The sequence below is a fragment of the Choloepus didactylus genome, chromosome 6 (assembly GCF_015220235.1).
Source record: "Choloepus didactylus isolate mChoDid1 chromosome 6, mChoDid1.pri, whole genome shotgun sequence".
NCBI lineage: Eukaryota > Metazoa > Chordata > Mammalia > Pilosa > Megalonychidae > Choloepus > Choloepus didactylus.
Window position 1 is genome coordinate 16462102 of NC_051312.1, and position 72089 is coordinate 16534190.

At 37.1% G+C, this 72089-nt stretch overlaps 1 protein-coding gene and 3 pseudogenes across 1 annotated transcript; 1 reads left to right on the top strand and 3 right to left on the bottom strand.

The window, feature by feature from the left end:
* Positions 1–10650: 10650 nt before the first annotated feature.
* LOC119536619 lies at positions 10651–11703 on the top strand (annotated as a pseudogene).
* A 14225-nt stretch (positions 11704–25928) lies between these two features.
* On the bottom strand, positions 25929–26888 carry LOC119538313 (annotated as a pseudogene).
* A 3708-nt stretch (positions 26889–30596) lies between these two features.
* LOC119536620 lies at positions 30597–31566 on the bottom strand (annotated as a pseudogene).
* Positions 31567–55708: 24142 nt separating this feature from the next.
* On the bottom strand, positions 55709–56647 carry LOC119537793 (olfactory receptor 5AN1-like). The gene has a single exon (XM_037840356.1). It carries the CDS (start codon positions 56645–56647, stop codon positions 55709–55711), a length of 939 nt encoding a protein of 312 aa, XP_037696284.1.
* Positions 56648–72089: the final 15442 nt, after the last annotated feature.

Sequence of the window (72089 nt, forward strand, 5' to 3'; positions counted from 1 at the left end):
CACCTGGAGGGTAAAAATGAGGGGGAGATGAAAACATTCCTGGATAATCAAAAGCTGAGGGACTTCATCACCAGTAGATCAGTCCTATAAGAAAAGTTAAGAGAGTTGAGCAGGCTGAAAGGAAGGGACACTAAACAATTGAATGAAAACTACATGAAGAAATAAAGATTTCCAGTAAGGATCACATGGTAAATATAAATAGCAATACTACTGCTTTTTTTTTTATTATTATGTGTAACTCCACTATTTCCTTACTACAGTATCTAAAATATATAAACTTCAATGATAAATCAGTGGTTTTGGAATCAATGTAAAATATGTAATTTTTGACAAGTACTACATACAGATGGGGGAACAATGGAGTATAGGAACATAGATTATGTGTCATATTGAAGTTAAGTTGATATCAAAGAAAAACAAGATTGTTATAGATTTAAGATGTTAAATTTAAGCCCCATGGTAAACACAAAGAACGTATCAGAGAATATGACCATAGAGATGAAAAGTAGCGCATGAATTAAGAGAAGTGGGGGAAGGGGCAATGGGGAGTTAAGAAATAAGTGTAGGGTTCTGTTTGGGGTGAAGGGAAACTTCTAGAAATGGATGGTGGGAAGGTGATAGCACTGCAACATTCTAAATGTGATTAATCCCACTAATGGAATGCTAGGGAGGGGGTGGAATGGGAAGATTTAGTCTGTATATATGGTTCCACAATTGAAAAAAAAAACAGTCTAAGTAGATGACAATTAAATGCCAAGTATGATCCTGGATGGGATCTGAGGATGGAGGACAGGATGCTCAAAGGGATACAGATAGGACATAAGAAAAAATAATTAAATATAGAGTGTAAGCTTTGTATCAATATTGAATTTCTTAAACTTCTTAGCTGCACTTAATAGGATTGCATAAAAGAATGTTCTTGTCCATGGGAAAGGTATATGTGAATTATATTGTTTGTTCAAACATATGTGCAGCTTGCTCTCATATGTTCAGAGGACAGAGCAATAGATGATGGATGATAGGGAAGAGGGAGGGAGAGATGGAGGGAAAGAAAGAAATGGTGGTGTGACAGGATGTTAAAGTTGGTGGATCGGGATATCAGGGGAGGGGGGTTGAGGTAGGCTGGAGTTCTGTGTATGGGGTTTGTATTGTTTTTGAAACTGTTCCTATAAGTTTGAATTTACTTCAAAACAAAATTTATTAAATTAAAAAAAAGAAACAATGAAGGAAATGAAGGAGATATGGGAAAATGAAATTTAATTTAAAGGAGAGGGAAGGTGGCCAAGATAAACTTGGGGATTAGGATGACAGCAGACAAGGAGGTCACATCTCACAATATAGAACAATGGAGTAGAATATGAAGAACCAGTTGGCCAAGAAAGTGACCTTCATAGAAGACAGTCCTCACTCCTCCCTGTGCTTGCCATAGACTAGTCCTAAACAAAAGGTTTGTTAATGCTGAAGCTCTTGTAAAAATATATGTCTTCTTTTTGGTTCCTCTTTCTAGCATTCTATTCTATTCCCACCAATTAAAATTGTTCTGAATTATTTCCCAATATTAGCCATATTATATATTAGAAGTATTTCCCCAAGCATTAAGATTCAAGTTAAGACATAAATTTTCCTTCATCTGGACCTAATGCAGCTGCTGAATCAGCATTTACTACTTGTTTCCATCTTTGCTCTGGCATCTTTGTTCTTCAAACCCTCCATACCTTTTGCAGTGATACCTTTCTTTTCCTACCTCACTGTTGGCTCTCCCTCAAGCAGGGTCTTTACGACTGAGGCAGAATTTTGAATCACCAATGATATGCATAATCAGAGTGTATGTTCCCAAGTGTAGGACCCAAAATGATGATAACCCAGAAAAAGCTGTCTCATTTCCATGAAGCTGCCTTGGACTATTTACACATGCAAAACAACCTGATCACACCCAGCGAGGAAAAGCTATTGAATTCAGGAGAGCAGTCATTAAATTTACTTCTCTTTTAACATGACATCAAATAATTGCTTGTGTTCTTCTATTTTTTCTTAAGGCAGAGGCATTTTTTCAGGGAAATATTAGAAACTATACTGATTCTAACTTAACCTACATGGATCACATAATACTTGGTCTTACCATCTGTGATTTTTGCTATTTAAGGAAGCGTGGTTTTAAATTTCTACAATATTTTTCATAAGCAAATAAATGCATCTACATAAACAAATTTTTTGGTTTTGCAGTGATCCTGCCATTCTCCACTCTGAGAGCTTTGAGAATTCAAAGATGTTCAGGTTATTTCACCTTAATTTCTAAGATGCTAGTGTAAAAGATACCATAAGAACCACCTTTAAGCATTCATGAAATTTCTAGAACAAAGCACTTCCTGGGTGGATCTGAAAAGTGTTGTTGTTCCACTGTTTGTCTTTCAAGTCTGAAATAGAATGTTGTCACCATATTTCTTATTCAAAAACATGATATTAGTTGAGTATAGTGTAATAGTTATCAATTGCTGCATAACAAATTACCCCCAAACTTGGGAACTTAAACAACACATTTTTATTATCTCATAGTTTCTGTGGGTCAGGAATATGGGCACAACTTACCAAATTTCTGCTTCAGGGAATCTCACAAGGCTACAATTGAGATGTCAGCACTGTAGTCTCATCCAAAAGCTCAAATGGGGAAGGATGTGTTCCAAGTTAAATCACAAAATCATTGTCCAGATTCAGTTCCACACAAGCTATTATACACAGGGTCTCAGTTCCTTACTGGCTTTCTGCCCAGCTGTGGGCTGGAGGCTGCACACTGTTCCTTGTCAGATGGGCCCCTCCAGCATGGCATCTTACTTCATCTATTGTGAGCAAGCAAGAGAGCAAAAGAAAGTATGCCAGAAAGATACTTTTTTAACTTTATTAATCAAAAAATTAGAAAACAAACAACAAAAAACAGATTTCAAACAAAACAAAGGATTAAGAAAAGCAAGTAACCTAAAATAACTACATTGCTTCCAACATGTTCCTACCATACCCCAAGAAAATTAACAAACCATAATCTAACAAAGGCATAAGAAAACCCAAATAACCTAAAATAACTACATTGAAGCTAATTTTTTTAAATGTCATAGCTTTTCTTAACTTTACCAAAAATTTAAAAAACACAAAATTCAAAACAAAACAAAGCAATAAGAAAAACAAATAACTTAAAATAACTACTTTGCTTCCACCATGTTCCTACCATACCCCAGAAAATTTGCAAACCATAATCATTCCTGAGCATTCCCATAACATTGAGATTACCCTCGATAGCTTATCTGTTCTTATTATATTATCATTCCCCCTTCACCAGTTGCTGTCTATCTCTAAGTCCCCTGTATTCTACCATACAAAATATTTATTTTACATTTTTCACAGAGTTCACATTAATGGTAACATACAATATCTCTCTTTTTGTGTCTGGCTTATTTCACTTAGCATTATGTCTTCAAGATTCATCCATGTTGTCACATGTTTCACGACCTCATTCCTTCTTACTGCCGCATAGTATCCCATTGTGTCACAGTCTTTTGTAGCTTAATCCTTGAAATTGACATCCCATCACTTTTGCTATTCTATTAATCAGAAGAAAGTCAGTGTATGGTATATATAGTATGTCCCACCTTACTGCGGATTAACCTCATCCCTGCCCTTCTCCTCAGACATCCTCTCCTGTAATACTCTGGAAGTATGCCAAGCCTTGGTTACCATAATCTTGAGAGCACCCTGCCATGAGTGCATCTTCTTTTCAGTAAACATCGCATACCAAGACTTTTACACAACCTCTGGCACTTAAACACCGTTGTTCTTCAACCATGTATAATCTAGAGAGTGGTTGCCATAGGTGAGGACATATGCAAGCAAACTTCTTGCCACCTCACTGTCCATTGCAAAGTAGCTGCAGCTGTCTGCAAGTTCCCCTAATAAATGCTTTTGGACTCATCACCAAGGTATTTAGTGCTCTTTCTTAGGAATCTCATCTGGTCTCTGTAGGCCAGTTTGGGGCAGTCCCAGCTGGGTCAGCCCCTATTTCTTCTTTCAGGTCAAATCCTGCTGCTGGTCCAGCAGGACACAATGGTCACTCTGTCCAACAGACATACAAGGGGAAAGGATCACAGAAAGGTATGAATACTAGGAAGTGAGGATCACTGGAAGCCATTTCTGAAGTGCCTATCAGAAGTACTTAATATGCAAACTGCATTATATAAGAACTGCCAAGGGTACAGAGTCATTTAAGCCATGGTATGTTATTCTTGCTGTGAGTTTTTACCTGAATTAAAAAACAGAAAAACACTGGGCTGGTTTGAATCTATTATGTACCCCACAAAAGCCATGTTCTTTTAATCCAATCTTGTGGGTGCAGGCTTATTGTGGGTCAGATCTTTTGATTAGGTTGTTTTCATGGAGATGTGATCCACCCAATTGTGGGTGGGACTTTTTTATTATATTTTTCCATGGAGATGCGGTCCTGCCCATGCAAGCTGGGTCTTGATTTGTTTCCTGGTGTCCTCTATGAAAGGATAAAAGGCAGAGACATTTTGAAGAGAGTTCAGAGTCAACCCAGACCCACACATTTGGAGATGCTAAGCTAAGAGATGAAACCCAGAGTTTGCCCCAGAGAAGCTAAGCAAGAACCCACATATGCTTAAGGAGAGAGTCACTGGAATCAGGAGCTGAAAGTAGTGCAACCTGGAAGCAAAGGAGCAGCAGACACCAACCACATACCTTCCCAGCTGACAGGTGTTCTAGAAGCCATCTGTCTTTCTTCAGTGAATGCATCTAACTCTTGATGCCTCAATATGGACATTTTCATGGCCTTAGAACTGTAAATTTGTGAACTAATAAATCCCCATTGTATAAGCCAATCCATTTCTGGTATATTGCATTTCTGGCATCCTTAGCAAACCAGAATACACAACATAAGTAAGTAAGCAGTCATATGGAAGAGTACTTAATCCTGGTTTTGTGGCTAGAAGCTTATAATGGGAATCAAGACCTGAGTTCTAGTCCTAACCCCAAAATAAACAAGGAAGCAGCAATAAATCTCAGTCCACAAACATAAGCATATGGAAAAAAGGCAAGTCCAATTTTATTTATATCAAATTGAATGTAATTCCAAACCTGATGCTGATGATTAACCAAGAAATTGAATCTCGGTCATCATTAGTACATCTTATATAGCCCCCCCCCCCCAAAAAAAAATATTGGGTAGAACCCAGAAATGGTCAGCCAATGGTATACACTGGTTACTGCTGGATTGTCTGCATGGTCCTTGCTTCCAGGCCAAAACTAGGGTATGAGAAACTTTGATGTAATCATGTCAACAATCTCAGGATTCTACAATAGGCTGTAGATTATTTTCAAGTAGCTTCTGTTTTCCATGATTTAAAAATTCCAGAGCCAAGAGGAGATGGGTAACTATTTTAATCAAACAAAAATTAAAAGTCATCTAGGAGTGACATCAGCAAGATGACAGAATAACAAGCTCTGAATGTGCACCATCCACCAAAAAAAAATTAAAAAAAAAAAACAAGTAAAGACTATCAGAATCAACTTTCCCCAGAATTCTGTCAAAGGTTAACTGCAACCAAGTGAAGGCTGAATCAAGAAAAAGGTAACTAAAACAGTAGGAAAGCTATTTGGTGCCTTTTACTTGACTGGCCTCACCTCCTCTCCCAGCTCAAATGCATCTGTGGGAGAGTGGTTTACATTTTGTGTTAGAGTTCCTGGTATCTGGTTCTGCTGCCACCCCAGGCCTCAGAGAGTGCAGAGCACATTCCCCAGGGGTTGGGGAATGCCTGGCCACCACCCCACTGTTCTGAAGGGGTTGAGCATGTGCCCCAGAAGTGACAGAGAGTCCAGGTGCCACCCCAATTTTTGAGGATGGTGGAGCTGAGAACAAGGTGGTCTCCCCAATGAGTGAATATGTTGAAGCAATAGTCCCAGCTTTTGGAGAGTAAAGAGCCACCATGAAAGCCCTTGGAAAGGGTGGGACTCCCACTCTCTCAAGTCCTGAGGGTAAAACATCATTCTATAACATATAACATGCAAATTTAGTGTGCTTTTATGTATGTTCCAATGCAACTGGTGCCTCTTTGAAAAATTGACTCAAGGCACTCATCTGTTTTGCTAGTCCAGAACTCCCTCAGGATGGAGAAGTGGGGCAAAGAAGTGGCATGGAACTGAGAAAATTGCATCCCCTGGGGCAAAATATTGCAGTTGAATCATACAATTTTAGTGTTTGTGGCCTAGGAGAAGCTAGGGAGAAAGTTCAATGAGCTAAATGAAAATATGGACAAAGAGCTAAAGGAAATTGGGAACAAAAACTCATGAACAAAAGGATGAATTCAATACAGAGACAGAAATTTTTTAAAGGAACCAAATAAATTCTGGAGATGAATACTAAAATAACTGAAATAAAAATTTCACTAGAAGGGTTCAATAGCAGACTTAGACGAAAGAAAGAATAAGTGGACTTGAAAACAGGGCAATCAAAATTATTCAGTTTGAGAAGCAGAAAGAAAAATGGATGAGAAAAGTGGACACAGCCTAAGGAACTTGTGACACACCAATGTTCATATGAACGTGCACATTATTGACATCCCAGAAGAAGACAAATAAAGGGACAGAAAATATTTGTAGATATAATGGGTGAAATTTGATGAAATACATGAATATACACATCCAAGAATCTCAACAAACAACAAATAGTGTAAACTCAAAGAGAGCATTACAAAGACTCCTTATAGTCAAAATGTCAAAGGCCAAAGACAGAGAATCCTAAAGCCAGCAAGAAAGAAGTGGCTTATCACATATAAGGGTTTCTCAATTAGATTAAGTGTCGATTTCTCTTCAAAAACCATTAAGGGCAGAAAGAAGTGGGATGACATGTAAAGTGCTAAAAGAGGAAAAAAAAAAACAAAAAACAAAAAACAAAAACCTGTGAACCAAGAATTCTATATCCAGTAAAACTGTCCTTCAGAAATGAGGGAGAAATCAAGACATACCCAATAACAAAAGCTGTCAAGTTCATTGCCACTAGTCCTGCCCAATAAGAAATGCTAAACAGAGTCCTTCAGGATGACAGGAAAGCACACTAGTTAGTAATTTGAAGCCATATGAAGAACTAAAGATCCATGGCAAAGCAAATGGCACAGGTAAATATAAATGCCAATATTATTGTATTCTTGTCTTATAACTCTTTGTATTTGTGCCAATTTGGGTATACTATGTCTCCCACAAAAGCCATGTTCCTTTAAATATGATCTTGTGGGATATTTAGATTAGGTTGCTTCCATAGAGATATGATTTACCTAACTGTAGGTGGACATTTGATTAGATATTTCCATGGAGGTTTGTCCCTACCCATTCAGGATGGGCCTTAATTAGATCACTGGAGTCCTTTAAAAGGCTTAATAAAAAAGACAAGAGTGAGAACTGACAGAGATGCACAGAGATACTTGGGAATGTGGACAGAAGGATGGACATTTGGAGATGTTAAGCTAAGAGATGAAGCCAAGAATTTGCCCTTGAGGGTCTAAGAGAGGACTCCCAGATGCTTAGAGAGAAATGCAACCCAGGAGCAAAGGCAAGCAGACACCAGCCAAATGCTTTCCCAGCGACAGAGGTGTTATTGGAGGCCACCAGCCTGTTCAGAGTCAAGGTATTTTTCTCTGGATATCTTAATTTGGACAATTTAATTTGAATTATAAATGTGTAAATATAATAAATCCTCTTTATAAAACCAATCCAGTCTTGGTATTTTGCATAACAGCAGCTTTAGCAAACCAGAACAGATTTTGGTACCAGAGAAGTGGGTTGGTGCTGAGTTTGCAAATCCCAAATATGTTGGAAGAGCTTTCTAAATGGATAATTGGAAGATTCTGAAAGATAGAAAAGGTCTAGATTGCTTTGAAGAGAATGTTGGTAGAAATATGGACTCTGAACATACTTCCAGCAAGGCCATAAAAAGAAATGATGAATGTGTCATTGCAAACTGGAAGAAAGGTGATCCTTGTTTTAAAGTGGCAGAGAACTTGGCAAAATTGAGTCCTAGTGTTGTATGGAAGGCAGAATTTGAAAGTGGTGAGCTGGGATACTTAGCTGAAGGGATCTCTAAACTAAATGTGGAAAATGCAGCCTGACTTCTCCTGGCAGCTTATAGTAAAATGAAAGGGGAAAGAGAAAGGTGAGAACTGAGATCTTGGGTACAAAAAAAAAAACAAAAAAAACAAAACAGAAATTTATAGCCTGGAAAAATTCTTGGCTTCCAGAAAGTGACACCCCAGAGGATAGTGTGCCACATGAGGATATAATGAAACCTGGAACAAGCCAGCCATTTCAGAACAAGCCAGGATTGGAGATGGAGTTATCCAGAAAGGATGTGTGGAAAGTCCTATTGTCTCATGGTTTTGACCCCTGTATGCTGCATGCCAAGCCAACAAATTTTTTGTGAGATCTGTGTAAACAGAACCACTACTAGTCTGGACTAAAAGGGACAGAAAAGGGACAGATTGAAGGAAAAATTTCTTCAAAGGTGGAACCATGGAAGACAAGGTCTGAAGCCAAGATACCTTAGGTCAGGAGAGCAGACCCATTCATGCATGTGAAGAAGGTGAGTTTTCCCTGGAGGCAGATGGCAGGCCTTCTGCTTCAATGCTCAGTAAGAGTGCTGCCACCCCAGGCCTCAGAGAGTGCAGAGCACATTCCCCAGGGGTTGGGGAATGCCTGGCCACCACCCCACTGTTCTGAAGGGGTTGAGCATGTGCCCCAGAAGTGACAGAGAGTCCAGGTGCCACCCCAATTTTTGAGGATGGTGGAGCTGAGAACAAGGTGGTCTCCCCAATGAGTGAATATGTTGAAGCAATAGTCCCAGCTTTTGGAGAGTAAAGAGCCACCATGAAAGCCCTTGGAAAGGGTGGGACTCCCACTCTCTCAAGTCCTGAGGGTAAAACATCATTCTATAAATGACTCTCAGACTTTGAAATCCAATGAAATATGCCCTGTGGGTTTTAGGAACTATTTCAGACCTTTGAACCCCATTTTCCTTTCAATTTCTCCCTATGGCAATGGGAACATTTATCCTATGACTGTCCATCCTTTGTATATTGGCAGCAGATAACTTGTTCTGAATTTCACAGGTCCACAGCCAGAGGGGAATATCACCTTAGGACAAATCATGCCTGTAACTGATTTTGAAAAGACTTTGTGCTTATCTGTTGTTACTGAAAGTATTTAAGCTTTTTGTGATATTGTGATGGAATGAATGAATTTTGCATTTGGAAAGAACATGTCTTTTGGGGGTCAAGAGGGTGGAATGTGAGAGTTTAGTTATATGTCCCCAAAAAAATGTTTTTTAATTTTTTTTGTCATTTTATTTGAAATAATACACAAGAACATATTCTTTGTAATCCAATTTGTGAGATCTTTTGGTTAGGTTATTTCAATGGAGATATGATGCACCCAACTGTAGTTGAGACATTTTGATTAGATTTTTCCATGGAGGTGTGGCCCTGTCCATTCAGCATGGGTCTTAATTAGATGGTTGGAGTTTTTTAAGATGTTCAGGAAAAGAGACAAGAGCAGGAGCTGACAGAGATGCACAGAGGAGTGGGAGCTGACAGAGATGCACAGAGATGCTTGGGGATGTGGACAGAAGGATGGACATTTGGAGATGCTAAGCTAAGAGATGAAGCCCAGAGTTTGCCCCAGAGAAGCTAAGAAAGGACTCCTAGATGCTTAGAGAGAAACACAACCTAGGAGCAAAGGACAAGCAGACACCAGCCATGTGCCTTCCCAGCTGACAGAGGTGTTCCAGACACCATCAGCCTTTTTCAGAGCCAAAGTATCTTTCTCTGGATGCTTTAGTTTGGACACTTTTACAGCCTTAGAACTCTAAATTTGTAACATAACAAACCCCCTTTTAAAAAACCAATCCATTCCTGTTATTTTGCAAAATGGAAGCTTTAGCAAACTGGAACAGTATTTCTTACATGGTCTAAAATATAAATGCATAAAAATAATCAGCCCCAGCCAGCAGTTTCTTCCCAGTCAGGAATTTCTGGTGCATTGGGGTGCAGTTCAGGTCATGGTATGACTTGGGGCACCAAGGCTCCTGCTGTGTCAGCCAGTGGCAGTGGGCAACAGGGGCATGAGGGGAAACCTAGGAAGTGGCTGGGAGGACAGCTGGTCCCCTAAGGATCCAAAAAGGACAGAGTTCAGAGCAGAAGCTGGGAAGTGCAGGGGAGCTGAGCTTCTTCCTCTGAAAAATATCCTGGGGATGGCCTAGCTAGCTCTATAGGAGCAGCTTTAGCTCAGTGATTTGAATGACTCTGAAAAGGGAGAGATAACCAGAGAAAATGCAGAAAATATTCAATAGAAAGAAAGAAATTTTAAGCAATTAGTCCAGGAGTTAAAGTCACTCTCTGAAAAAAAAAAAAAAAAAAACCCTCAAAGAAAAACCTATGGGTTCTGGAAAGCAGTATTATCTATATTCCTGGAGCAATGCCCTTAGCAGATGAATAACTGCTTTAATGGGTATTCCAAATTTGATGGGAAGGATCATGTAGGGACAACAGCACCTAGAAGACTGACATCTACATCCCCCTGCATTCCAGTCAGGACAGACTGATGCCAATGACCACAGTGACAATGGCCAGTGACAAAGCGAAGGACCTGACTGGGCTAATGTGTTGGCAGTATCCAAGTGAAGGACAGGAGACAAAGCTCAGTGACAACACTAGTGTCTATTGCCTGCATGTTAAGGATGATGGGGAGGTTGACACAGGTTTCACCCCCACTAGATTTCAATGAACCCATTCATAAGTTTAGTTTCAGAACCTTGACCATAGTTGAAAACTGTTCATCTCCTGCCCTGACACCCAAAGAGTCACTCTTTGTTTAAATAAATGCTGCTCATGGATTCTCCCTTATTCAGGTGACAATACAAAGGTCACCATGAAGGAAATCTTGCTAAAAGCAGTGAAGCAAAGGAAAAGATCCCAGAATATTTCAGGCCCTCAGTAGCTCCTGGAGAAGCAGAGTGAGCCCAGTGTTACTGTGGACCTGGAGAGCACCTTGGAGAGCCAGAGCACATGGGGGTTCTGCGTGGTCTGCAAGAATAGTTCAAGGACAGATAGGGTTTTAAGGAGGATTCACAAATTGACTTAACTACAGTAGAGAATATGCTTAGTGGCCACCATTACAAATCATTCAAAGTCAGCATGATCCACATTCTATGACTCACAACAAACATAGTTAGGTGTCGCTGGAGGCAAGGTAGAGACAGATCCTGTTGTGAATCAGAAAGCCAGAACTAAGTTTTGGATTAAGCAGAAACTCATCTCAATTGATCCTGACTTGCTCTGTGCCTGTGAACTTGCTGAATAAAAAAGCCCTAGTTGTGCAATATTTAAACTCACTTATCTAAGCAATCACAATTGTAAACACCTCTACTTTGAATCTGACACTGCTACTGTCAGTGAAATCAGGTTCAAGGTTAATTACATCCTGGAATCATGAGCAATCACTGCCCAGGCTGACTATTTTTCTCAAAAACAAAGAAAACTGAACAAATGTCCAAGCTGCAGCTTCCAATGGAGAAGAAATCAGGGCAGCAATGACCCTGGCCTCCAGCCTCAGTCTGTTGCCAAGCTCAGAGCCTGCCTGCCAGAGCCCAGGTGGCCTTAGAGCCCTCCCAGTGTCCTGCAGTCTTGGGGAGGGAAGCCAGCACTTGGCACATGGTCACAAAGTTGGCAGGCTCTTGGGAAAGTGTGGGATAGACAGCTCCTAGGATGGAGCTGAGTAGCAGTGACTGTGGTTAGCAGTCCCTGGTGGCCAGACCACCACCAAAAGGAACCATGTGCTGCCCAGCCATTTTCACTGTCTGGTGACCCTTCCCAAGTCTGTGCATAACAATGCCCCGACACTTCCTTGCAACTTTGATCAAATTTCTAAAAGCAAATGAAGAACAAAAATGTACATTTCTTTTTTCCTTTTAATAAATAGTTGTACCCTTTGTTTAAAAAAAATCACAAATCTATGCTATTTGGCACAAAAAATATGAATGTGTAATTTGAGATAAGAGAAACTCAGTGGGAATATGGAAAGGTATAGGAGCAGAGACTGTGTATGCTACTTAAGTTAAGTTGGCATTAATTCAAATAGATTCTTATGGATTTGGGATGTTAAATGTAAATTCCATGGTAACAACAAAGAAAATATCTTAAAAATATTTTTCACAAAAATCAACAAAATAAAAAGAAGGCAGTAATTGAGGAAATAAGGCACAAAAAGAATGCTGACTTACAAAAATAAAATGGCAAAATGGCTAAAGTAAGTCCTGCCTTATCAGTAATAACTTTGAATGTAAAAGGATTAAATGGCAGAATGCATAAAGAGCATGGTACAACCACATGCTGTTGAAAAGAGACTCATCTTAGATCCAAAGTTACTAAATAGGTTGAAAGCAAAAGGATGGAAAAATACTCCATAAAAATAGTAAATAAAAGAGAGCTGGGTCACTATACCAATATCAGACAAAGTAGACTTTAAGTCAAAAATTGTTGCAAAGGACAAACAAGAACATGATATATTTATGAAATGTTGACTCCATCAGGATGTAAAACAATCATAAACATATATGCACCTAACAAGGGAGCCCAAAAATACATGAGGCAAACATTTACATAATTGACAGGAGAAATAGTTCTATAATGGTAGATGGAGACTTCAATACATCATGTTCAATAATGGATATAACATTCATACCGAAGTTCAATAGGAGACAGATATCTTGAAAAATACATAGAGTAACTAGACCTAATATACATAAATATAGAACTCTCCACCCCAAAACAGCACATCGGTCTCTAGAGCACATAGGTCATTCTCTATGATAGACCATATGGTAGGTAACAAAACAAATTTTAAAAGATTGAAATCATACAATGCATCATATCCAACCACAGTGGAATGAAGGTAGAAATCAACAGAAGGAAAACTGTACAATTCATAAATACATGGAAATTAAACAGCACAGCCTTCAAAAACTTATGGGTAAAGAACAAACCATGAAGAAATTAGAAAATTCTTAGAGACAAATGAAAATGAAAATGCAACATACCAAAATTTATGGGATGCAGAGAAATCAGTGCACAGACAAGACAGCTATAAATGCTAACATTTAAAAAGAAGAAAGATCTAAAATCAATAAAGTAACATTATATCTTGAGAAACTATAAAAAGAACAGCAATATAAACTAAAGTTAACAGAATGAAGGAAATAATAAAGACTAGAGTGAAGATAAATTAAATAGAGATTAGAAAAACAATTTAGAAAATCAACAAAACCAAAAGTTGATTCTTTGCAAAGATCAAAAACATAGACAACCCCCTAGCTTGACTGGCAAAGGTAAAAAATGCAAAAAAACTAAATCAGAAATAAAGTGAGGTCATTACTACTGAGCTTTGAGAAATTAAAATAATTAAAAGAGAATACTATAAACAATTGTATGCCTAAAAAAAAAAAACAACAACAGAGAATCTAGGTGAAATGGACAAATTCCTAGAAACATGCAATTTAATCAAACTGACTCAGAAAAAAAAGCTCTCCACAGATACATCACATGTAAAGATATTGACTCGATAATCAAAACCTCACAACAACAAAAATATTCTGGGACCATGTGACTTCACTGGTAATTTCTATCAAGCATTCAAAGAATTAACACCAATCCTTCTCAAACTCTTCCAAAAAATGAAGAGCAGGGAATTTTTCCCAAATCATTCCAACAAACCAGCATTACATGAATGTGTTCAAGGGCTGTTTGTGGTGAGGAATGCACAACTGTATGATGAAACTGTGAACAACTGATTGTACCCTGTAGATGATTCCATGGTATGTGACTATATCTTTATAAAATTACAGGGGGTAGGGAATAAACAGAGAGATACAAGTGCTGGAGAAAATGTGGAGAGAGGGCTGTACCAATTCACTGTTGGTGAGGAAGTAGACTGGTGCAGCCCATCTGGAGGACAGTGTGGTGATTCCACAAGAAGCTAAGTATGGGGTTGTCATAAGGGCCTCCAACCCCATTATTGGGTATATAGTTGGAAGAACTTAGAGCAAGGATACGAATGGACATTTGCACACTGGTGTTCATGGAAGCAGTATTCATGATTTGCAATGAATGGAGGTGGCCTAAGGGTACATCAACTAATGAACAGAATGGTGAACTGTGGTGTATGCATACAATAGAATATTGTGTGGCTGCAAGATGGAATGAATCTGTGAGGCATGCAACTATGTTACTGGAACTTGAGGACAGCATTTTGAATGAAGTAAGCCAGAAACAGAAAGACAAACATTGTAACACATCACTAATATGGACTAAATATAAAGTGAAAATTCTGAGAATTGAATATTAGAGCATAGGTTATCAGGGGAAGGCCTATTGTCAAGTTTCCTAAATTGTAAGCTCTTACAACCATCACATCCATTCCTGAGTTGTAGTGGTTGTCTCTAAATTCTGAGATACTGAGCTCTTTGTGCATAACTTGTTCAGTATCTGTGTGACACCTGAGACTCAGAGCTAGAGTTCAGCAGCTGTGAATGTCAGTATTACCCCATACAGAAACTGTTAAATAAGCTTAAAAGAGTTCAGAATGCAATTATAGATATGAATGAAGCTTATCTGGTTGGAACCATGGCAAATCAGACTAAAGGGTGAAGGATGATATTGACAGTGTTTTAAAGCAACAACTTCTGTGTGACGCCAAAAGAAGAGATGTTTATTTGGTGAAAAATCTATATTTTTGGTAGCACACTATATAATTTAAGTTGTGTGGTCAGTTTATTAAAACACCATAATTACATGGAACTTTGAATAGGGAGTGAAATCTGGTTGGTTCATACAGGTTAGTGTGAAGTCCCAATATCCCAAAGTAATTTGGGCAGAGAATTTAAATGTATTTGCAAAGGCCCCTTGAGGGACTGAGCAGAATATGGAACTATTAAACTTCCCTAGCTGGGGAATTACTGATATTCTCACAAGCATTGGGGACTACCAATTTTGAAGGCTGAGCTCTTGATTTTGGGGCTTACCCTTATGCAGTTTGTTACTATAAATGTGAGGCTAAGCCTACTTAAAATAGTGCCTGAGTCACTCCATGAGAGCCTCTTTTGTTGCTCAGATGTGACCTCTCTCTCTCTCTAAGCCCACTTGGCAGGTAAACTCATTGCCCTTCCCTCTATATGGGACATAACAACCAGGGGTGTAAATCTCCCTGACAATGTGGAGTATGACTCCAAGGGATGAGCCTGGACATGGCATCATGGAATTGAGAAAGCCTTCTTGTCCAAAAGGTGTAAGAGAAATGAAACAAAATAAAGTTTCACTGGCTTAGAGATTTCAAATGGAGTCAAGAAGTCAGTTAGGAGTTTATTCTTATTTGTTATCTATATATTCCTTTGTAGTTTTTATTGTATTGGAATAGCTAGAAGGAAATACCTGAACTGTTGAACTGCAATCCAGTAGCCTAGATTCTTGAAGACAATTGTATAACTATATAGCTTACATAGTGTGACTGTGTGATTGTGAAAACATTGTGGCTCTCACTCCCTTTATCCAGTGTATGGACAGATGAATGGGGACAAAAATTAAATGAAAAATAAGGTGGGATGGGAGGGATAGCATGTTTGGGGTGTTTTTGTTTCTTTGTTTTTACTTTTATTTTTATTCTTACTTTTATTTTTTTATTTTTGGAGTAATGAAAATGTTCAAAAATTAATTGTGGTGATGAATGCACATCTATATGATGGTACTGTGAGCAATTGATTGTATACTGTGAATGATTGTTTTGTATGTGAATATATCTCAATAAAACTAAAGTTAAAGGAAAAACCTTTACCTTGATACCTAAGCTAAATAAGGACATAAAAAATGAAGATAAATACAGACAAATTTCCCTTATGTATATAGATGCAAAAATACACTACAAAAATACTAGCATGTCAAATCTAACAGGATATTAAAAGTATAGGTACAATGACCAAGTGTGATTTATCCCAGTAATGCAAGGATGTATCAACATGAGAAAATTAATCAACATAATACAGCACATTAATAGAATGAAGAAAGAAAACCACTTGAGCATCTCAATTGATGCAGAAAATGCAGTTGACAAAATCCAACATCCTTTCATGATTAAAAAATAAAAATAAAAAACAGAAACATAAGGAAACTTCCTAAAAATGGTGAAAGGTGTATGTGAAAAACCCAGTTAACATTATATTCAGTGGTGAAAGACTGAAATCTTTCCCCCTAAGATCAGAAACAGAACAAGGACTCCCACTTCCATCACTGCTATTAAGCATTGTACTTGAAGTTCTAGGAAGAGCCAGTAGGGAAGAAAAAGATATTAAAGCGATCTAAATTGGAAAAGAAGATGTATAACAATCTCTATTCACAGATGACATGATCCATTATTAGAAAATTCCAAGATATTCACGGGAAAACTATTAGACCTAACAAACTATGAAGGTGCAGCGTACAAGATTAAGACACAAATACCAGTTGAGTTTCTATACATTGGCAATGAACAATATGAAAAGGAAATTGAGAAAATAATCTTATTATAATAGCATCTCAAAGAATAACATACCTAGGAATAATTTAGCCAAGGAGGTAAAAGACTTATACACTGAAAATGACAAAACACTGCTAAAAGAAAGAAGGCCTGTGCTGCTTTCGATATATTGTGTCCCCCAAAAGCCATATTCTTTAATGACAATTTTGTGGGGGCAGAATTATTAATCTTTCTGATTAGGGTGTAACCTCTTGATTGAATGTTTGCATGGAGATTTGGCCCCACCCATTCAGCATTGGTTTTGATTAGTTTACTGGAGTACCTTAAAAAGAGCCACAAAGGCCCAGATGCTTGCTGATGCTGACAGTTAGAGATGCTTGAAGAGTGCCATTTTGTAAGGCAATCTTGGAGCAAAGGCCCAGGTGGCTGCAGCTGAGAGAGACTTCTTGGAAATGGCCATTGAAAGCAGACTTTTGCTGACACTTTGGAGATGCTAGCCCAGAGTTGCTCCAGAGAAGGTAAGAGGGGAAAAACACACCAAGAGCAACATTTTGGAGAAAGCCGTTTTGAAACACAACCTGGGAGCAAAGGAAGAAGATGTCAGCCATGTGCCTTCCCAGCTGACAGAGATATTCCGGGTGCCATTGGCCATTCTTCAGTGAAGGTACCTGATTGTTGATGCCTTAGTTTGGATGCTTTTATGGCCTTAGGACTGTAACTTTGTAACCAAATAAAAGCCTCTTTATAAAAGCCAATCTATTTCTGGTATTTTGCATAATGGCAGCATTAGGAAACTGGAACAAGGCATAAATAAGTGGAAAAATATTCCATGGTCATAGATTGGAAGACTTAATATTAAGATGTTAGTTCTACCCGAGGCAAGCTACAGATTCAATGCAACCTCAGTCAAATTTCCATCAGCCTTTTTTGAAGAAATGGAAAAATGAAACCTCAAATCATATCAAATCTCAAGGGATATTAAATAACCAAAATCACCTTGAAAAAGAAGAACAAAGTGGAAGGACTCATACCTCCTGATTTCAAAACTTACTGCCAAGCCACAGCAACCAAAACAGTGTGGTACTGGCCTAAGGATAGACGTATTGACTAGTGGGCTAGAATTGAGTATCCAGAACTGAACCCACATATCTAAGGTCAACTAATTTTCAACAAAGGTGCCAAGTCCACTCAATGAGGGAACAATTGTCTCTTCAACAAACATTGCTGGGAAAATAGGATGTCCATGCAGAATGAGTTTCTGTTTGGGGTCATAAAAAGTCTTGATAATGGATGGTGGTGATAGTAGCACGACATTGTGAATGAAGTTCATAGTATTGAAGGGTATAATTTCAAATGGCTAAAATAGGAAATTTCACATTATACACACACACACACACACACACACACACACATACACAGACATACATATATATGTATGTATATATGCATTATATATAACCACAATAAAAAATAAATTAAATTAAGAAAAATAAAAATAAAACAAAGGATAAAAGAAAGTTATTTTAAAATGATTTTGTGGGGAAAAATTATTTTGTTCACATGAATATAGTGAACCTTATTATAAACTATGAACTATAGTTAATAGTACAGTTGTAAAAATGTTCTTTCATGAATTGTACCAATGCAAGGTGCTAATAATAGGGTGTTATATGGGCTGTCTGTATTTTATGCATGGTTTTTCAGTAAACTTACAACTTCTCTAATAAAAAATTTTTAAAAGATGAAAAGAAAAATAATTTTGCTATGAAACTGTGTTGGGCTAAAATGGGTATTATTTTTTTCATTATTTTAGGGGCTGTCTGCTTGTTCTTCTATCCATGAGATAGGAAGACTAGTCACAGGGCAATTTTTTCTTAATTTAATCAATGAGTCCGATGGGACTGGCTCATGCTAATAATTCCATGGGTTGAATCAAAAAATACAGAATTCAAAACACAAAACTACAGTTCGAAAATCACCTAGCACAAATATATTACATAAATCAAGTGATACAGTCACTCTCAACCTTGGGCTCATTATTTAAAATTAAGCTTTTATAGTTGAATTGTTTTATCTCTCAAAAATCTTCATTTATTAGGAATTAATTCATTTTCTCATTATTGTGTACTAAAAGATAGAGTAGGCAAAGAGTTGGCTGCAGTAAGACTGGGCAGGGACTGACAAATTCTAAATGTAAATGATTGAGAATGAAATGGAGGTGCCAATACAAAGCAAATAATGGGGAAAAAATTAAAGTAACTTATTCAGGAATTGTTTACGAAAAAACAAAAAGGTGGTAGAGGGGTGTATCACACATAATTCAGAGACGCTGAGCCCTTCTGACAAGGACACTGATAGTTCCAGCTACAAAAAGAAAAGTGTTTTCTTCTTGATGACAATGATCAGATTAATTTTTGATGTTTTAAGTTGAAGTTGTGCAATATAGCCACATGGGAATATCCATAGGTCTGTGTAAAGAGATGAGGTTTAAAAATGACATTGGGATAAAGAACCCCTACAACGCAATGACAACCAAAAAATAGACAACCCCATTTAAAAATGGGCAAAAGACCAAAATTGATATTTCTCCAAAGAAGATGTACAAAATCCAATATCAGCTTATCCTAACTTGATCTTAATTACATCTCCCAAGATCGAATTACAAATAAGGTCACATTCATGGGTACCAGAGGTTACGAGTTGAATATTTCCTTTTGAGGGACACAATTAAGGCTCCCTTTCTACCCCAAGCTAGTTGTAATGTCAAATTTATTGTATTTCCTCATTGGCTAAAAACAATCAGGATTCAGCCCCTAAATCAGGTTTGGAAATAATCCTACTCAAAAAATGAGGGCTGAGAACAGAAAAAGGGATTCCCCAACAAATGAAAAAAATCAAAATCCTCATCTCTGAAAGAATGATTATTGATTCTGGGCAGCAAAAAAATAAACAAACCTGGTTTACTGCTCCAATCACTAATCCATGTGTATGTGTGTGTAAAATCATATATATGGTACCTACAAAAAAATTAGGAGAATATAGGTGGTACTTATGGTTAACAACCAGGTTTTCACAAACCTCAAAAATTAAGCTATAAAATCAGCCCATAATTGATAAGATAAAATGCATTAACAAGGCATTCTACAGACAAAATATTAGACAAAAGAAGAACAAGTTCTCAATTAATCAATGCATAAACAGCATATGGATTTGAAGGAAGATGTTCACCTTGGAAAAGATGTAATGTCCTTGCCAAGGGCTTCACTCTGTCTGGCTTTGTAGCAGGTATATCCCTAGCATGGAGCTGGGCACATCAGGCACTGGTATACGCTGTCCACTTTGCTGATGCTTTCCTCCCCAAATAGACTCTGAATTATAATTTGGCTTCCCACACAGTTTCCTCAACAGACAGAGAATTGTGCCACTGGCATAAATACAAGCTTAGCAGTTATGCTTATCACTGAAAACTAAAAGGGGGCATTCTGGTTTATGCAGCTAGCTATTCTGAGCTTGATTATCTTCAGTCCAACTGAAAAAGTTTTTTAAGTCTGATGACTTCAAAATGAGAATACAGCAGCATAGAGAGGAGTGGAGTTTAGTTGGTCCCCTGGAGCAACTAATAAACAACCAGGGATAACCTGTAAATGATCCAGAATAACTGCTGGGAGACAACCATGACTGTCCACACATTTTTCACCAGCCTGAATTGGGTGGAGTGGCTGAGATCACAGCATAAAATCTGTAAGTAGAAACTGTGGAACCATGCCAGGAGTCTCTTCCCCCCACTGCAAGCTGAACAACTGCAGAATCTCACTGTGGGAGAGACCAGCAGTCCCAGAGCTAGTGAATATAGCTCAGCCCAGCTTCAACTGAGGTTTTAATTAACAAATGTGGACTGCTGATAACAAGCTACAAAAATAACAGGCAGACAGAGGCTTTTAGTGATGACTGACCTTAAAGAGCCAGAAAACACTTGTGTCCCAGGAAAGGGAGCCCAGAAGACCAAGTACTATCTCTGGCTGATGGGCAAAACTGAGGGACTGTGGAATGGCTCTGAAAGGGAGCATGCTTTCCCTTTTTACTCTCTCATCAAGATTGGCTCAGTGGAGAGAGCCTCAGCCATTTTCAGTTCACAGTGCTCTGACCCAGACAGGGGTGGAGATAACAGAGCCAGAGAGACAAAGAACAATTCAAATGCAGAAGACAATTACCTAGAGGCTGTATCTTCCCCAAAAATAAGGAGGTGGGGCCCAATTCTACAGACAACTTCCTTTCAGGATTCAGATCCCAGAGCCTGGGAGAAAACAACCAAAACAGAAACTAAACAGGACACACCAACTTAACATCACTTGGGAGTGACAGGCTGACAGGTGCCACAAGTTGGGCAGGTTAGGAAAAACACAGTGGCTAGAGATCTTACAGAAAACTCTGTCAATCTCTAAGACACACCCTCAGGGAGACTTGAAACTGAATATAACCTCACTCTGAGATCTGAACCCATTATGGTCTGGGAAAATCTGACTGAGGTAACTGGGGAAGCCAGAGACCTAGACAACAGAGGACTACAAACTACACTGGGAAGGGCAGAGATATGGCCCAGCCAAAGAACAAACTTACACCTCAATCAAGATACAGTTGTGATATTTTTTTCACTCTAATGAAACAATCATTTAAAGATTTTCAAAGGAATATGCTACATCAAAACAAAAACCAAATCTATGAGTTCAGGGAAGATATGGCAAAAGAGATGAAGGATATAAAGAAAGTACTAGGTGAACATAAGGTAGAAATTGAAAGTTTGAAAAATCACTGGCAGAACATATGGAAATGAAAGGTAGAACCAAAGAGATGAAAAACACAATGGAGACATACAGCAGCAGATCTCAAGAGGCAGAAGAAAACACTCAGGAAATGGAGAACAAGGCACCTGAAAGCCTACAAACAAAAGAGAAGATAAGGAAAATAATGGAAAAATATGAGCAACATCTAAGGTGACGGAATGACAAAATGAATTGCAGGAATGTACGTGTCATGGGTTTCCCAGAAGGAGAAGACAAAGGAAAAGGGGCAGAAGCAATAATAGAGGAAATAATTAATGAAAATTTCGCATCTCTTACAAAAGTCATAAAATTACAGATCCAAGAAGTGCAGCACACCCCAAACAGAATAGATATGAATAAACCTATGCCAAGACACTTGATAATCAGATTATCAAATATCAAATACATTGAATAGGAAATGAGATATGGTAGGTTTGCATCTGTTAGAGTGAAGCAGTGACACATCCTAAAGTAATTTGGGCAGAGAATAAAAATATATTTGCAGCTCCCCCCACCCCCCTCCGAGGAACTGGGAGAAAATGCAGGGGAGTTGGACTTCCTCACCTGGACTGATGCTGATGTTCTCACAAATATTGAGGACTGGTGGTTTGATGTGCTGAGCTCTCTATCATGGGACTTGCACTTATGAAGCTCGTTACTGCAAGGGAGAGGCTAGACTTGCATATAATTATGCCTAAAATCTCCCCCTGAGTACAATACCTCTATCTTGCTCAGATTTCACCCCCTCTCTCTCTCTAACTAAGCCACCTTGGCAGTTGAACTCACGGCCTTTCCCCCTATCTGGGACCTGACTCCCAGGGGTGTAAATCTCCCTGGCAATCCAGGATATGACTCCTGGGAATGAATTTGGACCCAGCATTGTGGGATTTAGAATATCTTCTTGACCAAGAGGGGGATGCAAAATTGAAACAAAATAAAGTTTCATTTGCTGAGAGATTTCAAGTGGAGTTGAGAGGTCACTCTGGTGGACATTCTTATGCACTATATAGATAACACCTAAGTTTCAATGTATTGGAATAGCTAGCAGTAAATACCTGAATCTATCAAATTTCAACCCAGTAGTCTGGACTCTTAAAGATGACTGTATAACAATGGAGCTTACAAGGGGTGACAGTGTGATTGTGAAAACCTTGTGGATCACACTTCCTTTATCTAGTATATGGATGGATGAGTAGAAAATGGGGACAAAAACTAAAAGAAAAATAGGGTGGGATGGGGGATGATTTGGGTATTCTCTTTTACTTTTTTATTTTTTATTCTTATTCTGATTCTTTCCGACATAAGGTAAATGTTCAAAAATAGATTGGGGTGGTGAATGCATGACTATATGATGGCACTGTGAACAGTTGATTGTACACCATAGATGATTATATGGTATGTGAATATATTTCAATAAAACTGAATTTAATTTTTAAAAAATGTCAAAGACAAAGGAAGAATCCTGAAAGCAGCAAAAGAAAAGCGATCCATCACAAACAAAGGAGGTTTGATAAGACTATGTGCAGAATTCTCAGTAAAAACCATGGAGGCAAGAAGGAAGTGGTGTGATATATTTAAGATACTGAAAGAGAAAAACCACCAACCAAGAATCCTATATCTGGCAAAACTGTCCATCAAGCATGAGGGAGAGTTTAAAATATTCTCTGACAAACAGGCAATGAGAGAGTTTGTGAACAAGATACCTGTGCTACAGGAAATACTAAAGGGACCACTACAGACAGATAGAAAAGACAGGAGTGAGAGGTTTGGAACACAATTTGGGGTGATGGTAGCACAACAATGTAAGTATGCTGGACAAAGATGACTGTGAGTATGGTTGAAAGAGGAAGGTTAGGAGCATGTGGGATTCCAGAAGGAAAGAGGGAAGATAAAGACTGGGACTGTATAACTCAGTGAAACCCAGCGTGCTCAACAATTGTCATAAAATGTACAAATATGTTTTTACATGAGGGAGAACAAATGAATGCCAACCTTGCAAAGTGTTAAAAATGGGGCAGTATCAGGGAAAAAATATAATCATTGTAGACTAGAGACTATAGTTAGCAGAAACATTGTATTATGCTTCTTTTAATGTAGCAAAAGCAATATACCAAAGCTAAATGTCTATAAGAGGGGAACATAAAGGAGGGGTATAGGACTCTTGGCATTGGTGATGTTGTCTGACTCTTTTATACTACTTTACTTTAATTCTGTCTTTCCTTTTGTTGCTTTTCAGCTGTCTTTTTTTCCTTTCTTTTTTTTTTTCTTTTGTCTCTTTACCTCCTTTGACTCTTCCTCCATCCTTGTGGAAGAAATGGATATGTCCTTATATAGGTAGTGGTGATGGTGGTGAATGCATAAATATGTGATTATACAGGGAACCATTGATTATTCACTTAGAACGGAATGTATGATGTGTGAACAAAACTGTCTTAACAAAGGGGGGTTGAGGAAGAAAGCTGATGGCACTATATTGAGTGAAATAAGTCAGACACATAAGGACAAATATTGTATAGTCACACTGATATGAACTAATTATAATATGTAAACATGTAGACATTCAATATAAGTTACCATGATATAGAATTAGGATAAAGAATGGGGAGTGGTTGCTTATTTTGAGCAAAATGCTTATCTAGGTTGAACTTAACTGTTTGGAAATGGACAGAGGTGATGGTAGCAGTCTATTGTGAGAGTGACTAACAGTGCTGCATAGTGTGTGAGTGTGGTGGAAAGAGGAAGCTTAGAGTCACATATGTCACCAGAAGTAAAATTTGGAGTTTAAAATATGGGAATGTATAAATCAGTGAAACTTCTGGTGGACAATTTCCAGGATTAATTGTACAAATATCAGATATCTCTTTCATGCACTAGAACAAATGTATGACACTATAACTAGAAGATAATAATACAGGGGTATATAGGGAAAAATATACCTATTGCATACTATGTACCACATCAACAAATGTAACAGTAACAGATGTGCTATACCAATACTATGATTCAATAACAGAGAGGGGATGGTTAGGGTTATGTGAAGATTTGAGTTTTGTTTTTTTGTCTTTATTTCTTTTCTGGAATAATGAAAATGTCTTAAAAATGGAAAAAAAAATAATTTTGGTGATGGATGCACAGCTGTATGATGGTACCATGGGCAATTGATTGTGCACTTTGCATCTCTAGATGATTGTATGGCATGTAAACAATCTCAATAAAATTAAATTTAAAAAAAATGAATACTCTTAATCACTCTTTGCTATAGTCTCTCCAGACCAACTTTCCAATGCTTCAAAGCCATTATGAAGATCACATTTTCTACCAAATTAAATGAACATCTTCCATCTTTTGGCTCAGATACTGATAAATCATTATAATGAAATAATAATAATAATAATAACAAAAATAATATCTTTTCTTAAGCATTTGATACACTCGAAGCACTATTGTAAGCATTTACTGATTCATTTAATTCTTACAGTAAGCCTATGAGATAATTATTATTTTTATTCCCATTTTATGGAGGAGAAACTGAGATACACAGCATCCAAGCAACTTGCCCAAGGGCACACAAGGACTTATATAATCATTTATCTATGGACTACCCAAGGCAGGCCACAGCTGAATATTATAACTTTACTGCCAGTTTGAGAACACATAACAAGTTCTGAGACAATGTAAGGGAGAAAAATTACTGTCTTCGATTCCTTGTCTAAATTCTCTTCTAGAACTTGTTGTAAGCTAGGTGAAAACAAAGAACACTTCCTCAAGTCTGAGTATGCTCTTTTTCTCCAAATACCTAAAGAACATTTAGTGTTGATTAGAAAGCTGTTACTTTAGGCTTAAGCAATGATTCATTGGTTTTGCTTCAATTATTTCAGTGACTGCTTTTTGTATAGTTGATGGAATTGGCCATGAGATTGGCTCATTTATTCACTCATTAAGAACTAATCATAAGTCTTCAACCTCTTTCTTGCTTTACTACAGCAGAAGAGTCAGTACTATGCTCCCACAAGTTGCAGTGGCAGACTGTGGCAGTGATTCTCAAATAGGGGGGTGTGTCTACCCTTGTGATCTTCATGTGCCCTGAGGAAGCATTTGAGAATCTCAAAAGAGGGGAAGGCAAATGGGCTTCAGAAAAGTGTCAGCTCATATCCCACCTTAAGAATCACTGCCTTGAATGCTGGACTGAACATTTTTCAATGGTTTTCCTCCTACAGACATGAACCGAATTTTGGTATTCAAAATTGTTCAGTCTATGTCATGGTGGAGTTTTCTGCTAAGCTGAGTATTTATAATCTCAATCTATGCCTTCCTGGTCATTCTAGAAACCAATAATGACCAAAATTTTGGTCTAATAACCAATAGATAAACTGGTTAGGGGAATAATGAAAAAGGAGAAATAGTATGGTCAACATAAATCATTGGGCGGTTACCTAGTCCTGAAACTATATAAATGTCTGCACAATTGCCCCAACTCACAGCTTCATTGTGAACATTAGCTTAGAGTCAAAAAAATGAATGTCCATGAGAAGGCACATGGTCCCTTTCCACGGCTTTACTCATGGCATTTTTAATCTCTTTATTCCTAAGATTGTAGATGATGGGATCCACTATGGGAATCACCAAAGCATAGAATACAGACACCACACTGTCCCAGTTTAGGGAGTATTTGGAATTAGGTCACACGTACATGAAGAGACCAGAGCCGTAGAAGAGGGTCACAGCGGACAGGTGAGAGGCACAGGTGATGAAGGCCTTGGTCCTACCTTTAGCTGAGCTGATTTTAAGCCCAGCAGCAACAATGCAACTATAAGAAATGAGAACCACAAGGGCAGACACCACTCCCACGACAACACCCACAAGGAAGGTCACCACCTGGCTGGTGAAAGTATCAGATCAGGACAGAGCCAGGACTAGGGGAAGGTCACAGAAGAAGTAGTTGATCATCTTGGGTCCACAGAAATCATGATGATAGACAGAGTAGATTTCAATCAAAGAACTAAGGAATCCACCCACATAAGACCCAGCCACCATCTTTAAACAAAGAGTGTGGGAAGTGGGGGTTGTGTAGAACAGTGGGTTGCAGATTGCAGCACACCGGTCACATGCCATGGCTGCCAAGAGAAAGCATTCTGTCAGCCCCATTCCACAGAAGACAAAGTATTGCACTGCACAGCCAAAGAAGGAAATGGTTTTCTGCTCTGTGATGATGTCAGAGAGCATCTTTGGAGACGTGGAGGATGCATAGCAGATGTCCAGGAAGGACAGGTTACAGAGGAAGAAGTACATGGGTGTGTGCAGGTGAAAATCCATCTTGATGAGGGCGATGAGGCTCAGGTTCCAGGCTAGTGTCATGAGGTAGATTCCGAAAAACAACACAAAAAGGAAAATCTTCTTTTGGGCATGATCTCAAAATCCCAGGAGGATGAATTTTGTCACAAATGTGTTGTTCCTTCCTGTATCCATAGAGCTGCTTCTTGCAAAACAGAAAGAAGCAATCCTGCAGCCAGATTTTGTTTATTATTATATGAATGGATATTTCCTGGAAAGCCATAAAGGCAGTTAACATCCAGTTAAAGTACCAGCTATCTCTTAGGCAAGGTCCTTTCAGAGGAAGTCAGCCTGTGATAATCTCTTGGCTCTACTTTAAATGTTTATACTATATGCCTTGTGGACTAAAAGAAATTGAGAGACAGAAACCAGAGTTGTGTCCACAGATACATTCCTAATTCACTGGATGACTGTGGAAAGGCTATTTCACCCCTCTGGGTCTTCATTTACTCAATTCTAAAATGAAAGTGTTGAATAAGATTTATTCCACAGTCCCTTTGGATTTGGATTTCTTATGGATTTTTTAGCCTTTCTGAGTTGAAAATGCAAACCCAGTTTAAGATAATAAAGTTAGACACTTGTCAAACTTTCTATTTCTTTATTATGAACATTGAAAAAAAGAACTGAACACAATGGGCTAAAATATTGTACATATTCTATTTTGGAAGTGAAAAACCCACCCAGAAGAAGCCATTCTCCTAGGTTAAATACATACATATGCATTTACAAAAATTCTTCTAATTATGTAAATTTTCTGTAAATCATAGCATAAAAAACATAAAAAGATCAAAATTTGGAATAATCCAGTCCACACCAAAATTGAATAGAAGGACTATTCCCATAGATTGGGGTTGGAGGAAAACCAAATTGACAGAAATTGAGCCATGGACAAGAGCCAGCAGAAACCAGTATTTTCAGGGCAAGAAAAATGAGGAAGAGTGGAGGATTCATTAGATATTAAAAGACAATAATATTTAAAGACAACTTTGATATCATAAAACCAGATGAGATTCAGTCTAAAGACATACAATAAGCCTGTTCACATTTCATGATTAAGAAAGGACAGACTAGCATTGATATAAGGCCAAAATGAGGAAACAAAAATGGGACTAAAAAGACAGATGTTCCCGAGGGAAGTTTCAGTATTGAAACAAAAGTCAGCGCTATTCTATCATTTGTAAAGAATGTGGTTGCCCATGCATGTTTGCAATTAATTCTATCTACCTGATTGTGTTTCTCTGTTACTCATCATGTTAAAAATCCCTCCTAGCCTTATCTTTTCTAAAAAATTTTAATTTCCCTACAAGTCACTGATTGAGCAGCTAAAGCCTAGAAGAAGAGTCAAGACCACATTTGACAATGAGGTCAACCTTGTAATCCTATCAAAAATGGATATAATAACTTATTTGGTGAAATCTCCCCTACCAGAAGGTAAGCTGCTCAAAGGCAGGCAGATTGCTGTCTGTTCTGTTTGTTGATCTATCCTGAGTGCCTTGAATACTTCCATAAGCACCTGGTAAATATTTGTTGAATGAAAAAATGATTGTTTTTTACTGATGATCAGCAAAGCCTAGAATAGTGTTTGGCCTATATTGAGTGCTCAATTATAATAATAATCACAAACATGTAATGCTTACTGTGTACTGGGCACTGTTCTAGAGTCTGAATTTATACTGACCCATTTAATCCCCCCAACAGTTCCTGGAGGTGGGTAGTGTTACTTTGCCTCTTTTATAGATAATAGGGGGAATAGGCTGTAAATTTACAATCGTCATTTTGTGGGAAGGAGCTGGACTTACTAAGTTACTTCATGCAGAAGTATCCTGGGATCTGGACCTGGCATCATGGGATGGAGAACATCTTCTTGACCAAAAGGGAGATGTGAAATGAAATGAAATCAAGTTCTAGTGACTGAGAGATTCCAAATGGAGATGAGAGGTCACTCTGGTGTATATTCTTATGCACTATGTAGAGAACTCTTTTTAGGTTTTAATGAATTGGAATAGCTAGTAGTAAATACCTGAAATATCAAACTACAACCCAGTAGCCTTGAATCTTGAAAATGATTGTACAACACTGTAGCTTACAAGGGGTGACAATGTGCCCGTGAAAGCCTTGTGGATCACACTCCCCTTTATCCAGTATATGGATGGATGAGTAGAAAAATGGGGGCAAAAAAACTAAAGGAAAAATAGGGTGCGGGTGGAGTGATCATTTGTTTGTTCTTTTTTTACTCCTATTTTTTTATTCTTATTTTCACTTTTTCTGGTGCAAGGAAAATGTTAAAAAATAGATTGGGGTGATGAATGAACAACTATGTGATGGTAATGTGATCAGCTGACAACTATATTATGGCAATGTGATCAACCGATTGTATACTTTGGATGATTGTATGGTGTGTGAATAAATCTTAATTAAATAATGCTAATTGCAACATTATATTTATATATATATATATATATCCTTAAGATCATTCCCAGCATTATCTTGGGGGAAACAGCTCACCTATTGTGCTATTTTCTCAAAATACAGTGATGTTTTATACAAGGTCCTGTACTTGGTCTGACTACTGCTAATAGTTTAGGATTTATATATTTCCCCTCATAAGGACTGTAATGATTTAATCCTTAAACTGAACACCTTCTTAAGACAGGTTTGATAATAAAAAACAAAAGTATGAAATTTAGGCACAGTAACAAACCAACGGGGAAAATATTTTTGGCCAAGAAGGATAATTTGTATTCCACAAATCACACTTCGTGAGGTACATCATTGCCTACAGTGGAAAGAACATGAGACCTAAATATGCCCTAAAATTGCATAAAGGGGATGATTTCTCATGTCCCAACTTCAAATGGGAAGAAAAAAAAACAAATCTATATGATGAATATATGAGAAGTGTAAAGTCTAAATAGTAATGTATTATGCAAGACTTGGCTGATAAACTCCAGTGTGAAAAAAAGTCTCCTTTTTAAGCCCTCTTCATTGGACTCAGTCTCTATGGTACCCTCAATTCTCAATGCTTTGCTGCTTCCTTCTGAAACTTAAGGCCCTGGAATCTCTAGAAGGCTTAGATTTCTGAGGCCCGAGTCTTGCCCCCCTAAACAACCATGACAGTCTTCATTTCTGAGGTTCTGCATAGTCTTTGGGGTGCCAACAAGTAACATGCTTCAGGTCCATCTACACCCAGAAATTGCTGAACTTTGGCCTCTTTCTGGCCTCCAAGCATCTCCCTAACCCTGTTCTGAGGGTGTCTGCTTCCTTCTCTTCTTCCTCTCTCCCATCTCTTTTTAAGGATTCCTTCCTTTCACAAGCTCAATGGATAAGGTTGAGGGAACAAGCTTCTTTAGGAGCAAAGAAAGTCAAAGTCCCTCCCCTCTCTTTCTCCCCAAATTACAAAGTATTCCTTTTTAAATTATTTTTTTATTTTTCATATATTTAATTTTATGCATTACTTTATTATAATGAAAGAAATGTTTAAAATTAAAATAAAAGAAAGAAAATAAGTGAAGGAAAGAACAGGCTGTATAGAGTCCTGGATTCTTATCACTTCTCTACATATATCTATTAACCCCTGTCTTCTAGAAGCATTAGAAGTTGTATGCTTTCTCTACGTTGGTTCTAATCAAGGAAACTATCTTTTTAAACTGTATTCAATATAGGTGTCATTGCCTCAGACAGATTCCTTCCTGGTGACAGCTAAGCATGAGCACACCAGAAATCAAGAAAGCTGGGTTTTCACTTCTTTCTGCCTACCTATTTGTGTGACCTGCAAAATGCTACTTACACATTCTTCCCTTCATCTTCCTTGAAAGGATCATAATATCTGCTCAAATATTATTCTTACTGAGGTAAACCTGTTGCCCTCTTTATTTCCCTCTTGAGGGCCTCTTTTATCTCCTTATTCCTCAAACTATAGATAAGAGGGTTTAACATGGGGATAAGGATGACATAGAACACTGACAGCACCTTGTCCTGCTCCAGGGAGTGGTTAGAGCTGGGACGCATGTACACAGAGAACCCAGTGACATAGTAGAGTGTCACGGATGTCAGGTGGGAGGCACAAGTACTGAAGGCCTTGGACCTGCCCTTGACTGAGGCCATTTTCAGGACAGAAGCTGTAATGAAACCATAGGACAAGAGCATAACAAAAAAAAAAAAAAAAAAACAAGCCCAACAAATACATCTAATAGAAGAAGAACTATTTGGCTGAATAAGGGATTAGAGCAAGACAAGGAAATAATCTGAGGTACATCACAGAAGAAATTTTGAATGATATTTGGCCCACAGTAGTAGAGATGAAAGCAAGAGACTGTTAGGACTAATCTCCAAAAGAAACCACTCATAGAGGCCCCAGCGGCCATCTCCCCACAGAATCCAGGGGCCATGATGGCTGAGTACAGCAGAGGGTTACCAATAGCAACATATCGGTCATAGGCCATGGTGGCAAGAGGCAGCACTCAGCCAGCCCCATCCAAGCCCCGACAAAATATTGAACAGCACAGGCAAGAAAGGAAAACTCTTTTTTGCTTTTTAAGAAGTCTGAAAGCATCCTTGGAATAATGGAAGAAGAATAGCAGATATCTGTAAATGATAGGAAGCTGAGAAAGACATACATGGGTGTGTGCAGTTGGGAGTCCATCTTGATTAGCAGAATGAGACCCAGGTTCCAGGTCAAGGTCAAAATGTAAATCCCTAGGAAGACTGGAAAGAGGATGAGCTGCAACTGTCCCTCATCTGAGAGTCCCAGGAGAACAAACATGGCTACAGTGGTATGGTTTCCATCCCACTCCCTGGACCTGCTTGCTGCCATCTGATGAAAAAAGATGAGAGAAAGAAATAGCATTATTCCAAAAAAAGAAAAAGAAACGCTACCATTTTCAATCATGCAACTGGCTAATTGTACAATTTTAAAACACCAAAGTTAAATTAATGTGTGCCTTTTGTGTACAGTCAGCAAACTTAGCTGGAAAATTATTTGGGTAAATGCTATCATTCTGTCTTTTGGAAAAAAGATAGTAAATGGATATCGTTAGTACCTTATCTTCCAGAAATAACTTAATTTCATATTTTATCAGTCAGATTTTGCAAAAGTGTGACTTTTGGAGTTACACCGACTTAGGAAAAAATGCCTTCTCTCTATATGTTGAACAAAAATATTCAGCTTACACATGGCTCTATTAATATGATGCTTAGAGAAGCCCCTGAATCACATTGGGTCTCATATGAGGAGATTGGAGTAGATGCTTCTTAAAATCTCCTTAAAATCTGGCATTCAATTATCTTGTAATCAGGGAGCGTAGATGATTTTTCCTGCTTTCACAGACTTGAAAAGGTAAAAAAAAAAATATAGGAGGATGGTGTGAAGAGTCACAAATCAAGAAGAAGCCGGTTGAAATGGATGTGATTTAACTAACTTCATGACTCTAGACAGGCTCCTCAGAAATGAAATAAAACAGGATTGGAAGAGCCATAAGGGTTTGCTTCCTTGCAAGTATGCAATTTCCTTTCCTCAAGTCAGAAATACTTGTAAGTTAGAGTATCTTTGACAATGATGCTTTATCTTCTTTAGATCAGTGATTCTTTTAAAAATCTAATGGAAACTCTGTTCCTTCTATGGAGCAAAATGCAAATATCACATTTGCATATGGATTTATTGGATTTTTTGCCACACAGAAGTTCTATCCATGGTTCAAATGTTAAAGTCTTCTCCTACATGGGAGAATGATTTGGACTTATGTAGTCAGGATGCTTAGGTGATGGTCATGAGGAAGGGGAAATGGGGGCAGTATTTGGGGAAGCTCTTTTGCTCTTTCACATTGGTGCCATTCAGGAAAAGCAAACACTAACTCTTTGGGCTAAATGGTAACTAACCGAAAGAATATTTTTGCATTGGGCATTGTTATGTTCCCTTCAAGAGGACATAGCTTTCATTCTTTCTAGGCAGTCAATAAAACACTCCCCCCTGCTCCCACCTCCCCTCAAAAAAACACACACACACATTCATCCAGAAGAACCCAAGTTAGGAAGAAAATCATAGGAAGCCTTGAAAGGAAGAGAATAGATGTCAAATGTAGCCTGTGCATTGTGTATAAAGATAGAATATGGAAGTCTTGGAGATTTTCCTAGATAGAAGCTGGGATGTTAATGAAATAAAATATATCTTTGAATTAGAAATATTTGTCAACCTTAGCCATCCAAAATGCATCTTTACCTCTAACCATTTCCCAGCCACCTGCTTCCCAAAGTGGAGAAAAAGAGAAAATTCCCATAGAAGTATAAGGCCATATCCAGGGAAGTAAGGCCAACAGCTCATATCCAAAAATCAGATCAATTATTGCCTCCTCATTTATTATACTGTTTTGAAAAGGATTCTGAGGGAATGAGGGCACTAATTGCACAAGAAAGTCAAAATGTCTGCTATAGTATGGGAAGTGGAGAATGGTAGCAGACAATGTATTCACCATCCCAGGCTTAGGGGTGGTTCTGTCCACAGTGAGACTAAAGGGAAGGGGAATCTTGTGGAAAGAGACTACAAGATTATATATGACATCATTATCATCTTCAACACCATCACCAACAACCATGACAATATAAAGACTTATTGACTAGCTGCACCATATACTGATCATTTCCTTAAGATCACAGAGATCTGCACAGCTTCCTCTCATGTCCATTCATTCAATAAGAAAGCCTTAGGCCTGATGTGTGGTCCATAAAACAAACAGTATTCTGAAAATTTCCTCTCCTGTATTTTAAAAACAAAGCCAGTATTAGATAGCTAAAATTTAATGAGTGTTTTCTGTGTTCCAGGTGCTATTCTCAATTCTTTGATGTTTTATCTTATCTTAATTTGTCAAATAGCCCTATGAGATATGTATCTTATTATCCCCATTTTACAGATGATGGTCTGTGTCTCAGAGTGGCAACCCATAAAGGACAAAACTTAGGGATGCAAATCCAGACATTCCAGCTCCAGAGTCACACCTTTAATGATGACTGCACACTACTGCCTCTGTAAAGTGTAAAGATTGCTGCATTAATCTTATTTCTAACAACTATCAAGTGAAAAGCACTATAATTGCAAAGATGCACAGGAGTCCATAAGATGACTATATCACAGGATTGAGATAAGAAATGTGTCCATAGAGCCATAATACAAGGCAAGACATGATGTCTGATATGAGGGAGTCAGAGATAAAATCCTATAGGTGATCAGCAGCTGGTAGTGAGTAGGAAGTCAGAGATCTTGAAAGGCCCCTGCATATTCTTTGAAAGAGTTTCTCAAAAAAAGTTCTCTAAAATGCTGTTTTATTTTCCTAGGCTGCTTAAAGCAAATACCATGAAATGGATTGGATTAAACAATGGGATTTATTAGTTTGAGTCTGGGAAAAAGTCCAAAACAAGGCATCATCAAGGTTATTCTTTCCCCCTCAAACTGTGGCTTCTGGGACTGGCTTCCAGTGATATTTTGCCTGTACTTTGTCACATGGCAAGGAACATGGTGGCATCTGGGTTCCTCTGATGTTCAGCTTCTGGTTGCTCTATCTGTGACTTTCTCCCTCATGTCTGTATTCCTTCCATTTATAAAGGTCTCCAGTAATAGGATTAAGACCCATCCTTATTGGCAGGGGTCATATCTTAGCTGACATAGCCTTATCGAAGGGTCCTATGTACAATGGATCCACACCCACAGGAATGGGTTAAATTTAAGAATATTTTTTGGGGGGGTACATATAGCTTCAAACCACCACAAATGTCAAGTCTTTCTGAGGCATTATTATACAAAAGGACAGAGTAATGGCAATGCACTTGAGCACACGATCAATAACACAATTGCCACGACTCTTCACATACATACTCTTTCAGGAAAAGAAATGCTGAGGAAATTACACAAACTGGAGGATAATCTGGCAATCAAGAAAAAAAGTCCATTCTCAATAGCAACTAAAAAAATCAAGTACATAGGACTAAACTTAACTAAGGATGTAAAAGATCTCTACACAGAAAATTCCAAAACATAACTAAATGAAATCAAAGAGGACCTAATTATGTGGAAACATACTCCATGCTCATGGGTAGGGAGGCTAAATGTTGTTAAGATGTCAATTGTACCCAAAGTGATCTACAGAGTCAGTGAAATTCCAAACAAAACTCCAACAACCTACTTTGCAGACTTGGAAAAGCTAGTTTTCAAATTTATTTGGAAGGGAAAGGGGCCTTGAATTGCCAAAAACATTCTAAAAAAAAAAAAACAAATTGGGAAGACTTACACTTCCTGACTTTAAAGCCTATTATAAAGACACAGTAGTCAAAATGGCATGTTACTGGCACAGAGATAGATGTATTGATCAAAGGAATTGAATCAAGGGTTTAGAAATAGACCCCCAGATTTATGGTTGACTGACTTTTGATAAGGCCCCCAAATCCACTAAACTGGAACAGGACAGTCTCCTTAACAAACAGGGCTGGGAGAATTGGATAGCTATATCCCAAAGAATGACAGAGGACCCCTACCTGACACCCCATTCAAAAATTTACTCCAAGTGGATCAAAGACCTCAATATAAGAGACAGTGTCATAAAAGTCCTAGAAGATAATATAGAGAAATATATTTAAGACCTAGTAATAGGAGGTAGCTTCTTAGACCTTCCACCAAAATCACAAGCAACAAAATAAAAAAAAAAAAAATAGATAAATGGGAACTCCTTACAATCAAAATCTTCTCTGCCTCCAAGGACTCTGTCAAAAAAGGTGAAGAGGCAGCCAACTCAATGGGAGAAAATATTTGGAAACCATGTATCTGATTAGATAATGATTAGATACTGATACCCAGCATATAAAAAGAAATCTTAGAACTCAACGACAATAGTACAAACAGCTCAATTATTAAAGGGGCAAAAGATATGAAAAGACATTTCTCCAAAAAGGAAATACAAATGGCTAAAAAAACACATGAAAAAAATTTTGTCTTCACTAGCTATTAGGGAAATGGAAATCAAAACCACAATGAGATATCTTCTGACACGAATAAGAATGGCTGCCATTAAACAAACAGGAAACCACAAATGCTGGAGAGGATGTAGAGAAATTGGGACTCTTTTTCAGTGCTGGTGGGAATGTATAATATTACAGCCACTGTGTCAGAGTTTGGCAATTCCTCAGAAAACTAGATATAGTGTCATCCTAAGATCTGGCAATTCCACTTCTCAGTATATACCCAGAAGATCTCAAAACAGTGGCATGAACAGACATTTTCACACTGATGTTCACAGCAGCATTGTTCACAATTGCCAAGAAATGGAAACAATCCAAGTGTCCTTCAATAGATGAGTGGATAAACAAGATGTGTTATATACATACAATGGAATACTATGCAGCAGTAATAAGAAATGAGGTCCTCAAACATATGACATATGGAAGGATCTTGAAGACATAATGCTGAGTGAAGTAAGTCAGACAGAAAAGGAGAGCTATTGTATGTTTCTACTAATGTGAACTCCCCGAACAATGTAAAATCAGTGTCTAATAATGTAGAATTTAGGGAACTTAGAGATGGACAGAAGCTGGTGAAGGCAGAATGATAACTTATTATGTACAGGTATGTTAATGAGGGTGAACTTAAAGGAATTGGAATGGACAGGGGTGATGATTGTTTATTAAAGGGACTATAAGCATCAGCGCCACATTGAAAGTGAACATGATCGAAAGTGGTTGTTTAAAGGCATGTGTCCCACAGATTATCACTATAGATATAAATAAGTTATTGCATGATATACTTCTAAGGTATGATACTGGTACAAAAAGTTAACAACAGAGTGGTATATGGGAAAAACTACCTATTGCATACTAGGGACTATATTTAATAGGAATATCTTACTAATACCACACAAATACTAGGGATGACTAATGAGGGGCTGATAAGAGTTTTGGGGTGTTTTGGGATGTGATAATTGTTTAAAATGGAGAGAGATAATGATTGTATAACTAAGTGAAAATAATGTGAGACATTGAATTTTTGTCTTGGACAGAATATATGGTCAAGCCCTTGAATTTGAAGCTTGCTCTTTTGAAACTTATGGCTGCAAATGGGATGATAAGCCCACCTATAATTATGTCTAGGAGTTACCTCCAGGGAACCCTTTTTGATGCGCAGATGTGGCCTTTCTCTCTGTAAGCCCAACTCTGCAAATAAATTCATCACCATCCCGCCTATGGGGGACATGACTCCCAGGTGAGTAAGTCTCCCAGGCAATGTGGGGCACAGATCCCAGGAACGTGCCTGGCTGTGGCATTGAGGGACTGAGAATGTCTTACTGACAAAAAGGGGGAAGAGAAATGAAACATAATAAGGTTTCAATGGCTAAAAGAGTTCAAATAGAGTTCAGAGGCTATCCTGGATGTTATTCTTATGCAAGCTTCAGCTAGATATGCCAAATGGCTACAGTAGGACAAGCCCAAATCAACAGTAGACCCCAAAACCCTAAAGAATACATTGGTCCCTATTGGAGAATCTATAAATATTTCACTCAGCTTATTTTTCAGAAACTTATATCCTCCATAGTGTTCCTATGCCACATAAGTCTCAAAATGCAGAGGCAACAGCCTCCTTAAGAACATCAACCAGATGTGCCCCCCTTTCCCATAATGTTGACACCCCTTTTCAATATGAAAAAGTTAGGGTGGTAACTGCCTAAACATCCCTGAAGATCAAGAAAGTAATTAAACTAGAGGAAGGGGTAGCTACAGACAAGATAGGATTTAACAAAGGATTATGAATACTGAATCCTTATATAAATGTGTTATTTACTTATTTATTTATTTTACTTGCTAGGGTATTAGAATAGCTAGAAGGAAATAACTGAAATGGTGGAACTATAACCCATACCGTTCTTTGAAATTTTGTTCTATAGCTACTCATTGAATTGCCCTCTGAAAGTTATCACCTTTCTGTATATACATTATATTTCACAATAAGGAAGCAATTGAAACTGTGGAACTTTAATCCATAACATCTGTTGAAATTTTCTAACTACTTATTAAAGTGTCCTTTAAAAGTTATCACTTTTCTTTATATATGTTATATTTCACAAAAATAAATGTAAAAAAAGTAAATGAATGGGACGTCATCAAAATGAAAAGTTTTTGCATCTCAAAGGACTTTATCACAAAAGTAAAACAATAACCTACACAATGTGAGAAAATATTTGGAAACTACATATCCAATAAAGGGTTAATATCCAGAATACATAAAGACACCCTTCATCTTAATAACCAAAATACAAACAACTAATTAAAAAATGGGCAAGAGACTTGAAAAGACTCTAAAGAAGATATACTCATGGCCAGAGAGCACAGGAAAAGATATTTAAAATGACTACCCATCAGAGAAATGCAAATCAAAACCACAAAAAATACCAGTTCACACCCATTAGAATGACCACTGTTTAAAAAAAAAAAAAAAAAACAAGGAAAATAACAAGTGTTGGAGGGAATGCAGAGAAATAGGGACACTCATTCATCGCTGATCACAATGTAAGATGGCGCAACCGCTGTGGAAGACAGTTTGGTCATTTGTCAGAAAGCTAAGTATAGATATAACATATAATCCAGCAATTCCACTACTAGATACATACCCAAAAGAATTGGATGCATGGAACTTGACAGATATTTGCACACCAATTTTGATAGCACAATTACTCACAATTGCCAAAAGATGGCAACCACCTAAGTGTCTATCAACCAATGAACAGATAAATAAAATGTGGGATAAACATGAAATGGAATATTATTCAGCTATTAAAAGGAATGAAGTCCTGAGACATGTGACAACATATGTGAACTTCAAGACACCACATTGAGTAAAATAAGTCAGGCACAAAAGGACAAATATATGATCTCACTGATTTGAAACTATTACAATAAGGAAACTCATAGAGTCAGAGTCTAGAATGCAGGTCACGAGGGGATGTGATGGGGATAGGGAATGGGAAGTTAAGGCTTAAAATATGCAAGATTCCTATTTGGAATGACGGAGATGTTTTGGTAATGGATAGTGGTAATGGTAGCATGACACTGAATGCAATTAACAGCACTGAAGTATACATCTGAACATGATTAAAAGAGGAAATATTAGATTGTATATATGGTAACAGAATAAAAATGTTAAAAAAAATCCATGGAACTACATTACAAATATAGTGAACCCTAAGTTAAGCCATGGACCTTAATTTACAGTAAAATTACAGAAATGCACTATCATAATTATAACAAACATTCCATACAAATGCAAGGTGTTGGTGAGTTAGTGTAAGGGAAAACTGTATTTTATGCATGATTTTTCTGTAAGCCCATAATATATCTAATAAAGAAAAAAACAAGAAAGCATGTCATGAAAAAAGCCAACAAGTAGGTTAGAGACTTAAATATGAGTCAGAACTATCAAACCCCTAGAAGAAAATGTAAGGAAGCAACTCCAATACTTTGTGTCAAGCAATAGTTTCTGAGACTTTATACCCAGAGCACAAGCAAGAAAAGAAAAAAAAAAAAGATAAATGGGACTTCATTCAAATTTAAAACTTTTGTACACCAAATGACTATGGACTATGGAAGACAATCTGACAGTTCCTCAGTAAGTCAAGCACAGAATTACCTTATGGCTCAGCAATCCTATTTCTAGGTGTATATCTGAAAAAATTGAAAGCAGAGAATTGAATAGATATTTTCACAGCAGCATTATACACAATAGCCAAAAGATGGAAGCAAGTCAAGTGTCCATCAACTGATAAATGGAGAAACAAAATGTGGTATTTAAGCACAATAGAATATTATTCAGCCATAAAAGCTGAATTTCTGATACATGGATGAAACTTGAAGACATTATGTTGAGTGAAATAAGCCAGACAAAGAAAACAAATATATGAAATAATCAGAATAAATCAACCGATAGACTACTAGGGAATGGGGTGGATTAGGGAATAAGGTGTTAATGCTTAAATTGCACAAAGCTTCTATTTGAGATGATGGAAAAATTTTGGTAATGGATGGTGGGGATGGGAGCACAACATGGTGAACATAATTAACATCACTGAATTACATATCTGAATGTGTTTAAAAGGTGAAAATTCGGTTGTATATATGTTACTAGAACAAAAATTTATATATTCATGGGACTTTACAACACTATACATACACTGTAATGAATAGTACAATTATTAAAATGTGCTTTCATCAATTGAAACAAATATACCACAATAATGGAAGGTGTTAATAATAGAGTGATATAGGGGAATCCTGTATTTTATGATTATTTTTCTGTAACTCCTAAATTTATCTAAATACAAGAATAAATAAATATAAAGGGCAAAAGAAAGCATAAGAATATATAATTGTAAAATGCAGTTACATGAAACAGAACATGGTGAATTAAATATACACTCAAAAGATACATAGTAACATGCAAGGAAAAGTTCTAAAGTAGTTACCTCAAGGTTATTACTGTATAGTGAAATAAGAGTGACCCAATTTTCCCCATTATGCCCACATGTCTTATCTACAAATTTTATAGCAAGATTATATCTTTTAACTATTTGGGACAAAATCAAGGTATTTTTATTTCAAAAAAGACAATCTACATAATCGAAATTTTGAAATTTTAAAGATTAAGTGAATTGATTTAAACAGTCATAAAAATGTGTAAGTAGAATGTAAAGAGACACAGAGCCTCAGTCAAAGAAAACAGCTTAAACTTTAAATGCAGTGTTGTTCAAAAGACTCAGCCTTCTGTAGAAATGATCAGCATGTAAAATGGTAGAAATATATTAATAACTGTATAATAACTTGACTCTGATACTCACAAGGGTGTACAACCAGAGTCTAAACATTTCCCCAGGGTTCTCATGGTGAGATTACAGTTTCTATGACTGGAGGAAGGAGAGAGTCATAGGAAGGGAAGGGTAAGCAGTGACAGAAACTCAGTGAGCCTGTCACCCACACCTGGGCACTTGCCCAAGCCCACCCAACTGGGCTCCTTACTGTCTTGCCTTTCTGTACTCTGAATAAGACAAGAAAAAAAAAAAAGAACTTGTCTGCAACCATTTCTCTTCAGCCCTTCTGATACTCAATTATTTCAGAAATTCAAAAAAGTAGAAGCTTATTTTTTTCTTTAGAGGCAGTCCTTTTCTTGGGAAATGAACAGGTTTCATAGAAGATGTTCTGACAAGTTTAGGACCTAGAAGTTGATTTTAAGGCTTATAAAAGCAGAGCATTCCATTTTAGTTTCTATGTTTTCTGTGGCAATTCTCTGAAAACCTTGTGAAATTCTGAACTATATATTTTCAGCCAATTCCATGCAGCAATAACTGTACCCAAGGTTCCTTCTCAGATATAACTCTCAAGTGTGTTTTCTTTCTTTGCCTCCTCATCCCCAGGTATCTGTTTCTCAAAACCATGATGACAAGCTTGAGACCACCTGAAACATGGAATGGGAAGACCAAGCCCTTAGTCAGCTCTGTAACTTAAGGCACATCACTTTGTTCAACTGAGAATCATTATTGGGCCTTTGTTGGTCAATATTTTTTCAATCTAACCTATAGTTATTGGGGGACAGTGGAACTCAGTCTTTTCAAAGCCTTTGGGCCAAATAAATACTGTATTCTCTTTATTCTCTTTGATTTCTGCTCTAAAGGTTGTCATCACTTATGTGAGAACATTTATATCATGCTAGAGGCAGCCAATAATAGTAAAAAAAAAAAGATGTTGTACTCTGACTTTTGCAAGTACTTTACTTAGATCTTCAGGTTAAGTAGGCCTGTGGTCTGCCCTCTAAGTTATTGCAGGTAACATTTCACCATATATTTTCCCATCAGGTAATAGGGCTCTTCAGCTTCCAGCCTCTTGTATCATTTTTCTTCCTGTCTGTTGCCCAACCATTAGACACTGCCAAACATGATAGCATGCCACTTCAAGATATTAATTTCTGTAGTGTAGAATTATGTACTGCAAACCAACATAATATCATCCTATAAATTTTTACCATGATACAGTTTATAAAATTTGTAATGTATGCAAAATACCATTCATAAAGATCTATAACACAAGGAAAACCAATATATCAGCCAACAAATCCTGTTAAGAAATATCCTTTTATCTTTGAAATTCCTTGAATCCAATCTTTTCTATCTCCCATGCAAAGGCAACTACTCTGCTAAATTTTGTTTTTAATTGCTTTTCTTTTCATTAGAGATTTAACTTATTTGTCTCACGGGGAGGAATATAATAAAAGGATGTATAACTTCAACTAAAAGAGGTGTAATGAAATCATTAAAAATAACCATTCAGCTCAAAGAGGCCAAGAAAGAATAGAAAGGAAACAGAAAATGGAGGGAGAAATTAAAAAAAAAACAACAATAACAACAAAAACAATAAAAATGGCCAATTCAAACACAAATATGTAAGGAATAAATTTAAATGCAAAAGGATGAAACATTCCAGTTAAAAAACAGATTAGCAACCCAGATTTAAAAACAGTCAATGATATATTGTTTAACAGAGCCGCATCTAAAAAATAAGTTACTATAAGTTAAAGAATGAAATAAAATGTCATCAAAGTAATAATGAAGTTAAGGTGGTTAGCACATATTAGTATTGTATAAAACTGAAAAACTTCAGGCAAAAAATATTACTAGAGCTAAAGAGATCAATTTATAACATAAAAGAAAATATTGACCAGGAAATTATATCATTTCTAAATTTTATGCACAGAATAATGTATCATCAAATAACAAAGCAAAATTTCAGAAATTCTAGAGAAATGTGCAAATCCACAAGCACATTTGGGTTGTTTAAAATCTATATCTCTGAGTAATTTATAGAGCAGTCACAAAATGAGTGAAGAAATACACGGTTTAGACAAACTTGTACATATATAAACACTGCTCAACAACTGCAGAATTCACATTCTCTTCAAGCAAACATAGACCATGTATAAAATATGGCTATATTTAAATTAGCAAGATGATTCTAAAATTTACAAGGAAATCCAAAGAACCAAGGATTTTGAAGACCTCTTGAAGATGAGAAAATCAAGAAAATTTATCTGACCAGATACCAATATTTCCTGTAAAGATGTGATAATTAAATTAGACAACTATGGCATAAGGGCAGGCATAATGGTGATACACGGTAAAGAGATCTCAATTAGATCCCACATGTGGACATGTGATTTACCATGGAGGTATGTAGCTCTGCAAAACAGTTGTGAAAGTAATGCTATCTTAATACACAGAAGTTGTTCAATTGAGTAATTTTGAAGAATGAAAGATCAGTTGGACTCCCCTCCACCTCAAATCAACTCCATGTGCATTAGAGATCTAACTTTGAAAAGCAAAACTAACAAGATTTCACATATATATTTACATGTGTGTTTGTGTGTGTGTCTAATGAATTAGGAAAATACATTCATGTCCTAGAAATAGGTAATGATTTTTTACACAAGAAATAAGCAGTAACCACAAAGCAAAAGAATCAATGTAATTACATTAGAATTAAGAATTTATTTTCATCAAAGGCAGTATGAGCAAAATGCTAAAGGAGAAAACATGAAGAATGGAAAAAGATATTTCCAACACATTCAACCACAGAGGCCCATACCAAGAATATACATAGCATGTCCACAAATTAATAAAAACAAAAAAGCCAATAAAAAAAGAAAAAGTCATAAAAATAAACACTTGGACCCACTATGAGCTGGACCTTGACCAGGAATCAATTATTGTCTGGCCATCATAAGCCCCCACACTAAACAGGGGGCCCTGATGATACTCCAAGTCTCTGGATATCAGTATCAGCTGACTTTGTGTCTTAAAGTCTTTGAAATGTCTAGGCATTCCCCTTTCCCTAGTGCATGATTGCAAGAGTCAATGGACATATGTCACTGGGGAAGGACTAAGAGAATGTTATCACTGTCACTTGTAGGATTCTCCCTTCTGGGGACCAGTCTCTTTCTCTCCTTAGGGCATCTGAGCATCTATCCCAAGAGGAAGTAAGCAACAGCTACTTGATGACAGCCAGTCTCAGTCATCAGCCATCATAGTGTTGGCACAATGGTTGCATGAATGGATTAGCTATGGTGGCCTCAATGGAAGATCTGCATGGACTCAGTAGCATGCATTCCCCTTTACCAAAGCTGATCTTGATACAACTGCTACAGAACAGTCCATCTGCCAGTAACTGAGACCAATGCAGAGCCTCCAAAATAACACCATCCTTCAAGGAGACTAACCATATATTTGATAGCAAACTTGACAAGTTGGACCCTTTTCACACTGCATATAGAATTCATTTATATTAATAGGAATACACACATATTTTCTATATGGATTTCTTTTCCTGATCACAGAGCCTCAGCTGATACATTATCTTATGACCCACATAGTGTTTTATCCAGTGACACATGTTCCCCTATAATATCACACTGGCCCAAAGAAGTTGCTTTATAGCCTTTGTTATAAAGGTACAGCAGTGAAGACCTGACCACGGAATACCGAAATTCAATCATCCAGAAACTGCTGACCTGATGTTGTGATTGAGTAAACTTTTGAAGGAACATCTAAGGTCTCACTCTAAGGTGAAACTCCATGTTTTAGTTTCCTAGGATGCTCAAGCATATACTATGAAACAGGTCAGGTTAAATAATGAGAATTTATTTGGTCATGAGTTAAGGCTGGGAAAAAGTCCAAATCAAGGCATCATCAAGGCAATGCTTTCTTTCAAAGACTGTGATGTTCTAGAGTTGGCTGCTGGCAATCTTTGGTCTTTGGCTTCCCACATGGCAAGGAAATTGCAGCCTCTTGTGGCCTCTCCATTCTCTTCTGGTCTCCCCTGATTTTCAGCTTTTTGCCTCTGTGGCTTTCTCTCTCTGTATGTTTGAATTTCACTCTGCTATTTAAGGACTACAGTAACTGGACTAAGACACTTGACTGACATGGGCCTCACCATATCTAAAGTAACCTCAACCAAAGTTCCTACTTACAATGAATTCACACACACACAGAAATTGATTAAATTTAAGATTATGGTTTTTGGGGGGTAACATACAGCTTGAAACCACCACACTCCACCCTCTCGACCCCAAGAATACATTTTCTTTCAAAATGCAAAATATATTGACTCCATCATGGTATCCCCAAAGCCTCATGTCCTTTAAGAAACAATGCTTAGCACAAAGTCTCATCAAAATCAGTTATGGTTGTTGTTTGTCTTTGTCTGTCTTGGGGCATAAGTCCCTTCTCTGGCAACCTGTGAAACACAGAGAAGTTATCTGCTTCCAATATACAATGGAAAGACAGGCACAGAATAAACATTTCTATTCCTGATGGAGAAATTGGAAGGAAAACAGGGGTCACAGTTTCCAAACAATTCTGAAATCCAGCAGGGCATAGTTCATTAGATTTCAGGGTCTGAGAGTCATCTATGGAATGATGTTTTATCCTTCAAGCTGCAGCCCCACCACTTCAAAGTCCTTGTACAGTGGCCATTTTCTCCCTGGACACTGCAGTGAAGACTCCAGCCTCTGCAAGCTCCAGGATAGTGGCCAGAATCTTCTGATAATGCAGGGCACAGGCTCTACCATCTCAGAAAAATGTGGTGGTGGCCAGACTCTTTGGAATCCCCAAGGTATAGGATCCACCATCTGAGAACAATGGAGTGGTAGCACTCTTCTTGAGCAACCCATTCCAAATGCCAGGGCAGACTCACTCATTCCACAAACATGGATAGGCCCACTGTCTTGGCCCTAGAAGATGCCTTTGCTCGAGACCTCAGCTCCTATGGTTCTGCTCTTGAAGTGAATTTTCATTCAATTTATCCCTTCTCTGTCCCTTTTAGTCTGGCCTGGCAGCAGCTCCACTCATACCAATTATGCAAAAAATTTGTCAGTTTTGCATGACATTAACAGGGGTCCAAACCATCAGAGAAAAGATCTTTCCACAAATCTTCCCTGGATAACTCCATTTCCAATCCTGACTTCCATGGAAATTGTTTACAGTTTCCATATTCAGTTAAACCCTACATGGAGCATTATTCTCTTGGGAGTCACTTTCCAGAAACTCCAAATTCTCTTAACCATCGATTTCTGTTTTCTTTGTGCCCAGGAGTTCAATTCTTACCATAAACCTTTCCTCTCACATTTTACTATATGCTGCAAGGAGAAACCTGGCTGGAGTTTCCACACTTAGCTTTGAAATCTCCTCAGTAAAATACCCAAGTTCATCATTTTCAAATTCTGTCTTTCATCCAATATTAGAACTCAATTTTGCCAAGTTCTCTGCCACTTTAAAACAAGGATCTCCTTTCCTCCAGTTTCCAATAATATATTCCTCTTTTTCTTCTAAGGCCTCCTTGGAAATACTTTAGCTTCCATATTTCTACCAACAGTTTCTTCAAACAATCTAGGCCTTTTCTATCAAACACCTCCCAATTCTCCCAGCCTCTACTCATTACCCAATTCCAATGCTGTTTCCACATTTTTAGATATTTTGTAATGTCAGCACCCCACTTTCAGTAAAAAAAAAATCTGTTTTAGTTTCCTAGACTGCTCAAGCAACTACCATGAAATGGTTCAGACTAAGCAATGGAAATTTATTTGCTCACAGATTGAGGTTGGGAGTGAGTCCAAATCAAGGCATCACAAGGCAATAATTTCTTCCAAAGACTGTTGTGTTCAGCAGTTGGCTTCTGGGGATCTTTGGTCTTTTGGTTGTATATGGTAAGGCATATGGTGTCCTCTCTTGGCCTCTCCATTCTCTTCCATGTTGCATTGGATTTCACCTTCTTGCTTCTGTTGCTTTCTTTCTCTGCCTATGTGATTTCATTCAGCTTATAAAGGACTCCAGTAATAGGATTAAAGCTCATCCTAATTAAAGTGGGCCACACATTAACTGTTTAAACCCATCAAAAATCTTACTTAAACTGCACTCACACACACAGGAATGAATTAAATTTAAGAACATGTTTTTCTGCAGTACGTAGAGCTTGAAATCACCACACCCTGCAAGGATGGATATCTACCAGAATATCATAATGCAATGAATCAGCAACCCTTCTATGGCACCCTATCCTATATGTTAGAACACTCATTTAGAAAACAAGAGATGAAGGTAGAAGGGTACCTTCATACTCTAACTGTGACTTGGAGAACTTGTTCTTCACATCACCTCCTTTCTGGGTTCTGAGGTTTTAACAGCCCTGATTTCAAGAGGAATGGTTCCTGGTGATACAGCAAAAATCCAGTTCAATGTATACAACTCGGCTCAGTCCCACTCTATTTCTGTTGCCCAGAAGCCAGCAAGCAAGGAAAGGAGCCAATATCCTGTCCAAGGTAACTGACTTGCTATTACATGTTGAGGAGAAGAGAGAATATAGTTCACAGCCAAGGGATCTACTGAGGAAACCCTTGATAGTAGAAATGCCAGAGTGCATATTATATCTTAAAAGCTGATAATTTTAGTTACCAACAAATGTATGGGGTCAAAAAAGACCTGAGGTCCCAATTTAGATTGTTAGTGAGTTATCTCCTACATCAATAATCCTAATATGTATCAGTTTCCATTACCTTCAAAACTGACAACAGAAAACCATTACCAATTACCAATATACTAAAAAAAACTAATGGAAATATGTACTTTTCTCCTAAATTATACAATGCAAAGTAATTATACCATCAAATTGTTTTGCCTGAGAATATCAGCAATTCAGTGAGGTTTCTCTGTTTCATTCTGATATATTTTGATTGTCTTTGATTTATAAAAATGGGGAAATTAATTAATGAGGTAGGTTAAATTCCACCACTTACCACTGCATGACTTTTTGCTAAATTACTTAATAACTTGGAGCCTCATTTTCATACTATGTAAGGAGATAATACCCACTCCATAGCATTATTTTGAGCACTTAGTTAATAAAGGAATACATTACCTGCCACAGAGCAGGCTCTGGATTAATAGTTGTTATAATGGAGTGATTCTTTACCAATTATTTCATACTAAATTTTACAAATTATTTTATACTTATTTTTATACTAATTATAATTATTTTTTACTAATTATGAATTTTTTACTAATATTGTTATGGCTAATATTATTTGAAGACAGTTTGTAGGTAGATCTTTCAGAGTTGAGGTTAATAAAAGCAAAAAGAGGTATTGACAGGTAATGAGATGGTAAAGAGGAAAGGAGGAGTTGACAGGTAAAACTGCCATTTGGGTTGGCTGAGAGAGGGTGTGATGGTGAACTGGAGGCACTAAAGCCAAATAACTCTAGGATGCCTATGCCAGGATTATTTACCCAGATATTCTTGATGATTCTAAGCCTGGTTAAATCTGGGGGGATGTCCACACTGCTGCCTTTTCTTGATCCTGTATTTCAGCCTTGCCTTTGTTCTCAGGAGAGCTTAGAGCTCTTTCAGGAAAGATGCCTCCTACTAAAGATTCTCTTAAATGTATCCTTGGGGTCACTGAGGAGGGAGAATAAGCAATTAACAGAGACAGCATTTCCCATTAATCATACTCCAAGGTGTTGGATGAAGGAAATTAGTGGGAAATTTTCTCATGTGGTCCCAACTCTCTGTCCTATCATGGGCCCCTCAAGATCCAATTGTTATTTATATAGTGCTTGCCCTATGCATACACTGGCCTGAGCACTTTACATATATTCACTTAATCCTACAATAGCCTGGATGACAAGTACTGTTATTAGGCTCATTTTCTAGATGTGAAAACTGAGACATAGAGGGCTTAAGTAACTTGTCTAAGGCCACTCACTAGTAAATGGAAAGTCATACTGGTAATGTTCAGAAAAAACTAGCAAGATTATTTCTTTTCAGATTTTGTTAGCTCTATATTTATGAATTTGATTTCATGCAATCTGAACTAACATCTTTTCTCATATAATATTACTATAAGAATTTCTCAACTTTTTTACAAATGTTTCACTAACCTCATTTTAGGGGCTACATAATATGCTATTTTATAATCATATCACAGTTTGTTTCAGAGGCTCATTCCTGATAGATATGCATTTTTTTTAATTAAATTCAGTTTTACTGAAATACATTCACACACCATACAATCATCCATGGTATACAATCCACTGTCCACAGTATGACAACATAGTTATGCGTTCACAGCCACAATCCATCTCTGAACATTTTCCTTACATCAGAAAGAACCAGAACAAGAATATAAAATAAAAGTGAAAAAAGAACACCCAAATCATCCCCCCATCCCACCCCATTTGTCCTTTAGTTTTTATCCCCATTCCTCCACTCATTCATATACTAGATAAAGGGGGTGTGATCTACAAGGTCTTCACAATCACACTGTCACACCTTTTAATCTACATTATTATATAATTGTCTTCAGGAGTCCAGACTGCTGGGTTGGAGTTTGGTAGTTTCAGGTATTTACTTCCAGCTATTCCAATACATTAAAGCCTAAGAGGTGTTATCTATATAGTGCATAAGAATGTCCACCAGAGTGACCTCTCGACTCCATTTGGAATCTCTCAGCCACTGAAACTATTTCGTCTCATTTTGCATCCCCCTTTTGGTCAAGAAGATACTCTCAGTCCCACGATGCCGGGTCCACATTCATCCCCAGGAGTCATACTGTGTAGATATGCATTTTTTATTCAAATGTTAAGTATTTTAATTAGAGCTCATGTATCATTGATCTCACCAGCCTGTGGCTATGGTACCAGGCTACCATTTCTTTTAACATCCAATTTAAATGACACAAGCCCCATATTGAATGACTCTACAAATCCAGTATTTATAGAGTTCTCCAATATGTAAGTGTTTATGTATATTCTCTTCACCACTCCTCTCATGTGCCCTGCTGTTCTTTCCTGGTTGTTGCTGTCATCATATTCAGATGAATCCTTTATTGTACTTTTGACTTCATATCTCTCAGCATCTCCTTATCTTGTACTTTTTTGCTCCCTTAATTCTTAACAGGAGTTTCTGACAACAGACTGAGTCACAATTACCAAAATTTACTGGAAGTTAGGCCAAGAAAAAAAAACTAAATTTCCACTTGAGGAGTAGCCAAAAAGTGGAGATGAGATATGAGTGCTCTCACTTCCGAAGGCCATGCCCACCCCCAAGGTCTGAAAACATCGATTTTATCCTTGGTCTTGGGCTGCATCCAAGTAACACATGCTAGCATATCTCTTTTCTAAGGGACTCTCTGGAATAAATCTCCCTTGCCAATCATTTGGGTCTCAAATATCTTTGGACCAGATAAAAGAAGCCTTTTCACCACTACTGCCCAAACTCTGAAACTAACAACTGAATTTTAATTTCTGCTCTTGGATTTGTGTCCAGGAGTAGAGTGAGGCAAATGAGCAAACCAGGGTGTAAAATTAAATAGGCACTCACCTCTGGACCATGCAAGTGTAGGCTCCTGCTCCTGCCCTTCCTTGGATTGACCACTGACAATGGGAGTGAGCTGGATATTCCCCAATCGTCCTATGCCAGTTTAGATATACTATGACACCCAAGAAAAAGCCATGATCTTTTAATCCAATTTTTTGGGATATTGGAATTAAGTTGTTTCCATGGAGATATGACCCACCCAACTGTGAGTGACAACTTTGATTAGGGTGCGACCTCTTGATTGAATGTTTCCATGAAAGTGTGGTCCCCACCCATTCAGCCTGGGTCTTGATCAGTTTACCTGAGCACTGTAAGAGCTCAGACAGAAGTTCAGAAAAAAGCTGCAGCTTAGACAGACATTTTGAAGATGGCTGTTGAAAGTTGACACTGACATTTTGGAGAATGTCATTTTGAAACGCAACCTAGGAGCAAGCAGATGCCAGCCACGTGCCTTCCCACCTAACAGAGGTTTTCTGGATGCCGATGGCCTTTCTCCAGTGAAGATACCCTATTGTTGTTGCCTTATTTTGGACACTTTATGGCCTTAAGAGTGTAACTTTGTAACCAAACAACCCCCCTTTATAAAAGCCAATCCATTTCTGGCATTTTGCAAAATGACAGCATTAGCAAACTGGAACATGCCCCTTCAGATTCATTCTCCATCCTCCTCTACCCTACTCTGAACCATGGGAGATCAAAACAGTGACAGCTCAATGAGCTCCTTGACTCTTTCCCTCCAGGTGGAAGGCTCTGACATAACAGAGAATGGGAGGATCCTGAAGGCAGGGTATTCATTTCTGTGGCTCCATCTTGCTTTGTCCACATGGGGTGACTGATGAAGGTCACACCCCCCCATCAGCTTTCTCTGAAGTGTTCAGGAACTCATCCCTCCCCTTGACCGTTCAGACTTAGATGTAATAAAATGCTCTCAACTGTCACTATATCCACTCCTGCCCAAGCCATTTACATAGTCCTTTATTTAAGTTCTCAATCTCACCATTTGAGTTTGCTATCTATTTACTTCCAGGACCTTGAATGTTTCAAGGAGCATTTATTCTCTTGAGGGAATACCTCACTTCCTATACAGAGGGTAGTTCTCACCCCAGGCTAAGTGTAATAATTACAATTCCCTATTGTGTGTTGAAAAAATGAAGTAGAAGATACTGTATTAGTTAAAATTAAGTTTAGCTACAAATGACAGAAAATCACAAATAACAAAGGAAAAGACTTTATTGTTCACACATGAACACACATAGACAGTCGAGGGCTGATAGTGCAGTGCATGGGTTCTAATTTTTGTCCCCTCTGCCCAATGAGTGAAAAAACTCCTTATCTTCTCAACATCTCAGCTGAAGCCTGTGAATAAACAAAGGCTCCAAGGGGTCGTACAACACCACTGTCAGTCTCACTGCTCTCCGTTCTTTCTGGGGCATGGTCCCCAATTCTTGGCTGACTTCAAGGTCATTCAGTGCCTTCAAAGATATTTTCAAAGCTTTCCATTTCATAGATTTTCCACTTGGTCTGCAGGATTGCTCACTATATTCTAGGTTATCTGATATAGACTTAATATACAAAATTTTAAATATGAAAAATTTTTATCATTTTATGGAGAGGACTTTAGGTCACCCTGAATCCCAGATTTGCTGCTCAATGTGACAACTCGATGACACTATGGGTTGCCAATTGTGATGAGAAAGTGATAGCATTTGTGGTATAAATGAGTATTTTTGAAAACGCATGTGCAGCAATTATATTTTACTGTAAAACATACATTCAAAATTTAGTGGCTTAAAAGAATGATTTATTTAGCTCACTATTCCATTGTCCATTTTACTAGGATCAGCTGGGCTATTATGCTGGTCTCAGCCTGAGTCACTCATCGTTCTGTTGCTGGTCAGCAAGACAGCTCTGTTTCTTGGACTGTCTGCCTGTTGGCTGGGGTAATGGGAGAGGTGACTGGGTCACATGTTTCTCAGTATCCATCAGGCAAGCCTGGGCTCTTTCACATGATGGTTTGGGGTTCCATGAGCAGCAAGCAGGCAAACCCCAATGCACAAATACATTTCAAGTGTCTGCTCATGTCATATCTGTAACATCCATTTGGCCAAAGAAAGTCACATAGCTAATATCAAAGTCAGTGTGGGCAGGAACTGCCCAAGGATGTGGTTGTAGACAGGCACAAATAAATTGGGGCCATTGTTGCAGTGATCTCTCACTGTGTGGTTGGGAGAAATGTATGTATAAATAAAGCAATGACCTTTAGTGCACACTGTTGACCATCTACTAATCATTTATTCTACCCTTTATGCCTTTTGAAAAGCACTCAACCAACAGTTCTCAATCAAATACAAGGGAAATATCTGAGTTGGTACACTAAAATTCACGGTCAAATTTTATGGTCTGATCTAATCAACTCTTCTTAATTTCCTTGGCTCCTGTTAGCATATCAGCCCACTTCACTTTGCTACTTACTCCATGTTCCAGTTTGCTAAAGCTGCCAGAATGCAATGTACCAGAAACACATTGGCTTTTATAATGGGGATTTATTAGTTTACAAATATACAGTTCTAAGGCCATGAAAATTTCCCAGTTAAGTCATTAACAGTATAATACCGTCTCTGAAGAAAGGCCAATGGCATCTGGTTTCCTTTGTCATATGGGAAGGCACATGGATGCTTCTGCTGAAACTTCTCTCCCAAGTTTTATCTCCTGGTTTCTGTGGCTTTCTCCAAAATGTCTCTGGGCTTCTGTCTCAACTCCAGTGGGTCCTGGCTTGCTTCTCCCAGGAGCAAACTCTGGATTATATATCTTAGCTTCTCTCCCAGATTTCTTCCTCAGCTTCTCTGAGTTTCTCTGTCAGCTCTGAGCTCTCTCTCCCTGAGCTCTCTCAAGGACTCCAATAAATAATTAAGACCCACCTTGAATGTGTTGGGTCACATCTCCATGGAAATGATCTAATCAAATTGTCCTACCCACAATTGGGTGGGTTATATTTCCATGGAATTAACATAATCAAAAGATCCCACCCACAATAGGTCTGCCCCCACAAGAGTGGGTTAAAAGAACATAGTCTCTTAAAGGGTTCATAACAGATTAAAACCAACACACTCCACCTTCTTGGAATGCTCTTATCCTTTCTAAAATTAATCTGCCAAATCATCAGATATGTCAATGGCCATTTACCTCTTGCTAATTGCCCTCACTTCTTATTCTTATCTCCTTTAGCTTGTAGATCTGTTTCAATCTCCCTATACGTATGTTCTGGCTCATAACTAGATATGAGGATAAGAAATCTTGCTTATTTTTCTTTTAATATTTGCCACATGCTTTGATGTACTTATCAAGAAAAACTTTATTGACGGCAAGAATATTGCCCCCCCAATATTTATTATAAGGCCATATCTATTTATCTCTGTATCTATGTTACTGTGATTAAGCTAAAGTATACTTTGAATCTGATAGGTTGGCCCTAAAGAGTGTGTGAGCAAAAAGTGAAATCTGTAAAATATCACTAGTCTAAATGTTTCCTGTGGGCTATTCATGTAATTATGTGTTTATTTTCCTCAGTTTTTTTCTTCTAAAAATAATACCTTATGAGAATTCCCATCAATAGTTCTAGATAGCAGTTTGCAGTAGCAACCCATGAAGGCAGTTCTTGGGAAGCAGCTCCCAGGGAAAACACCCATCTACAGCAGCTCCCAGAAGATTAGCTTAACATTTTGACCACCAACTTCTATTCATAACTTACCTGGACTCATCTGAAACCTTGTGACATAGATGTGTACAATATTACGGAAATATCCAACACTAACATCAGGCAGAGGTCTGCCTCCTACTGAAGTACTAAGGACCCACTAGAAACAGACTTCTCATATATTCTAACACCTTTTTAAAGACCATTGCTACAAAATATATATCTAGCCCTGTATTGGAGGTTACATGTCCTTTATTCGTGTTGCCTGTGTCCTTGGCATTGAGAGAAACCTCACAGTCTCTTCCATAGAGTTGACAATCCTCCTTCTCTCATTCCTGGCTGTGTGCCAGTGAATGAGAATTTCACAAATGCTTCATACCTCTTCATTTACTATTCTTATTTAAACAGAATAATCATCAAAATTGAGGCCCAAGACAACAGTAAGAATCCAGTGATTCACAAAGGCAATAAGTAACATAGTGAACCCTGGTTTATACCAGCTTGATTGAGTTTTTTAAATCTGACAAACCAATAGCCAGTTTTGTAAGATATCGTCTCCCTCTTTTTAAACAGAAAGCTGTAATCACAAGTTTTATTTCACCATAAGATTTCAGATATGGGGAACTGGCCAGAGTCGAGAATCCCATTTATCTCAATATCTATATATCTTTTCACTGAGCTTCCTGGAAAATATCAGCATTAAAGTAAAAGTGTATCAAATTCATTGTATCAGCCTGTGTACCCACAAATCTCCAGGACACAGGACCTGGAATGCAGATAAGAAAGAATTATACCACTTTTTCTAGACATGCTCTTAGAACCTGCCATATTCATTCTTAGAACCTGCAGCATTCAACATTCAGTAAATCTATACTGTGACTCTATTGCAATGAATTCTTACATATGAAGATTTATCTTTTCACATAATCCTTGCACAGAAATTTGAAATATCAGAAATGATCTAATAGTGTGATACTATCAGTTATATAACCTAAGCTTATATTTTCTGGTTTTAATGGGGAGAGAAATAGAGGTTAAAGTGCCATTATATCATATGTTATTATAAGATGAGACATGGACTTTGGACATCAAATTGCATCATAATTCCCAAAAAACTATGGATTTGGGGATTAAATTATCAGACTCAGAAGCCAATGATACTGATGGATCACTTTGCATCCTACTTCATGATTTAAATCACATTCCCCTTGATAGGCTATGACTGATGGATATTCAGAAATTGACCAAAATCGTATTCAATGATTAGCACTGAGAGAATCTTAGACAAACCTTAGCTATTGAAGATTGGTCTTCCAGGAACCACAACTGGCCAATTGCATAGCTTTGTTCTGTCCAATGGTATATCCCCTCCCTCTGTTCATTCTCATCTGGTCAAAAACACAGAACAATCAACAGTCACCCCCATGTCTGGATGATGCTGCATCAGAATATTTAGGTGACAAGGTTTCTGGACTCCTGGGGGACTCTAGCAAAACCAATCCCTAGGTAAAGAGGCCTTAGATTGAAAGGGCCCTAATCTCAGAAATAAAATCACTGTATACCTTGTGTTTGACAAATAATTAGGGTTAGATTAATAAATAAAGTGGCCACACCAGAAACAGGGTAAACATAATAAACCTTCCAAGACTTAAACATAAAATGTTTCTGTGGCATCACTTCAGCTTCTGGTTCATAATGGCATAATATTGGATTCAAATTATTTTTGTACATATGCAGTATGAATTTTATTAACTTCCATTTATGTGCAAATTATTGTGGGTCAAGGTGATTGGTTCTGACTTGCCAAATATACATCTCACAATCTGTGACTTTAGCAGTGCCCTCTCTTCTTTTGCAACCTCATCAAGGCATCTTTAATCTCTCTGTTCCTCAGGCTATAAATCACAGGATTCAACATGGGAATGACCACAGTGTAAAAGACTGATGCAAATCTATCAAAGCTGGAGGAACTGCCAGAGCTGGAACTCAAATAGACAAAGATACTTGATGTATAGAAGAGGGAAACAGCTGTCACATGAGAAGCACAGGTGTTGAAAGCCTTGGACCTGCCTTTAGCTGAAGTGATCTTCATGACAGAGATGATAATATAACCATAGGATATCATGATAATTAGGACATTTGCTATTCCAAATATCATTGTTAATATAGCAAGCATAATTTGTACAAAGAAAGTATCAGTGCAGGACAAGATTAACAATTGAGGAATGTCACAGAAGAAATGGTTGATAACATTAGGCCCACAGAAATGGAGCTGAAGCAAGGCACCTAATTGGGAAAAAGAAGCAGAGAGCCCAGCCATGTAGGCTCCCAGAGCCATCCAAATACAGAGGCTGGGAGACATGATGGATGAATAGAGCAGCGGCTTACAAATGGCAGCATATCGGTCATAAGCCATGGCTGTCAGGAGACAACACTCACTCAGTCCCATAGTTGAAAAGATGAACTGCTGAACAATGCAGCCCACAAAGGTGATTGTTTGCTGCTTCTGAAAGAAGTTGGAGAGCATCTTTGGGGCCGTGGAGGTAACATAGCAGATATCTGTGAAGGACAAGTTACTGAGGAAGAAGTACATGGGTGTGTGGAGGTGGGAATCCGTCCTTATTAAGATGATGAGGCACAGGTTCCAGGTCACAGTCGTCATGTAGATCAGCAGGAATACAGCGATGAGCACTGCTAAGGACCTGGGAAAATCTGAGAATCCAAAGAGGATGAAGTATGTTGTCCCTGTAATATTTCCTCCTCCAATCATTGACTCAGTTCTTCTAAATCAAAAAGGAGACAGGGAATAATTGATGATTTGGGTAAAATGATATCTATCATTTTCATATGTATGAGTCTTTTCCTCAATTGATCCATTGAATATAAATACTTTGATACCCTTCTGATGAAAAGAATCCATCTTTTCACCTCAAAGCAGTTGAGAAGTAGATATTCAGTGCTTCAAGATCAAAATTAATTTTTGTGGTCTCAAGAGATTTAACAGAGATTTTTAAAAAGTTGAGTGGAAGCTCTAAAAACTGTACTCTTAGACCTGCTATGAATATTAAACACAAGAGAGATCAATGGTTATATTGCTATTTAATTTAATTATATTTAAAATTTTAAAGACTTCTCTTAATTCATTACATATTTGTTATTTTATAATAGTTAAAGTAAAACTGGCATCTTCCTAGGATAATTTTGAAATAGATCTATTCAAGATTGTCAAGGAGACTCTTTGACTTTTAAGAAGTGTTGTTGCCCCTCTTCATGACAATTTTACAAATTTTACCATGAATATGTTTAATACAACATCTACTAACCGGCTTGAAAGATAACATTAGAATTTCAATTCTGATAAATTTGGTAGGGCAAAAGCTTGTGTACCCAATAAATTTATGGAATCAGTCCTCTATGAAAGCTTTCATTTTAAGCATTTTAAAGGTGACTGAGTTCAGTTCACTATTGGCCCAATGTCTCAAAATTAGGGTGTTTTGTCTATTGGAAAATAGCTTAGCACTGTGGTCAAGGGTTTGGGATTTGGAATTTGGGTTGTGATATACTTTTGTTTTTATGAATATGTCCCAGTGGCTTGAACACACTAAACCCAGATTTACTCACAATAAAGTGAGACCAATAAGAGTATGAATTACAGGGTTATGGGAGAGTTATAAGAGGAAATGATGTGAGAGCTCAAAACACAATTCATTACATCATAACTGTTCAATTGTAGTTGGTCATCATTAACATTGGTTGCTTAGAATTGCCCACATGGCTGACAATTCTAACAATGGATAGGAATGTTAATGAGTTTCTTTGGGTTTAATGAGTTACTTTGTGGAAATTTCTGAGACACTATCATCCCTGTAGATAGTGTGGAATTGCTTCCAGTCATGTGTAGATTTGGACTCAGTTTTCTTGCACAACAAACCACTTAGAGCTATGAAGATGCAAATCAAATAAAATATTTTCTATCCAGTTTGATTGGGTGCAGGTAAAGTCAGTCAATGAAAAATCAACATCAAGCTATGATAGTCACTGAGATACAGAAAAGGTCAAAGATAAGACTTCATTTCCCAAATACTACAAATGTATAATTCTTACTTTCTCTAGACATGGTCACCATGATTATGCTCACAAACAGATTCATAATAGATAACACCTGTAGGGCTCACTGTATTCCAAACTGTCATTTATTGAGATGAAAGAGGAAAGCAGCAACAAAAGCCAAGAAAAATTTTTTAAAATTAATAATTATAGAGGAGTTGAATTCTCAGGTATTAAAAGATGATATCTGTAAACCTATAATTGCCCTAATAATAAATATATTTTAAAAGGATTATAAATTTAAATAATTACCATTCTAAAAATAGATATGTGTCAAAAAACACAGAGAATTAAGGAATAGTCCCAAGGATTGGCAATAATTTAACATATAATATTGTTAGTATCTTTACAATGGTGGGAATAGCATAAACTCTTTCATTAATGGTGGGAGACCTGGCTTACTTGGGATAAGAGAAAAAATAGATGCATATTAATAGAATCTTCAGATGGGAAAGCTATTTTTGACACAATACCAAAAAGATAAACTATAAAAGAAGAAAATCCTATAACAATTTACAACTTAATAGTGGCAGAAAAATTCACATATATGAAACACATTTGAAATATAATTGATGATCGGGGAATAAAAGATGCAAAATTTTAAAAAGATGACATGAAGTTGTCTTTAATTAAAAAATCTTAAAATCCAAAAAAAATAAGCACTCTCATATACTGCTGCTAAGTGCACAAAATGGTTCTATACACACATTCACACACACACACACACATACAGTATAGAGCCATTAAGAGTGACAAATGTTAAAAGAAATAGGTGTTATGATTTATTGTTGTCCTGTATTTTGTCAATTTTATAAATCTCTTATATCAGTAATAACAAAACATTAAAATATATAAATCCACAGAGAATAAGAAATAAGGAAGAATAGACTTTCCTGACTTCTACTTGCAAGTTGTGTGACTTTTAGCACATTATTAACCTCTCTGTGCATCACTTGCCTCATCTATAAAAATGGATGAATAATAGTTATCACCTCATAGGGCTGTTGCAGGGATTAAAATACATAAAGGGATTTAAACAATAAGAACCCAATAAATGTTAGCAATTACCTTTCCCATTAACATTCTTCTCTGAAAAAAAGGAAAAAGGAAGAGCTACTCCTGAATCATTTAAGAGCCCTCCAGAAATATGGACTCTATTCTTAGCTTAGAAATATCTATGGATTATATTACTTATTTGTGTCTTGTATTGTTTTATCTGTCATCCAGTAGAGTTGCAAATTCATGAAGCCACATTTTAATCACCACCAATAAATACCCTTTAGCTGTTGAAATTGACTATAAACAGTTCATCAATTGCTTGGGGTGCTTTAATATATAATGGTAAAAATATTGAAAACCAATATGTATAAAACTGAAGATAAAAATTGTTTAAGCATTAATAAATGGTTCCTTCATACAGCTTTGGATGTGAAATTAAGAATAGTTCATTTCTGTTACCATTTCAATTCCAGTTTTAGGTACTTAGAAATCATTCTACCTAGTTAAATAAAATGAAATGCTGCCAATTAAAATAATCAGATAAGCTAACCAAGATGCATTGAATTCAAATAAAATAATTTGAAAATATTAACTCTCCCAGACAGTATTTCTCAAACACCACCATGATTGATCAATTTGGTGAGAAGTGAAACTTTTGACCAATCAGTTGCACTGAAATTCTACATTTTTAAATATGAATTAAAAAATTAATTCAATGAAGTCTATGTAATCAACCATATGCCGAAGAGTGAGGAGTTGTGCATTGCTTACCTTTCTCATGATAAAATTTATCCTAAAAAGCATACAAGATGCAAATGAAAAAAAAAAAAAAAAACTCTTCATATACACTCACTCTCTTTGATTAATTCTTTTGTATGTTTCACCACACAATTTGGAGAAGAAAAGGTGACAAATAAAAAGTGTTGGAAATTTTCTGTGTGAATCTAGCTAATCAAGCCCCCTTGCAAGCCAGATCTAATAAGGATGTTAGTTTCCAAGTTGTGCCCAGTACAAAATGCAGTTCTTATTCTGACTGAATAAAAACAACATAAGTAAAGGAAAGTATAAAGGGACAGTTAGACCAATACTACCTGTGCTTGGAGTGGGCATCTCTAAAATCTGTGTTCCCCAGCCCATTTTCTCCAGATCCTCGGGGACTTCAAAGATGACACTAAAGAGATACTGGAAGAATTTTAGAAGACACGCTGGAATTATACATAAGTACTATATTTTATCCTTATATAACATAATGTGAACATTGACTCAGTTTGTCTGTTGCAATACAAAAATTCTGAGTCAACTCTGTGTATTTACATGGAAATCAAATTATTATTTCAAAAACAAAATCTTTGATGGCAAAAATTAAATTACAAGAGCACATGGAGTAGAAGTTAGCAAGCATAAACACACATTTTTTGCTCTTAGGAAATTCCCTTGAAACCCACTAAATTATTATTTTTGATTTATCTAAAGTTTTACAATATGTCAGGCATAGACTCATTTAATTCTAGATGCTCCTATTCCCCATCTGACAGGTTAAAGATAAGAAGGTTACAAAGTTCAACGTCACATCCTTAAGAAATTACAGAACTAGAATCCAAACCCCAACCTGACCCTAGGTTATTACCTGCAATTTTATCTTTGAGATTATCCTTTTCATCAAAATTTGGAAAGCTAAAAAATTTCTTTGAGAATTGGTTAAGGCAGTTAATAGAACAAGAGGAAAATTCATAAGTGGGGTGTGTGGGAAGTGAGGGTTCAACAAAAATAGTTGAAAGGGAGTCAGGGGCCATAACTCATTCCACGTAGGTCCTAGTGGAAGAGCTACTCAGATATTGAATCCACTGGCCTCATAAGATCCTATCCTCTGAATTTGATCCAGATCCTACAGTATTTTTTCCAAAGTTATAATTTCTTATGTCTTTTTCATAGGAAATTTCCAGGAAGCCTTATTGCACCCCATTATCTGCCCTTCTGGCCATGAGAATAGCTGTCCATTATAGCAAGAGAGATTCACACAACCAGGCATCCTCTTAAATGGGTGGATAAGGGCAGAGGTGAAGGAGAAAAGGCAATTAGAGGGAGCAAACTCCCCAGGTAATTGCTTTCTGGTGTCATGGTTGTTGTGGAGCTTTTCTCTCTACAGATTTCATGCCTCACTGTGCCTTGTCCCTGTTGGATTCTTTCCTCACGTCCCGGTGCTCCTATTATGATCTCATGACTGTAGGCTTTTCTCTGTCCTCTTTGAAGTTATTTGAGCTGGAAACTTAGAGATCATCTAGTCCAATATCCTCAATTTCAAGTGAGGAAACTGAAACCAGAGAAGATAAGGCATTTGCTCTGGATGACACCACTGGCTAGTACTAGAGCTTGATAACAATAAATTATATATATGTACACTTCACTGTTGACAAAACATGATCATTTTAGATGGATATATACAGATATATACAGGTATTTCTCATATACCTTACCTGATTCAATCATCAGAGCAGCCTGTATAGCAGATACGACATTCTTTCCTGTGCATAAATGAGGAAATTGAGGGACTAAGGAATTCTGAAAGACAAATTTATGACAGATGCCCAACAATGCAATTTCCACGATGATCCTTAGAATCAGCCAATGTCAGTTGAATTCTGGCTCTCACACTGGCTGGTTGTGTGGCCTTGGGAGACATAACATCTCCAAGCCACATGCAGCTAAAGGTGGTATGTACTTCACAGAGCCACGCTCAGAGAGAGTTAAAATGGATTATGCTTTAAAAGCACTTACAGTAAGTAGTATACAGAATGCCTTATATTAATAGTAGGTATAATTTCTGTTTTCTGCTCTGAATTTCTTGCTAATATATTTTTCTGTAGTTCTAATCTTTCATTTAAAGTTTATTTGGGTCATAACTAAAAATATTAATTTTTGTAAAGAGCTCACCTACCCTTCCATTTGCCAGTATACAGAAATATTTAGATAAGATAACATACTTGATCTCATTTGCTTCAGACAAACTTAATTAGCAGTAAGGTGTAGAGTGGAGACAATGAGCTAATTAATTGATTTTGCACTTTTGCTAATACAATAGTACTTAGTAAGTTCCCCATGATAAGGATAGTAATGATTTAATCCTTTCAGATGAGGAGCTTCATAAGACACTTTTGAAGAAATAACACCAAGAGTATGATATTTAGGCACAGTGGCAGAAGAACAGAGAAAATCTATTTGGTCAGTAAGGACCACTTATGCTCCAGAAATCACACTTTGTGAGATTTGAGAGAGATGGCTGCCTACACTGAAAGGCATGGCAGGCCTCCACATGCCCTATATTCCACTGGTCAAAGGGGAAAGTTTCTTAATTGCCAACTTCTCATTGGAATAATAAAACATCAAATCTATGCAATGGAACTATACAAAGTACGAAGTGTTGGACAAACAATGTGGAAATAAGTATGAAACCTGGTCTATAACCTCCAAGATGTAAAAAACACATTTATTAAAAATTCTTAAATTCTGATTGCTGGACTCTGAAGCTCCATGCTGTCCCCAGTTGGGTTGCTCTGCTGCTCTCTTCTCGAACTTGAGGCATTAGAATTCCTAGAGGGTTTGGAGCTCTGGGACCCATGTTCCTGTCTCATCAGACCCACCATGCAAGTCATTATTCCCGAGGTCTGGCACAGTCTCAGGGGTGCTGCTTTGGAGCCTTCTTCAGGCCCCCTATGCTCTGAAATTTCTGAACTTTAACTTATATCTAGACGTGGAACATCTCCCTAGTTCTTGATTTCAAAGGCACCCACTCTCCTCTGTGCTTCCTTTTCCCCATCTCTTTCTCAGAATTCACTTCCTTCAATAAGTTCAAGGTGTAAGTAGAGAGAACAATGTGCCTTGGGAGTAATCCTACCTTCATATTATCCACCTCTCTCTCTTCCTCTCTTTCTCAGATTATTGAATAAAGCCTTTCTTTAATTTTTTTTTTAGTTTGTAATATATTTAATTTTATACATTCTTCTAATTATTAGAATATATAAGTTTTTAACAGTAAAAGAATATCAAAGAAATAAATTGGTGAAGGAAAGAACAGGCTGCTTGGTCTGGGTTCCTCTTAATTCTCTACATTCAATATCTATGAGTCCTTCTCTTCTCAGAGTATATTCACCTCTTAGTGTTTTATCTACCTTGGTTCTACTCTAGGAAATTGGTCGTTTTAGCTGTATACAACGTCAGTGTCACTGCCTCAGACAGTTCCCTTATCTGTAGTAACAAACCATGATAGAACCAGGAATAAAACAAAAACAGGCTTTCACTTTTTCTCTCTTCCCATATTTTCATTTGACCTGAAAGGATCAAACATCTTCCCACAGTTGCCAGGGATCATGTGGGCTGAGGACTGCAGGGGGCTACATATCTGTCATAGGCCATGGTGCCTGAGAAGTAGCATTCAGCCAGCTCTGTCCAAGCCAGAACAAAATATTGAGTAGCACAGGCAAAGAAGGATATCTGATTTTCATCTTTACAGAAGACTGAAAGCAACCTTGGACTAATGGAAGAATAGCCTATGTCTATAAGTGTTAGGAACCTGAAAAAAAAGGTATGTGGGTGTGCCCAGATGGCAGTCTTTCTGATTCAAATATTGAGACCCAGGGTCCAGGTCAGGGTAAGAAGTTAGATCCCTAGGAGAACTGGAAAAATATGACTTCAGCTCTTTTAATCTGAGAGTCCCAGGAGAACAAACAAGGTCAAGAGTTGTGGTTTCCATCCCATTCCATGGATCTGCATGGTGCTATGTACTGAAGAAAAGGTGAGAGAAGGAAAAAGATTTATTCCAAAAAATGAAGGGAAAAAAAACTCTTAATTTTTTCCAGTTATGCAGCTGACTAATTTTACAACCTAAGTCATTAATATAGTTATTCTCTGTCTTACTTATACAATTGCCAACTTTAACTGAAAAATCTTCTTACATCCATATGATCATGCTGTTTTTGCAGAGAAAAGACATAAACAGTCTTCATTAGTACATTATTTTTAATGTCTTATTTTCAGATTCCCCATGACAGATTTGACAATGATGTGACACATGGGGATAGGCATTTTAAGAATATACTGCCATCTCTTCATATGGTGAAACGGGAAGTTTCTGCTCAGGCTGGCTCTACCATTAACTTGATACTTGGAGAAGCCCCTGAATCACACTGGGCCCCATACATGGAATGAGGAGGGTATTTCTGCAAACAGACTTTTTCTCACAAACATCCTGGACTGGTATAGAACATGGAGAGTTGGAGTGTCAACACAAAGGGTCAATGGTTTGGAATTATATATAATTTAACCAATTTAAAGACTCTAGGAAGGCTCCTGAGACCTGAAATAAGACAAGATTGAAAGAGCCAGGAGGCTCCCATTATCACATGTGCATATTTCCTCTCCTCAATTCAGAAATACCTATGCATTAGATTATCTAAGACAGTGATTCCTGATTTGCTTTGGTCAATGATTCCTTTAAAAATCTACTGAAAACTGTGGTTCCCCTGTCCATCAAAATGAAACCTCTTACTGCATTTGCATGTAATTATTACATTTTAAGTACCCTGAACTTTGTTCAAGATTCTCAAGTTAAAGTCTTTTTTTTCCTGAATATATTGATGATCAGGATGTTTAGTCAATGGGCATGAGAGTTGGGATACTGAGGCAGGATTTAAGGGGGATCTTTTCTCTCCTTTACATTAGGACCTCTTCAGGGAAGGCAGAGCACTAGGTTTTCAGAATAAATGTTAAGTCACCAAAATAGTATTTTTCCATCTGGCAGTGTACTCTCTTCAAGATGGTTCAGCTGTTATTCTCTCTAGGGAATCACTAGAACAGTCCACAATGGAAACAAACATTTATTTAGATGAACCAAAATTAGGAAGAAAGTCATGGGAATCCTCTTAAAAAAAAAAAAACAAAAAAAAAAATCTGAAAAATTAGTCTGGTAGTTATATATACTTTCTATAGAATAATTTTTTGCAATTTTTTTTGCAATAAAACATGTGGATGATCTACAAATACTTGTCAACATTAACCATCAAAAATATCTTCCTTCTATTTCACCATTTCCAGCCATTTGCATTCAAAAATTAACAAAAATAGAATATCCCCATAGAGGCATAAGGCCATATCCACAGAAGTAAGGAAACAGAATTTATTTCCCTAAATATTATCAGTCATTGCTTCCCAATGCACAGTTTTGAGGCATCTGAAGGAATGAGCAGACTCATTGGAACACAAAGTCAAAATGTCTGCTATCATTATGAGAAGAGGAGAATGGTAGCGGACAGTGCATTTGCCATTTCAAACTTAGGTGATATTCAGTGCCCAATGAGATTGAATGGAGGGAGATTCTGGTGGGAAGAGTAGAAGATTGAATCAATCATTAGTATGATCTTCATCACCATCACCAAAAAAATAATCAAATGACTTATTGATCAGCTACTTTACATATTGATCTCCTTTTGATTATGAAGATTGGGACAGCCATGTCTCAAAGTCTTTCCATAAATAAGGTAACAATAAGCCTGTTGTGCTGCCTATTAAATGCAAGCACTATTCTGAAATTTTCTTCTCCATCACTTTTTCATTTTTTCTACATTGTTAGACACCAGTTACCTGTATGTTGGATATCCTCACTCTATCATCCACACGACTGAAATATTCAATTTTTTATTTCTCTAAGTCATTCACTTAGGTTTTAAAGATCCTTCTTCTGTTTAGTTAATTGTATCATTGAATTGTGTAATTTAGGTGTTTAAACCATCCACTGAGTTTCAAATTTCATTTTTAATATTTTATTTTGTATTCTAGAAATTATGCTTTTTTCTTTTACAAATATACCTGGTAATTTTGATAGTCTCTTCTTCCTTCATCATTTTTTGGTAACATCTCTTAGGATTTGAATAGATTAACATACATATTTTAAATTATTATGTGATTCTTAAAGTACCATTCATTTTGCAGGGTTTGCAGGTTTAATGTATAAAGCCTATGTCTAAAATGGACACAGTGTGGTGTTATTGCTCTTTTTCATCTAAATCTATACATTAATTATTTATATAATCTCCCTCTTATTTACCATAGGAGACAATAAAATGTTTTATTGTGTCAAACATGTTTATCCTTCTTGCTTTTGATAACAGATTCCATAACACTTACATCATAGCCCCAAAGACACTTACAAATGTTAAGGCTTTATTTTCCTTTATACTAACACATCACTACCATACTACTTATGATAGGCTTAGGTATGTCATAATAGTTACATTTAAAATTAAGCTTTATTTCTCGCAAACATATATGTCCAACATACTACTCGTTCAGCTGGAGCTCTTCTGCATCATACCATCATCAACATCATCACCATCACCATGATCATATTCATCATCCTTCTCAGTCAACCACAAATGAGATCACTGGGAGATAAACAGGTGGCAAAACACATACAAAGCCTTTTCCTGGAAGGAACATATGCCACTTCCACTCACTGCCTCTGCCTGAAAAGCACATATGTCACACATGCTTCATTTGCCAGAAAAAATCACATGGCCAAGTCTGACTACAAAGAGATGATGAAGTTTAATCTTTCCCCAGAAGTGGAGTGGGAGCAGATATGGATGTAAAGCTGCACAATCTATTAAAAGCATAAAAAATTCATCATTTACATATTTCAGACACTGTTTCCATATTTTGTATCCTTGTCCCAAAAGTCACCCCATAATCAATAATGTCAGGAAAATACTATCATCTTCTATTAGTTTAGGGCATTTACTATCCCTGAGCCATAGTAGAGGGTCTTTGCTGTTAGGTATGAAGCACAGGTGTTGAAGGCACTGGAAGGCCTTCAGAATGGTGGCAATCATATGACCGTAAGATGTCATGACAACCAGGACAGATGTGGATCCAAAGACCACTGTGACAATTGAGATGATGACTTGTAAGTCAAAACTGTCATAGCAGCACAGGGTCATTAGTTGAGCAGGTCACAGAAGAAGAGGTCAATGATATTTGTCCCAGAGAAATGAAGCTGAAGTAAGACACGAACTTGGATAAATGTGTCAAAGAATCCAGGTATACAAGGTCCTGCCACTATCTTCACACACAGGGTGGGGGACATGATGGCTGTGTAGAGCAGAGAATTACAAATGACAATGTATTGGTCATGAGTCATGGCTGCCAGAAGACAGCACTCAGTAAGCCCACATTGGCAAATAATAAGTACTACATGGCACACACCAAAAACAAGATTAACTTCTGCTCCTGAAAAAAGTCTGAGATCAACTGGGGTGCTGTGGTGGAAACATAGCAGATATCTAAGAAAGGAAGTCTATTGAGGAAGAAGTACATGGGTGTGTGCAGGTGAGAGTCCATCTTGATCATGATGAAGAGACCCAGGTTCCAGGACATGCTATGAGGTAGATCCATAAGAATATTGAAAAGAGTATCACTGTGAGGTATGGAAATTCAGAGAATCTCAAGAGGGTAAATATGTCAAATATTGTGATGTTACTTTCTTCTGACATTGCCATAGTACTCCTGAAATATTATGGAAAGACAAAAAGAAATCTCTTGTTATTCAAGTTTTCTCAGACTATTAAAACTAAATATGTAATTTTAGCAATAATTTTTCAAAATTAATTAGCTAATAAAATTTGTAAAACTATATGAAGTTGCCCTATGAGTCAATCCATAATGAAATGATTACACCTAAATTGGATAAAAGAAAAAAGAACTGTCACATAATTCTTTTATTTCTTAATATTTTAGAAATATTTTATTGAAATGGACCAAAACATAGAAAAGAATTATTCATTAACATGTAAATACTCAATTACATTTTTTTAAAAATAAATTTGGAAACAACTGCATCTTGATTATGCATGAATTGAAAGTGTGGGGGCACTTTAAAAAAATTAAAAAGAGGAAGTAAACATTATGCTGAGGTCATACATGGGGGACTAATTACCCAATTCAATAATTTAAAATGTTAGATAATTTATCAATCTTTTCAATGCAGCATTTAGCTGGAAAAAGAAGTAAGTACTAATCAAAACAAACAGTAAGTGGTTACAACACAGAAATTTAGCAGAAAAATGAAGTTGGCTTTAGCATTGAAGACATTTTTAAAAATTCTTGTCATCAAATGATAAATATTTGACAGTCTGGCACCAGTGCACAGACTGCACTTTGAGTGGCAATTGGAAAAAGGGGCATAAATCCTCTTTGGTGAAACACACCCTCATCCCAGACATCAAAATATTTCCATAGACAGAATTAGGAAAATGAATTGCTCATAGTCAAAACTCACTAAGCACATGAGAACCATAGACCTATGACTGAGAGCTAGCAGAAAAACCATTAGCAGAATCTGACCAATCAAGGCCTTAGATAGTTGAATTTAGAGGCTCATAATAAGATAAAAGTAGATTGCATATTTTAAGAGGTAAGAATATCTTTAAATATCAATAAAATCAACCAGGTTTGAAAAAGTTCATTAAAAACTGTTAAATATTTAACATATGGAATACAAACAAAGCATTTAGTGGTAACCTATGTGTGATAGAAATACAATTATGCATTTTATTTTCACTCGTTAGTTATGTTCTAATTATAATGCACATTTTATGATGCTAATTCTTGGATGATAAAAGGTTATATTTAAAATTGAAGTGTGTAGTAGAGGGATATACATTCCATTAAATGTTTATATGACAAAAGAAAGCCTGCTAAAAATTAATGCCCTAAGAAGTTCTAAAATGAGAAGGTAAAAAATAGGTAACAACAAAATCTGTATATATAAGAACATCTGTCAGTGATCAAGATACCACAACAGAAAAGGAAAAAATAATATTAGACATGAAAGGGAGAACATAGCTGAAGATGCAAAAGATATTAGAAATGTTGGCAAAGATGTGGAGAAATGGGAACACTTATACATTGCTGGTAGTTTTGAAAAATTGAGCAGCTACTATGTAAATCAGTTTCACAGTTCCTCAGAAAGTTGAAAATAGTGTTATCACATGACCTGGCAAACCAACTTCTGGGTAAATACAACAAAGAATTGAAATCAGAGTAGTACAGATATTTTCACACTAATGTTTTTGGCAGCATTACTCACAACTGCAAAAGATGGAAGCAACCCACAACTCCAACAACTGATGTATGCATAAACAAATCACAGTATATTAATACAATGGAATATCATTCAGCATGAAAGGAATTAAGTTCAGATTCATGCAACAATGCAGGTGAACCCTGAAGACATCATGGGTGAAATGTCAGGCACAAAAGGATAAATATTGCATGTTCTCACTGATATGGAATAATTAGTATAAGCAACTTATAGACTCAGAGTATAGAGTAGAGGATATTAGGAGCTAGGTTGGGGGTAGGGAATGGGGATTTAATGCTTAAATTGTACAACATTTTTATTTGGTTTGATTGTAAAGTTTTAATAATTGATGGTGGTGATGGTAGAACAACATTGTGAATTTAATTAACTACACTGCATTACAAATGTGAAGGTAGTTAAAGGGGAAATTTTAGGTCATCTAAATATGTTACTAAAATAAAAATTAAAAGATAAAAGATAGGACTCAACACAGTGAGCCCTATTGTAAATGATGGAATATAGTTAATAGTACAATTATTAAAATGTTCTTTCTTGATTTTAACGAATGTCCCACACTAATGCAAGCTGTTAATAATAGGGTGCTATTGGGAACTCTATATTTTATATGTTATGCACGATATTTCTGCAAACCTACAACTTCTCTAACAAAACATATTAATTACCAATAATGGTCTCTCTTTGCCAATATTTGTTGGCTAAACAAAAGAAAGGGAAAACCAAAGGGAAAGAGTGTCTTGCAATGGTTCACTGAAGATCGCTGAAAAGAACTTGAAAAACCCTACCAACCAATCCAACAACAGCACAATACACATTTTTGTAAAATGCTTATGAAATATTTTCTAACATAGACCATATGTTACATGACAAAACAAGTCTTAATAAATTTATAAGAATAGAAATCAAGCAGAGTATCTTTTCTGAAAACAATAAAATGAAACAACACTAACAGAAGAAAAACTAGAAAACATAAATATGTGAAAATTAAAAAACAAAATATTAACCAGTAGAGAAAAGAAGAAATCATAAGAGAAATTAAGAAATATTTTCAGATGAATGAGAATAAAAACACAAAATGGCAATACTTATGGGAGGCTGAGAAAGCAGAGCTCATAAAGAAATTTAAAGATGTAAATGCTTACATTGGAAAAGAATGACCCAAATCAATAATATAAACATACATCTTAAATAACTAGAAAAGAAGAACAAACTAAACCCAAGGTTGGTACAAAGAATAAATAAGAAAGATAACCCAAAAAGAGAAATAGGAATGAGAAGCAAGACCAAAAGTTGATTTTTGAGATCAAAAAAATTGACAAATCTTTTTCCAGATTGACTAACAAAAAATGGGATTATTATTTTAATAATCAAATCATTAAATCAGGAATGAAAAAAAGGATATTACCCACTGAATTCACAGAAATAAAAAGGATTATAAGAGCAATTGTATCCCTTCAAATTGGTTAAACTGGTTAAAACACAAAAGTTCTCAGAAACATACAAACTACCAAAACTGAGTTAAGAGACAGAGGATCTAAGATGGCAGCATAGAGAGAAGTGGAAGGTAAGTAGTCCCCTGGAACAAGTAAAAAAAAAACAAAAACAGAAACAACTAGTAAATAATCCAGAATAACTTCAGGGGGACAAATGTGACCATCCACTCATCATACACCAACCTGAATTGGGAGGAATGCCTGAGATCACAGCATAAAATCTGTAAGTAAAAACTGTGGATCCAAATTGGGAGACCCCTCCCCCACAGCTGGAGCTACAAAGTCTCACAGTGCCAGAAAGAAGCCTTCTCCCAGCAAGTGAATATAGCTCAGCTGAGCTCCAACTGGGGTTTTAATTAGTGAGTGTGAACTGCTCACTATAAGGTACAAATTCCCAACAAGCAGACAGAGGCTTTGGGTGACAACTGATCTTGGAGAGCTGGAGGGTTGCCTCAGACTAGCTCTGAAGGGGACTCTGTTCCTTTTTCGGCTCAGTGGAGAAAGCCTCAGCCATTTTCAGTTCCCAGTTCTGTGACCCAGACAAGGGTATAGCACAGGCAGAGAGAGACCATTGAAATGCTAATGACCTCCATGTAGGGTGCCGATCTTCTCTAAGAGGAAAGGGGTGGGGCCCAGCTCTACTACCTGCCTTTCATTCAGAACTTAGGGAAAAAGAGCCACACCTCCTTATACCAGTGAAAAATTATAGGCTAACAGGCGCCACCTGCTGGGCAGAAAAACACAGTGACTGGAGGCATCAGAGGATGTACCAATTTTCTAAGACACATCCTCAGGGAAACTGGATACTGAATATTTCTTCCTTCTGGGACCTAAGCCCATTCTCATCTGGGGAGACCTGATTGGGGTAACCAAAGAAACCATGACTAGACAACAGAAAACTACAACTTACACCAAGAAAAATGGTTATGGCCCTGTCAGGGGAACAAACTTGTACTTTAACTATGATGCAGGAATTGAAACAACTAATAAGTCAATTCAAAAAGTTTAGGAAAGATATGGCGAAAGAGCTGAACTGTATAAAGAAAACACAGGACATACATAAGGTAGAAATTGAAAGTTCAAAAAAACAACTGGCAGAATCTATGGAAATGAAAGGTACAGCTCAAGAAATGAAAGACACAATGGAAACATACAACAGCAGATCTCAAGAGGCAGAAGAAAACACTCAGGAACTGGAGAACAAGGCGCCTGAAAGCCTACACACAAAAGAACAGGTAGAGAAAAGAATGGAACTTAAAGACAAAACAAAAAAGCAAGAATTTATTTGTCATTGGTGTCCCAGAAGATGAAGAGAAGGGAAAAGGGGCAGAAGCAATAATAGAGGAAATAATCAATGAAAATTTCCCATCTCTTATGAAAGACATAAAATTATGTATCCAAGAAGCTCAACATACCCCAAACAGAATAGATCTGAATAGGCCTATGCCAAGATACTTAGTCAGATT

What these genes read in the sequence shown, in the direction of transcription:
- LOC119537793 (XM_037840356.1), bottom strand. Translation starts at nt 56,647, where the DNA reads ATGATTGGAGGAGGAAATATTACAGGGACAACATACTTCATCCTCTTT.